General features: G+C 38.1%; 1 long non-coding RNA gene across 1 annotated transcript; it reads left to right on the top strand.

Moving 5' to 3' along the window:
- Positions 1-37,407: 37,407 nt before the first annotated feature.
- LOC126197325 (uncharacterized) lies at positions 37,408-67,188 on the top strand. Its single transcript, XR_007539698.1, has 3 exons — positions 37,408-38,800; positions 49,538-52,139; positions 67,170-67,188. It is a non-coding gene; the product is annotated as an uncharacterized LOC126197325 (long non-coding RNA).
- The last annotated feature ends 4,901 nt before the right edge of the window (positions 67,189-72,089 follow it).

Genomic DNA, 72,089 nt, shown 5'->3' with positions numbered 1-72,089 from the left:
GCTCTATTCATATACAACAAAACTTTTTAAATCTCCTTCTCCATTTGAGCTATACAGTTGGAGCAAACTACCAAGTAACATGCATCTTATCCAAAAACACTCTTCATTGAAAAGAAGACTAATGCTGCTTGTTACTTTCAGCATAGCTTTCCTCTTGGCAGATGCCAGCTGTCTTCCTTCTGTCAAGCTGTGAACCAGAATTTCTGTCCCATTGTCACTGTTATCTGCAGGCCTACTTTCATTATTCTTATCTACTTCTAATTTCTTTCTTACAACAAATTTCCTAACTTTCCCCTGTTATTTCTCATTCTTGGACCTGTCAACTATTTCTTCAAATTTGATTCCTTCTGTACACTGTCACGCATTTCTGTTATGAGGCATTACTTATGTTTAACAGGATGTAATGAGGCTGTAATGTAGATAAGACTGCCGTAAGTGAAATATCATACTTTTACTAACACATTATTATTATTATTATTATTAACATTTTATTTAATATACAAAAGATCTCTGGTTAAAGGCTGAGATAACATACGTAAACATTTTCATTATGTAACTGCAAAAAGTCATTAGACCTGAATTCCAAATAAGCTTGTGATCATACAGTTGTAGCAGCATGCTCGGAGGGGACATGACTTTGCTGTTACCGCCACATGTAAATTGAGGACTTGAAGAACAACCAGCAATGAATATCACTAAAATAAATATTTGAAAGATAATAGGGAGACCCGTGGTCTAGGGGTAGCGTCTTTGATTCATAATCAAAAACATCTTCGGTCCCGGGTTCGATCCCAAAGGAAGATCTTGAACTCCCTATAGATGCGTTTAGAAGGCTGGAACTGACAAAAATAACAAGCCAGTGAAATATTTTGCAATGTCGCTGTTCGGGACTTCTCTTCTATCCATGTAATTTACCCTGGAAGGAACACACATCAAGGATTTACTGAATGATTAATTTTGGTCTGGGAAATGATGATGAGGAACCGGCTCTAGAAGAAGAAAATGTGCATGCTGAACTGCCACCAGTTGAAGGTGACAGTGAAGGTGCTAAATTGTGCTACTGCTAAAGACTAATTTTTTGAATGCTGTAATTTATGACTGCAATTATCTGTCACCTTATTTATGTCATTTCATTGTAGCCATTTTTGTTACTGTTTTTGGTGAATAAAAAAAAAATCCCCGCCACTGCCTAAATTTTGATAAATAATCAGCACTGGCGGCCGAAGACTTCCGGCATAAGAAGTCAGCCTCATTCTGCCAACGGCTTTGTCAAAGAGGGCGGAGGAGCGGATAGAGGTTCAGGGCACTCTCTTGTCCTAGGGGTGGGAAATTGCCCCTAAAGGCGGAAGAATCAGCAATGATCAATGACATGAGGATGCAGAAGGCAATGGAAACCACTGCATTAAAGACACGTAACATGTATCCACAGGACTTGTGGCCTGTAATTGAAGAAGTGTCATGATGATCTCTCCATTGGCAAAAGATTCCGGAATAGTCCCCCATTCGGATCTCTGGGAGGGGACTGCCAAGGGGGAGGTTACCATGAGAAAAAGATTGAATAATCAACGAAAGGATAACGTCCTACGAGTCGGGGCGTGGAATTTCAGAAGCTTGAACGTGGTAGGGAAACTAGAAAATCTGAAAAGGGAAATGCAAAGGCTCAATCTAGATATACACTCCTGGAAATTGAAATAAGAACACCGTGAATTCATTGTCCCAGGAAGGGGAAACTTTATTGACACATTCCTGGGGTCAGATACATCACATGATCACACTGACAGAACCACAGGCACATAGACACAGGCAACAGAGCATGCACAATGTCGGCACTAGTACAGTGTATATCCACCTTTCGCAGCAATGCAGGCTGCTATTCTCCCATGGAGACGATCGTAGAGATGCTGGATGTAGTCCTGTGGAACGGCTTGCCATGCCATTTCCACCTGGCGCCTCAGTTGGACCAGCGTTCGTGCTGGACGTGCAGACCGCGTAAGACGACGTTTCATCCAGTCCCAAACATGCTCAATGGGGGACAGATCCGGAGATCTTGCTGGCCAGGGTAGTTGACTTACACCTTCTAGAGCACATTGGGTGGCACGGGATACATGCGGACGTGCATTGTCCTGTTGGAACAGCAAGTTCCCTTGCCGGTCTAGAAATGGTAGAACGATGGGTTCGATGACGGTTTGGATGTACCGTGCACTATTCAGTGTCCCCTCGACGATCACCAGTGGTGTACGGCCACTGTAGGAGATCGCTCCCCACACCATGATGCCGGGTGTTGGCCCTGTGTGCCTCGGTCGTATGCAGTCCTGATTGTGGCGCTCACCTGCGCGGCGCAAAACACGCATACGACCATCATTGGCACCAAGGCAGAAGCGACTCTCATCGCTGAAGACGACACGTCTCCATTCGTCCCTCCATTCATGCCTGTCACGACACCACTGGAGGCGGGCTGCACGATGTTGGGGCGTGAGCGGAAGACGGCCTAACGGTGTGCGGGACCGTAGCCCAGCTTCATGGGGACGGTTGTGAATGGTCCTCGCCGATACCCCAGGAGCAACAGTGTCCCTAATTTGCTGGGAAGTGGCGGTGCGGTCCCCTACGGCACTGCGTAGGATCCTACGGTCTTGGCGTGCATCCGTGCGTCGCTGCGGTCCGGTCCCAGGTCGACGGGCACGTGCACCTTCCGCCGATCACTGGCGACAACATCGATGTACTGTGGAGACCTCACGCCCCATGTGTTGAGCAATTCGGCGGTACGTCCACCCGGCCTCCTGCATGCCCACTATATGCCCTCGCTCAAAGTCCGTCAACTGCACATACGGTTCACGTCCACACTGTCGCGGCATGCTACCAGTGTTAAAGACTGCGATGGAGCTCCGTATGCCACGGCAAACTGGCTGACACTGACGGCGGCGGTGCACAAATGCTGCGCAGCTAGCGCCATTCGACGGCCAACACTGCGGTTCCTGGTGTGTCCGCTGTGCCGTGCGTGTGATCATTGCTTGTACAGCCCTCTCGCAGTGTCCGGAGCAAGTATGGTGGGTCTGACACACCGGTGTCAATGTGTTCTTTTTTCCATTTCCAGGAGTGTAGTAGGGGTCAGTGAAGTGAAGTGGAAGGAATACAAGGATTTCTGGTCAGATGAGTATCGGGTAATATCAACAGCAGCAGAAAATGGTATAACAGGTGTACGATTCATTATGAATAGGAAGGTAGGGCAGAGAGTGTGTTACTGTGAACAGTTCAGTGACTGGGTTGTTCTAATCAGAATCGACAGCAGACCAACAACGACAACGATAGTTCAGGTATACATGCCGACGTCACAAGCTGAAGATGAACAGATAGAGAAAGTGTACGAGGATATTGAAAGGGTAATGCAGTATGTAAAGGGGGACGAAAATCTAATAGTCATGGGCGACTGGAATGCAGTTGTAGAAGAAGGAGTGGAAGAAAAGGTTACAGGAGAATATGGGCTTGGGACGAGGAATGAAAGAGGAGAAAGACTAATTGAGTTCTGTAACAAGTTTCAGCTAGTAATAGCGAATACCCTGTTCAAGAATCACAAGAGGAGGAGGTATACTTGGAAAAGGCCGGGAGATACGGGAAGATTTCAATTAGATTACATCATGGTCAGACAGAGATTCCGAAATCAGATACTGGATTGTAAGGCATACCAAGGAGCAGATATAGACTCAGATCACAATATAGTAGTGATGAAGAGTAGGCTGAAGTTCAAGACATTAGTCAGGATGAATCAATACGCAAAGAAGTGGGATACGGAAGTACTAAGGAATGACGAAATACGTTTCAAGTTCTCTAACGCTATAGATACAGCAATAAGGAATAGTGCAGTAGGCAGTACAGTTGAAGAGGAATGGACATCTCTAACAAGGGCCATCACAGAAGTTGGGAAGGAAAACATAGGTACAAAGAAGGTAGCTGCGAAGAAACCATGCGTAACAGAAGAAATACTTCAGTTGATTGATGAAAGGAGGAAGTACAAACATGTTCCGGGAAAATCAGGAATACAGAAATACAAGTCGCTGAGGAATGAAATAAATAGAAAGTGCAGGGAAGCTAAGACAAAATGGCTGCAGGAAAAATGTGAAGACATCGAAACAGATATGATTGTCGGAAGGACAGACTCAGCATACAGGAAAGTCAAAACAACCTTTGGTGACATTAAAAGCAACGGTGGTAACATTAAGAGTGCAACGGGAATTCCACTGTTAAATGCAGAGGAGAGAGCAGATAGGTGAAAAGCATACATTGAAAGCCTCTATGACTGTGAAGATTTGTCTGGTGTGATAGAAGAAGAAACAGGAGTCGATTTAGAAGAGATAGGGGATCCAGTATTAGAATCGGAATTTAAAAGAGCTTTGGAGGACTTACGGTCAAATAAGGCAGAAGGGATAGATAACATTCCATCAGAATTTCTAAAATCATTGGGGGAGTGGCAACAAAACGACTATTCATGTTGGTGTGTAGAATATATGAGTCTGGCGACATACCATCCGACTTTCGGAAAAGCATCATCCACACAATTCCGAAGACGGCAAGAGCTGACAAGTGCGAGAATTATCGCACAATCAGCTTAACAGCTCATGCATCAAAGCTGCTTACAAGAATAATATACAGAAGAATGGAAAAGAAAATTGAGAATGCGCTACGTGACGATCAGTTTGGCTTTAAGAAAAGTAAAGGGACGAGAGAGGCAATTCTGATGTTATGGCTAATAATGGAAGCAAGGCTAAAGAAAAATCAGGACACTTTCATAGGATTTGTCGACCTGGAAAAAGCGTTCGACAATATAAAATGGTACAAGCTGTTCGAGATTCTGAAAAAAGTAGGGGTAAGCTATAGGGAGAGATGGGTGATATACAATATGTACAACAACCAAGAGGGAATAATAAGAGTGGACGATCAAGAACGAAGTGCTCGTATTAAGAAGGGTGTAAGACAAGGCTGTAGCCTTTCACCCCTACTCTTCAATCTGTACATCGAGGAAGCGATGATGGAAATCAAAGAAAGGTTCCGGAGTGGAATTAAAATACAAGGTGAAAGGATATCAATGATACGATTCGCTGATGACATTGCTATCCTGAGTGGAAGTGACGAAGAATTAAATGATCTGCTGAATGGAATGAACAGTCTAATGAGTACTCAGTATGGTTTGAGAGTAAATCGGAGAAAGACAAAGGTAATGAGAAGTAGTAGAAATGAGAACAGCGAGAAACTTAACATCAGGATTGATGGTCATGAAGTCAATGAAGTTAAGGAATTCTGCTACCTAGGCAGTAAAATAACCAATGACGGACGGAGCAAGGAGGACATCAAAAGCAGACTCGCTATGGCAAAAAAGGCATTTCTGGCCAAGAGAAGTCTACTAATATCAAATACTGGCCTTAACTTGAGGAAGAAATTTCTGAGGATGTACGTCTGGAGTACAGCATTGTATGGTAGTGAAACATGGACTGTGGGAAAACTGGAACAGAAGAGAATCGAAGCATTTGAGATGTGGTGCTATAGACGAATGTTGAAAATTAGGTGGACTGATAAGGTAAGGAATGAGGAGGTTCTATGCAGAATTGGAGAGGAAAGGAATATGCAGAAAACACTGATAAGGAGAAGGGACAGGATGGTAGGACATCTGCTAAGACATGAGGGAATGACTTCCATGGTACTAGAGGGAGCTGTAGAGAGCAAAAACTGTAGAGGAAGACAGAGATTGGAATACGTCAAGCAAATAATTGAGGACATGAGGACATAGGTTGCAAGTGCTACTCTGAGATGAAGAGGTTAGCACAGGAAAGGAATTCGTGGCGGGCCGCATCAAACCAGTCAGTAGACTGATTGGGGAAAAAAAAAAAAAAAAAAAGGTAGTAAAAAATACTGAGGAAGAACAAGTGCACATAAATTGTTCAAAACTATACAACGAACTACAACAGTCATGAAAAGAAACATTACTGTTAGAGCCAGCTGCCCACTCTGAATGTCCTGGGGATGAGCTACAATGAGACATTATACTCTAATAGCTGTGTTACTTCAGAACAGAGATTCCAATTAAGTGCAGACTGGTACTCTGTGCTTGCCATTGCTGGATGTATAGAAAAACAAGAATTTCTTATGACAGTTATACTGCAAGATAGTTGAGGGCCATTTATTTGGCATCTGGCCACAGCAACACTCAGCAGCAGCACCACCTATCTGGCACAAGCATTGAAGACCACAGTTTGGCTCCCAATAGGGAGCTCTGGACATGGTACTGTAATCCATCAGCAAGCAACTCAGCTGTGCATGTGCAGCTTTCAAACTAGGCTTCCACAGACACTGTCACATTGCAGACACTGGTAACTCCTACTTGCCAGCAATAAAAAACAGCCAGAACTTGTCAGTGTCTAACAGCTGCCTCAAAGAAGCATTGTGTGGTATACAAAACATGATTCAGTGGCAGAACCAAGAGACACATAGACAAGAACTTATATGTCTGTTGCGTCATGAGGAATTGCCATAGACAGATGTTAACAACTCATCAGGAGAAATGTTGCATATGAAGCTAGTTGTGCAGAGATTATAGTTAATGTCCTTCAGAAGTAACCTGTGTTCTCACAGAACTGTGAAGTACACAGTAACCACAGTTGGTAAAGCTAACAGATGATAAATACACTAACACTAAATAAAAAACCAATGAATACCCTAAAAATTCTAAAAGTCATACATAGTAATTTAAGACCTGAACTAAAACTGATAGTACAAGGTGACATTTCATCTTTTATGACCGATACATTTAGCCATACAATGAAAAATGAGTAAGAAGAAATCTTAATGAAATATTTGTAACTGTCATTCTAGAATGGGAAGATACAAAATGTGATGTTCACGAAAGATATAGAAATTGGTAGTGGTAGTACATGCACTCTCTGGGAGATTTGTGGAACTCGGTGGTTGTGTATACAGTCAGAATATTAAGTTCATATTCACAGATCATAGCATGTTCTACATATTGAATAATGAGGTGTTATTTCTTCCATTCATTTTTATATTTCATGCAGGATTTTCCATTGTGGAAGTTCATGCAATACAGTAAGAAACATGCATAACGTGCTAGCAAGGCAGCAAATAAAGACTGATGGAAAAGCATGTAAGAGAAGAGTTCAAACATCCATAATACAAGAAAGAGGAATTGTGAAATGAATATTTTAGAAGATGCAGATTAAGAAGATAAAAAGGGTATACCACAAGAATCATACAATTTTTAAAAAAATCATAACTACCAGTATTATGTTATTTGAGATATGCGCGTGAACAACATATTGTTGGAAAGAGCAAATTCATGAGTGTTACGTGGTTCACATTAGGTAGCAGCAGTGTGTGCCCATTTCAGTTCTAGTAAAAATGTTCTTCGGATAACAGAAAGCATTTTGTGTTCTATGTTTTGCACAGTGTGGGTCAGTAATAACTGTTCAGCATGACTTTCATACTAGGTGTGGTATGGATCCTCTTACAGCACACAGCATTAGATGAGGGCGTGAACAGTTCTGAGTAACAGATTGTTAGTGTAAAGGCAAATCACTGGGCCATCCCTAAGTGTCAGACACAGACATCGAATGCATCTACCATAGTTTCACAAGGAATCTGCAGAAATCCATTTGCCGTGGTGCAGATCGACAGCTCAACATGCCTCCGATGCCTATCTGGTATGAGTTGTGTCCATGTTCACACATGAAACAGTACATAGTTCAGCTACTGCAAACTCTTCATGAAGGTGACAAACAACAACATGCCGAGTTCTGTAAATTTGTTCTTGGCAAGGTGGAGGATAACAGTTTTCTTCCACGCTTAATGTTTAGTGAAGAGGCAACATTCCATTTAAATGGAAGGGTGAACTGTCAAAATGTGAGAATATGGGGTACAGAACAACTACACGAAGTTGTACAACATGAGAGGAACTCTCCAAAATTTAAGATGTTTTGTGCAGTTTCACAGGAAAAGGCGTATGGTCCATTTTCTCTGCTGAGAAAACTGTCACAGGAATCACATATTTTGATATGCTTGATAACTTTCTTTACTCATAGTTGGAGACTGATTTGAATGACTTCATTTTCAAGCAGGATGGGGCACTGACACACTGGCATCTGGAAGCACTGGAATTTTTAAATCAAAGGATTACTGAACAATGGGCTGGTCAGACTGGACAAAATGATTCAGACTTACATTATTGGCCTCCAAGGTCACTGGACCCAACTGAACATGACTCTTTCTTGCGTGGGTTTGTCAAAGACTCTGTTTCTGTGCCTCCATTATCAACAGCAATGAATGAACTGAGACAGCACTTAACAGCACCTGTGGATGCCGTAACTCAAGGCATACTCACTGCAGTGTAGGAATAGTTTGAATGCCACACTGACATATTCCATGCATCTCAAGGGGAGGGGGGGGGGGGGGGGGAGAGATACTGAACACCTATGAAAAGGTATAACAAAAACTTTTTGCTTCCTGTTCGTCTAAACACAAAATTCATTATACATGTTTATTAGCTTCAGAAAAATATATGTGCCAAATCAGATGATTCTTTTTGATAAACGCATTAGTACATCAATAAAAGACTTATGGAAAAGAAAGAAAGAATAGAGAAAGTTCAACTCAGCTCAAAAATAACCTGTGGGGCATGAGTATATGACAGATGAAGAAGAACATGGAAAGAGGAAAGCAACATGTGACGGAAATGAAATGCACAAACAAAACTCCCATGAGTAAGTCCTGCTTCTTACTCATATGGAGATCTGGAAGAGTAACAATTGCCTCCAATATCATTATGGGACACTGCTGGCTTCCTTCTGCTATGATAAAAAATTCAGCAGTGATTTAATCACACCAATGTGGCACAGAGACACTGCAGTAGGACTATAAAAGAAGTTGGCTACCTATTACTGTTCAACTTTCAAAAAATGAAAAATAAAAGTATTTAACATCTTCACATTCAGCAAGTGGAAATTTAATGTGATATGCAATGCACTTTTAAATGTAAAGTTGATAACCGAACACCTTATAGGGGCCTCTTCGGGGACCTGAGGATTCTTACAATTACATGCCAATATACATTCTCCATAATGGGAATATAGAGGGAATTTAGAATGAACTTAGTAGTATCTGAAACAGAAACAATTTCCATTTAGACTACTCCCTAGGGTTCAGAATGAAATTTTATATTCTGGTACAAAAACATACACTGGGGTCCTGATGGACACCAGACAGGAAACAGAAAATCCCTAAATATTTAAAAAGAAATTAAAGAATACCTCATTAGCTGCTGGTTCTACAATTTATCAGAAAACTTTAAATTAATTCCATATGCCTCTAACATTTGTATTAGACAGAATCTGACTTCGCCAATCTATAGAAAGTGTATAGTGGTCTGTACAAAGTTGCATAAATACTTTGCTTAAAGTGGCAGATGAAAGCAGCAGCTGAATAGTCTTTGATCTAGTACTTTATACTAGAGATGGGGGATCCGCTCTTGAACTAATTCATAGAGTTCAATCTTTCAAAGGAGTGAACAATCAGTGATTCAGAAAAAAAGAACGGTAGCTCCAAACGTTTCCCACGGCAGAGAGAGAGAGAGAGAGAGAGAGAGAGAGAGAGAGAGAGAGAGAGACACGGAGCATATCAGCAGCGCCTCTGCTGGTCAGAGCACAGTGCACGCCACACAACACAGCCAGCGCCGGCCTCTGCCCTGCTTCTACCTTGGCTGCCTGCATTGTGCAGTGCCCCATTGGATTTTGTGTTTCACATATGCCGGGCCGTCTCTGTGCGTCGTCTGCCGTGTGCACTGTGCAGTGTCTGGCGCAGCTTAACTTCGCATCGCACTCTGTCGGCGATCGTTTCAGTCGCACGTCCTGCCCTCTGGGCAGTTGATGCGAGCAACAGGACAGAGAGCCACCTAGCGGATAACATAGGAACTACTTGCAAAAACCTGCTCGCAAGGGAACGGACGATTTGTCTCGGAGCGGGTGAGCTCCCCCCACCCTCGGAACTCGCCCGCTCAACGCTCACCCCACCGTCTCGACTCTAGCCAGAGCGTCGAGCAAAGCGACTCTGGTGTCACTCTGGTCTCTGCGTTCTCAGCTCACGCAGTAATAAAGCTCGCGGCTCGACCTGCTCGACTCAGCGCCTCTGCATCGGAGTTTGTCCCCACTGGATATTGTTCTTCGTAGTAATACCGCTATGTATATTACATTATTATGTTATGTATACATCAATTGTTTTTATTTTATTTTTATTTGTTTAAACTGATTAGATTAGGTTCCTGATGACTCCTCTTACTATAGGATTTTTATTATGGACACTCGAATTTACGCTGTAATTACGAGCGAACCGATAAACGTATCGCAAAATGTGATACACCAATATTTTCCTTGTTTTATTCTGCGTAAGGCTATATGCAGCACTTTCGTTTTACAGTAAAATTTATATTTTTTTTTCTTATTCTGGTACGGATTTTGCGATTTTAGGCGTCTTCGAAAGGAAAAATATATGGCTTGCGATGTATTTGTATGAGGTTAATGAAATTTTAATACATTATAGCCAAATATATTGTTAATGTAAATCTCAAGTTACAACATTTTCCGATCACCCAAAAAACCACGCTAGTGCAAAATAAATCAATAATCAAAAACTTTGTCATATCGTGGAAATTTCAATAAACAATACAAAATTCTTACTCATTATCTGTGTTACTTCAAAATAGGATCAAATAAGATCAAAATACAGGTATAGTACTGGAATAAACCAAGTTTAAAGGGCAATGTGCCTTTCATTTATTTTCTTTTGTAAATGAGTGGTGAGTCATGAAAAAGAGCTAATTCATTTCAGGGAGTGAACAGTTCTGATCCAATCTCTGAAAAGAACAGTTTTGCCCATCTCTACTTTATACACATTAAGTTTGTTATAGCCAGAACAGACATGATTTAAGAAATATAGTACTTTATGGAGCCAACATAACATACAATGAAGTACAGATTGCATATAGCAATGAACACATCAAGTGGACAACAGTAATATGGGTTACAGAATAGGCTGATTGCTCATTTGCAATCACTTAAATAATACTGTTTCCTTGGCTGCCCACCAGAGCACACCAGGGGGCTGACCAAGGTGGCCTCTATGAGCTGGCCTGTGAACTGTATGGACACGTGATCTCTGAAATCATGTGTGCCTTGAGTGAAGGTACATCAAAGTTATCAAGAAGTAATTACCATAATTACCAGTTTGAGCGGTTCAGCACTATTCACTGTTAGTCATTAGTGTACTTCACAGAAGAAGCCAGAAATTGTTGCTTTGGCCCATTAATGTATAACATGATTACTTTCATATCCCTGGGGGCTCTCCTTGATGATGGTATCAATGGAACATAATTATGAATGAAAGAATCAATCAGTGAAAAATTGGTGTTGGATGTACATAATATTTGTTTGATACACCTATGAATATTTTAGACTACTTTAACTACATGGTGCATAAAATTGTTAATATGTAAAACTGCTGTTATATCACAAAGTTAAAAACAGAACCCATACATAGTATGAAAATGTATGTATGTATATTTGTATGTATGTATGTATATACATAGGTCTATGTATGAATCTTCCATTCACAAATCAACATGGATTTAGAAAGCATCACTTGTGCAAAACTCAGCTTGTTCTTTCCCATGCAATATCCTACAAATCATGCGTGGATGGCAACAGACAGATTCTGTATTCATAGATTTCCATAAATCATTTGATGGTTCAAATGGTTCAAATGGCTCTGAGCACTATGGGACTCAACTGCTGAGGTCATTAGTCCCCTAGAACTTAGAACTAGTTAAACCTAACTAACCTAAGGACATCACAAACATCCATGCCCGAGGCAGGATTCGAACCTGCGACCGTAGCGGTCTTGCGGTTCCAGGCTGCAGCGCCTTTAACCGCACGGCCACTTCGGCCGGCCAAATCATTTGATGGATGTCCCAATTCAGACTGTTTTGAAGGTCTGGGCATATGGTTTAGGTTCCCAGATATGTAATTGTCTCAAGCACTTTTTACGTAACAGAAACCAGTACAGGCTCCTTAATGGTGAGTTTTCATCAGAGACAAGAGTTTCACTAGGAGTGTCCCATGCATGTGTCATAGTACTCTTTTTATTCCCTATACACATAAATGACCTAACAGACAGGGTTAGCAGCAATTTGTGGCTGTTTGCTGACGATGCTGTGGTGTACAAGAAGGTGTTATGATTGAATGACTGTAGGGGTATGAATGGTAGCTTGCTCTAAATGTAGAAAAATGCAGATAAGTGGGAAACTCAGTCTTGTAACGTTCAAATACAGCATTAGTAGCGTTCAGGATGACACAGTCACTTCAATTAAATATCTAGGCCTAATGTTGCAAAGTGAAGCAGAATGAGCACATCAGATTGGTAGCAGGGAAGGCAAATTGTCAACTTCATTTTATGGAGAGGATTTTGGAAAATCATAGCTCATCCATAAAGTAAGCAGTACATAGAATGCTACTGCAACTCATTCTTGAGTACTGTTTGAGTGCTTCAGATCCTCACCAGGTTGAATTCAAAGGAGACATTGAAGCAGACCAGAGGCAGACTGCTAGATTTGTTACTGGTATGTTCATGCAAGTATTATTGAGATGCTTTGTGACCTCAAATGGGAATCCTGGAGGGAAGGCAATACTCTTTCTCCAAGGCACTATTGGGGAAATTTAGAGAACGGGAATCTGAGGCTGACTACAGAACAGTTCCACTGCTATCAACGTACATTTCACATAAGGATTATGAAAAGAAGATGCAAGAAATCAGGGCTCATACGAAGACTTTCAGACAGTCGTTTTTCCCTCATTCTATTTGTAAGTGAAACAGGAGAGGGAATGACTAGTAGTTGTACAAAGTACCCTCTGCCATGCCCCATCTGGTGGTTTGTGGATTACCTGTGCAGATGTAGATGTAGATGTACGTTTCACATCTCCTCCTAAGCCACAGGGCTGATTTCAACCAAACTTGGTACACATGCCACTGATTGTCTTGAAAGAATTGCTATAGGGGCACACTATCAAATGAGTGGGGGTCAAAAAACAATGTAGCACATGAAGCATGCATACTCATATTTTATTAATCCAATATTAAAAAATGAGAATGCTTCCTGACTTGCAACAAACATTACATATAATTTCAAATCTTTACAAAACTTTTTCTCACTGATAACTTCCTCAAAAGATGAAAAATAAAATAAAAAATGTATTGATTACTACATTTACACTCTTCATGCAGTAAAATTGCCAGATGAGGCATAAATTTCTAATTTATTAGTTCTTTACTACTAACTGTCATCATGGCACATTTTGAAGACAGTATTCTCGCATATCACTGAGTGTATCAACAAAATCATATTGTTATATGATACATAGGCCAGAAAAAATGATGTCAAATACTGAGATGAATGAAAAATTGCCACATCATGCATAGATTTTAATTTATTACCTCATTACTACTAACTCTATTCACAACACATTTTGTGGGCAGTAGACACATATACCACTGGATGTACCTGCAAAATTATATCATTCTGTGACACAGAGTTCAGCTGATATGAAGGCATAAACATTGAGTAGCATGAAAATGTAACTGCAGAGTGGAATTCACTAGAGATATGGGTGAAATATTTGCACAAATATGTGTGAAGTATTTTAAGTATGGTATATGTAAAATATATTTAAAGTGGCATATGTGGGCAAAGCCACATGTAAAAAGCTCATTGTAAACCCCAGGAACAATTTCAGTGACATTTGGTACACATATTACTTACAGTGTGCAAAAACATCTGTGGGAGTAAGAACCAACAGCCTCTTACTGGGGTGGAGGTGATAATATAGAGAGAGAAGGTGGGAGAAGGAGATGGAGGAAGGAGGAGATTGATACAAGAAAGGGGAGATGAACAAAGAGAGGTGAGGGGCGAATGGACAGAGAGAGGGGATATGAGGAGAAGAACAGAGAAAGGAAAGATGAACAGAGACAGAGGGGATGAAGAGATGGGCAGAGAGAGGTGAAGGAGGAGATAGAGAGAGGGAGGAGGGGATGAAATTTAGAGGGGGAGGTGGTAGTGGACAGAGGCAGAGTGAGGAGAAGGGCAGAGAGAAGGTTAGGAGGATATGAAAAGAGAGTGGGTAGTGGAGGAGCTGGACAGAGAGGGTGAAAGGAGAAGATGGACAGAAAAGGGGAGAGGGGAGGGAGGAGATGGATTAATAGAAAACTGGAATAAATACAAACCCACTCAATGCCAGGTACACATATTAGTTACAGCCTCATAAAAAACAATCACAGCACGAAATGAAGCTTCAATATAGTTAGTGAGAGACGACCCATGACATCTGGCAATGCTGTTGCCAGATCTGACCTGTGATGTGCAAATGGCTGCTGGGGAAAACAATGATAAATAGAGTTCCAACAATAGTGAGATGCAGAGGCCTGTTGAGCGAGTGGGGGCCAATGGGGCTGCAGCCCTCCACCCAAACTACAACTGCTTCTTCCTGAGCTAAAGAAAGGTCCTTTCAGCATAGCTTTCAGACTTCAAACCGACGAAAATTTTCTCACTTTTGTAGTAAAAACCTGCTCCTATTTGAATACAACATTGTCTAAAAATTTCATTATTAGCAAAAATCTCACATTAGTTTGTCCAAAATCTTAAATCTCCTAAAGTTCACACACACACACACCATATGGCGCTCCAGTAGATATATAAAAACATACATCTGTTTGAATGCAATGTTCCATAAAAATATTAAAGCAGTTATTGAAGAACTTTAGGAGATTTATGATTTTGTTCAAATGAGCATTTACAGTTTTATTTGTATAGACTAATGGAAGGACGGAAGGAAGAAAATTACGTGTGTCCTTTTGAAAGGAAACATTCTGGAATTGGCCTTAAGTAGTTTTGCAAAAGTACAGAAAACTTAAAATGTGGATGGTCCTACGTAGAATTGAAATTCTCTCCTCCCGAAAGAAAGTGCACTCTTACCTTTACAGAACCTCTCTTGATGACCATATTGTCGTGATGTTAGTTTGCATATACAAATGTATATATGTATTATATTATAAGTCAGATTTCAATTATGAATATGAAAGTAGATTTAATCTGTCAACTACATTGCCTCTTTGCATTTTAAACCAGATGTGCAGTGTGACTGATTAGTGCTATGCAGTTCTGAGTACAATCAAACAGTTCAACAATTCAAACGTGAGGAGGAGAGCCTAGATTGCACTGATAACCCAACGTTGGCTTTGAGAGAGGCTTTCCTGCGCTTAGTGCATCACGTCATTGTTGCCGCTGTGATGTCGATCATGTTCACACAAAAATGTGCAGTATGCCGGTAACTGAAGGTCTGTTGTTCCAAACTGTAGGAAGCAGTGACTGGCAGACAAAATTTGTCAAATGACTAACAATCTCGCAGCTGCAATAGAAAAATAACAACGAAATAGTGTAGAAGTGCTGCTGTTAACAAATATGCACCAACTGCGTATGGGTCATACGTAAGCAATAGTCGAAATTTCAGTATGCTACCGAGCTGATAGTGACGGAGAGACATCTATTAGGCCAAGCGAGCAGGAATAATTTTTCAGATGGCGTATCACATTATACAAGTGAATAACAGCACGTGCGGGGACGGTCAAAAAATCGGCCGCTAAGAAACAAAGTTATCAGCTGAAGGTCATCGACCGAGTGGGTCACGCCTACACCTTTGCACGTTGATACGAAGTTGAAAGGTTATAGAAATTGCCAATTAAAGAGACACTAAACGGATAACTGGAAATCTCTGAAACATTGACGGCACATTGCGCGGAACCGTAACTTCTGGAAAGAAAATACAAATAGGTTATTACTATCTTTTTGTTAAACGTAACAATTATATCCAAATAAAAGTAATACATTTACTGACAAATCAGTTACCATATTAAATACCGCTATGTGCACAATATGTTGAAACACAGTTATTTCAGCGTAAGTTGAACTTTATTACTGATCCAAGTTGCCATACCTACCCATGACTGTATTACAATGGAACAGATCCTTGAGGCAATATTAAATTAAGTCTCAAGAAATTTGTTTTCGAAAATCGAGAGCTACCTGCGCAGCACGCTTACTTGTTGCAGAAATGTCCAAGGAACAGTTTTCTGAGGGAATGTTATCTTCTATTTCTTCACCATCATGTCGTCTTACAAACTAATGCTTTTATAAAGATTTCACAAAAATAGAGTAGGGGTTTGTGGCGAGAGCGGCAAAAGCACTTTCTACAGTTTCCTGAAAACTGTATAGTCCATAATGGAAAATTTTTTCAGATAAGTAGCAAAAAATTTCTTTTTGCACAAGCCCTTACCATAATATGTTCTGATAAACTAAATGCCTCGTCAACAACAAACAACCGTGGCATTGGTGTTACCTGTGTGTCATCTGGTAAATAACTTCTATCAGGAATGTGTAAACAGCTTTGTGATGGTCGTTCACCAAATATTCATTGTTTTTAAATATTTGTGAATCCCTATAATTTCCATACACTCCTGTATCATTCACTGAAAAACAATAATTATGGTTCACTGTCACCATGAGTGTCACTGAACAATATTGCTTGTAATTAAAAGAAAGACCCATCCAGTGCAATGGTATCTTGATGTACAGACTCAGTATCATGTAATATAGTTGTGCGAAATCAGTGCAGCCCACGTAATTTTATACGAACGTCGATGTCTCGAAGAAAAGGAAAAAAATTTCATGTAATAACGAAGAAGGACTGTTGGAAGTGGTAGGAAGGAAAGCCAATAATTAGTCGACGATGACACCCATTTTATGTTACCTTTAATCCCCTGTGTCAATAGACTGAAAATTCCAGAATTTACAAGCTTTATGCGATGTTGAGAATGAAGCCCGGCAGGTAGCATCACGAAACAAACACACACTAATTCAGAATCGTGAAGATATACCCGTTTGTCACAGCCCACGGTCCAGTGGAATTGCATAGTATTTGAAGCAATGAAAAAAGCAACCTATGTAACAAATTTCAAATAAAGTCTTACTTTTTAGGACTGACATTGTTTTTTTCATGAATCTACGTACCTTAAGGTATCTCTGATGCCGAACGACATTCTGATATGTAGTATGAGATGAAAAGTAGCGTGCTATGTATCAAAGCTGTTGGACTGCTACGGTCGCAGGTTCGAATCCTGCCTTGGGCATGGATGTGTGTGATGTCCTTAGGTTAGTTAGGTTTAAGTAGTTGTAAGTTCTAGGGGACTGATGACCACAGATGTTAAGTCCCATAGTGCTCAGAGCCATTTGAACCATCAAAGCTGTTGACCGGCATTGCAGTGCAAGACTTGCTACAAGTTCAATATCAATTTTTACGTAAACTGTCGATCGAACTACAAACCGGTAATGTGCATGAACTAGCATCGCCCGAGTTCACTGCACAGAAATCGGGTAATTAATAAAGTATAGTCGGCCGACCGCAAAAAAAAAAAAAACCCTTCATACGCACCTAGCCTGACAAGCGAAGAAGAAAAATGGCCGGCGATAGTAAATCGTTCATTCCGACATCGGAGAACTTATGGAGATTGTGTAAAAAAGTATTCTTCTTACAAAATTAGGTTGCTTTTCATTTTCACCAACTATTTTAAAACCATTACAGTTTTGTCATACTGCCATCAAGTGGTAGTTCTTGTTCATGAAGATCTTCAACCCACAAATGGAACTTCCAGCCAATGCTCACAAGACGAAATCGAGATAATTCTTGGTCAGATCAGAAATACCAGCCGCCAGGGCATTATTACACACTTGATAACACTAACTAGCAACATAGAACATATACTGGTATGCTTATAAATGACAGGCATTCCATTCAGTTCAAACAGGCAACATACATTCTCCATGAGAATCAAATTAATTTTTTTTCAAAGGAGCGATTTTTCATTCAGAAATTTAGATTATTATGTATAGCAACATGACGGTATTTTACAAACATGTGACTAAGATCTTCCTTCAACAAGCAAAGTGATGACGTCGGTGTTTGGAATAATGCAAAACCAATAAATGTGAAGGTCACGGTCTTTAGCAGCACTATATGTGCTGATGAACGTATTACTATTACCTTCGTTGGGCAGCTCAAATACAGCAAAACAAACGCATTCTCCTGTAATCCATATCTGATTGCTGTAAGAAGCCGCTGAAATTTACAGTCCGTACATCTATTCTTTGTGTGAAATACCTTTGGTTTAATTTTATGTGGTTAGCAACAGAATCTTCATGAAGCGAAAATTATTGTGTGCGGAATATTTCTCACTAAGACAAGCAAAGAACGTCGTAACTTAATGTATCATTCAGGATAAATCTTTTGCTCCGACAGCAGCTTTCATCTTTCATGCACATGTTATTGATATCAAGTGCGTTATTTGGGAAGTTCGTTGTAGATTTTATTGACATGTTTCGTGTAATAATATTTTGTCGTAATATGTGTAGTTGATGTCGTTTATCTCGCCAGCAGAAACACTTTTCATTTCCATTTACAGGCAAATACCTTGCAAGCATATGGAATCTACAAATGATATTGATACGTCAAATGTTTTTGTTCTCAGGGAATAGTTATGAGCTGTATCGTAATGAAACAGGAAAGGCAAAAAAAAAAAAAAAAAAAATAAATCTGAAAGTACAGTCTTTCGCTCGGATTGCGTCGATCAATTATTGCATGTATTGTTGCAATCAGCCTACGCTGTGCTATTCGTATTGACTACTTGTAGGGGCTTCCTGCTTACATGCCAGCTCCGCTACGTCAATGCGTCACCAGTGCGGTGGAAGGGTGGGGTTGGCGTTTGGAGGGGGGGTAGAAAGTTCTGGTAGCCTGGCTGTATTGAGCGTTGGAAATTTCCACTGACTCCTGCAGTCTATAAATAGGAGGAGCCAGGCGACGTCGTTCTCATTCAGCGGTGGACGTCGGAGCTGTGGAGGCCAGCGGAGAGAGGGCCGGCTCGTCGTTGGATATCGCCGTGTAGAACTTGAGTATACGTAGTGGTTAAGCAACATACAGTAATATTTCGAACGTCCTTTTAAGGAGAATTCAGTTCTGTTTTTCAGTGAGACGTCTGACAGTTTTAATTTGTGAGAAAATGTCATGCGGTTGGAGATTTACTAGTATTTGCCCTAATACATACTTTCCAACCAATATCTAGAATGTGACTAGATTTTTTTCTCGAAATAAGTTTTTTGCCCTAATACATACTTTCCAACCAATATCTACAATGTGACAGCTATGTGACTAGATTTGTTTCTCGAAATAAGTTTTAACTTTGTTGAAAGTCTTAACTGAGAAATGTATTTGCTTGGTTTTTTAACTATAGTTACGGCAAGACCGAGGTGACACATGGAAATATATCGCCCTGTTAATAACTTGCTTCCGTTCATAGAAAAGTCGATTGGAGCATAAAAGAGATATTTTTTACTCCTTTCTTGGGATTCATATCCAGCTGGTACCTTGGTCTTGTGCGTGCGATTGTTCGCGCGTTGTGACGTGTAATTTCTCTCAAATACTCGCAGGTCACTGTTTACTATAGGTCGTAATTCTTGATATTAGCATTTTGTTCCTTCTGTCTTTAGTGCCAGTTTGTGGAGATATTGCTTTGGTTCAATCTTTGTGATAGTTCAACTACTTTTCAAACTGGCTTTCAGTAAGGTGGAATGCTGCTTCAAGCTACGATTTACAGTACTTACAGTATTTTTTTTTAGAAGTAAAATTTTAACTATAATTAATAATTTATCAAATTTAATATTGGAAAAGTGCACAATGAACACGTTTGATTCAAATTCAGGTGATGTGTGGCGAGGTGGATGTCGGTGTTAGTCCTCTGGTGGGTTGATGCTGTCGTAGGCCATCTTCACAGAACAGCAGGAAACAGCACAACAGGAGAACAGCAATCGATTGAAAAGTGTTAAGTAAAAGTTAATTTAGTTTCAGAATTGCCGTTTTTTTCTAGTATTACCTGGAGCATTTGAGTTTTTAAACTTGAAAACTGAAGTAAAAAATTATCTATTTTATAGTCTGAAAGATTTGTAGTAAGAGGGATAGATAGTTGCTTCAAGTTTAAATATTGTTTTGAGAAAAGATACGATCCTTTTAATTCCTGTATGAAAGGCTTAGTCGTTTTGAATTCCCACAAAAATTGTAAGTTTTTCAGTATATTGATTGATAGTGGGCCAAGTGTAAAAGTAAATTATTTAGCTATTTAAATAACAGTTGGTGGCCCTGTGGGAATCATAAAGTCAGAATGATTGATTTTCAGTGTGCACAAAGTGAGCTATGGTTTGAGTTGCCGTTTAGTGTGAACACGTCAGTGGTAGTTGTTGAACTCGTGGTTAAAGAATAGCAAATTTATTTTCTGAGATTACCGAGAATAGTGACTGCTGCAAAAGTTTTAGCCTATTGGCTGGCTTTAGTGCCAAGGCACAGATATCTATTTTTGTAGATGTGTATGTTGGCTGTTGTAGCATATTTCTGGAATAGTAAAGAATGGTTTCAAGGAGGGTATAGGCGGTTCACACTAAATACGTATAATTTCCTCCACTGGCTCACTTAAGATGCTTACTTTTTTTCCAGTATATTCAAAGACAAAAGTTTTTCGACATTTTTTACTTTCAGTAGCATGTTACAGGTGCCTTATCTTTGTCACGACGTAAGACCGTATTTGCTGTTAGCTGTTTCTGCCAGTCAGATGAACAAGCACCTCCCTGAACTACTCATGCAGTTTTGGGATATGTCTATTTCGTCATGTGAAGAGCAGTGGTTATTCTGTTGATAGACATGTTTATAATCATTTATTTTCTTTATGGAGTGAGGTGACAAACTCTTTTTTGCATATTTCCGTGCCGTGTTCCTGCTGTGTTAAATGTTGTGCTGAATGTGATGCTCTCTAGTGACACATTTTATCTGCCTTGTTTGAATTTGATAAGTGGTGACATTGTCCGGTAAAAGTAGCTGTTCAGGAAGTGGTACATGTTGTTGAAATTCTGCTTAGTGCTAATCATTATCCATTTCTTATCTTGTTTTATATTTTGAATCTGTACATATAGAACTCTTACATTGGACATATCCTACTGCCTTGGATGTATTATTTATCATTTTACTATATTCACACGACTAAAAAAAAAAAATACTTTTGCTATTACGATAACCGAAATGTTGCGTGAGTTTTGTGACATGGTATATTATTAGTGTTTCATTTTTGATGCGTGACTTTTTAGATTTCCATTTTGTTGGTTGCTAGAGTGATTTGTATTAGTATTACAGAAGAATAATAAATTGTTTCTGTGGATCTGTTTTGATTTACAGATAAAATCCTATAGGTAGATATTGAGTTTTATTTCTACATGTGTTAATATTAGTTCCTGGTCTTAGTCATAAGTGATTTGTGAGCTCTTGTTGACTCTCAATTTAAACCAGTCTATCATTAGGAGTATTGATTGTAACGATCTCCTCTGAAACTGAGAATATTTTATGAATAGTGGTATAAGCCTATTAAATAATGGTAACCCCACTCTAAGAAGAGTGAGATGATATTGCTGTAAGTCAGCTGCAGGTATGGTACTGACAAAACTCCCGGATTAATTCTCTGGGAGCTGAATTAACTGCTGGTTTTGTGTAGTGATTTTTTAAAAATCTATTTATCAAAAAAATGGTATAAATGCACACTTACTGTTCTCCTGTCTTAAGTTGCTTGAAACACAATTTGAAAGTAGTGTGGCATCCAAAAGGGAGAATTGTCTCCATATATAATTTTTGTGTGAGGAATGTCACACTTGTACAATGCTTCCTTGTATTTAATCCACGTACCTTGATGTGGTTGATTAATGGAAGTACTGTCACGTGCATTATTAGTGGTTTATTCTTTGGTATGACACAAGACTTTGACTTAATTGAGAACTGGATTTTGCTTGTAAGTCTGTCAAATGCTTTCTTTTGCAAACTTTGAATGTATGCATACGTTATCTTATATGTTATTCTTAGGGATGAGGCTTGTGTAAATTAGTTATACCTGTTTTGCCCATTGCTTATTGGTTCGTGCTGTAAACCTATTTCAGGGATTGTGTAGATATTTGCAATGTCAGTCTTATGTTTTCCAAAAAGTAATCAAGATTTATGATGTGGTCTCTCAGGATCACAGTACCCATGATTTCACAAGAGTATTTTGAACCAGGATAAAGTATGATTCACCCATCAAAGGCTGCATAATAGCAATTACACCTCAGGATGTGAAATGGTATAATATGTTTAATTCCAGTTTATGAAAGTGGCCTAAGTTTGTAGTCAATGTGGTAGGTAGCGTACTGTTTTGGCATGATTCACATTCTTTTTTATGATGATGAATTTAGGATAAGTAATGGTAGTTTGTTTCAAACTTGAATGAGGGCTTTGTATTGCACACAAGAATTGTTTACATAATTATTGTAGACTTGACATGGGTGTTATGTAGTTCCTGCACTAATAGTTTAAGAAAAATTGGTTGAATGTTGGTCAAAAAAATTGAAACGTCTACTTGAACTATGAGCTGGCAGCCTATTGTTTCTCCGTCATTATTTCTCTAACGGTAAGAGTGACTTGAAACCTTTATTAGATGGAAGGGTATAAGATGCTGTTGGGGTTTGCTGTAATGTGTTAAACAGCAACACTACTGCACACACCTAGATGTCATGTTGGTCTCTTTTGATGATGACTGTGATGTTTCACTGATGTGAACAGAGAACTTATACAATCTTATCGCATGCCATTAGTATTGGTGGATGCCCATTGGGTTAAAGGAGCATAGAGTAGGCTTGTAATAACAGATTGCTGTGCATCCCTGCATAATGGCAACTTTTTAAATCTTCCAAGCATATACCATAAGCTTTCCCACTGGAGCAAACTATAATGCCTTATCTAAAGAATAGAGAGCGTGGATTTAAGAGTTAGAAACTTGTGCATTTGGGCTATAGCCTGTGTTTGGATTTGCATGGATTTGTGTGTGCTGAGTTTCATTTCTCCAATGCATTTCTAATGTAGTGTATAATTTCTTGATAGTGTTAATCTAGAACTACTTTGGTTAAGAAACATTTCTGTCTTACTGAGTTTGCACCCATTGCTTAAGAATGCCTGATTATGGTTGATATTTGAAATGTTGTTATTGTAACATAAATTCGTAAAATTTTAACGGTAAAGACATCCTAATGAATGGTAAGAAGCTCGTAATCCAATCTGTTCTTTTATTTACCAATGTGGAAGTGCCAATGAAAAATTCACGAGTTAAAACAAACCCATTTGGGTTAATGGGTGAATTAGGTAAATTATGTATAATTATGTAGTAATCGTAGGAGCTAGTAAAATAGTGTGTTAATACTTTATAACACAGAAGAAGTGACAATGGACCATGTGTGTTGGAAATGAAAAGAGAACATGGCATGTCAAAGTGGTAAAATAACATTGTTGTTGCATGGGTAGTTTTATTTTAATTTTATAAAATCATTGGAAATCATAGGCTAGTTTTATAAAATCATGGAAAATCTTAGGCCTGTTATTGGCTTTAGAAAGTAATTGATCATGGGGTCTTGACTTTATAGGATAGCCGTGAGTATAGCTTTCAGTTTTGATAAAGGTTTGTGAATCTAGTGAATGACATGTGGCAGGTATTGCAGACAACAACCACATCTGTACAGCTGCCATACCAGCCTGATTGGCTGACATGTAAACAGATGAACCAATGCAGAGTGAAAATGAACAGTAAGAGACTATTAGGTTTGAACCATAAGAGACTTTAAGGTTCGAACCAAAAGTTTCACCCCATTTACCTTAGAAACAGTTGGTTTCTTGTAATAAATGATACACAGGAAGTCATTTCATACATAAATAAGGTGAATGAGGTGTTAATGCTATATTAGATGTCTCAGTTTATACTAGCTCTAAACTTGGGACATGAAAATAATTTAAATTGCTGCTTATATACATACATAGCAAGGAATAAAAGCAGCCTCAATATTCAAGGACTAACATCTTAATAGACCATATAGCATAGCTGAAGCATTTGTTGTGGGAGCACCAAATGACTCTGAGCACTATGGGACTCAACATCTGAGGTCATCAGTCCCCTAGAACCTAGAACTACTTAAACCTAACTAACCTAAGGACATCGCACATTTCCAAGCTCGAGGCAGGATTCGAAGCTGCGACCATAGCGATCGCGCGGTTCCAAACGAAGCGCCTTGAACCGCTCGGCCACATAGGCTGGCTTGTGGGAGCACCCATAAATACATTGCAGTGTTGGGTCTCCAGTTTGTACATACTGAGTGACTGGTGTTTCCATTCTTTAGTTAAATTGAACTTCGTTTGATCCAATAATGTGGTGCTTAACACAGCTTAGCAATGAAGTACATTGAAATGTTGGACCCACCAACATATTGTCAATGCATGATAAAGGAATACTTTCATATTAAAATTTTCTCAGTTGTTATTTTTCTGGTACTGTCATTTGTGCTCCAGAGCAAACATAATTGAGTTGTAAGTTTTAAGGTGCACCATTTTGAGCCAACAAGATGATGTGATGGTGCAAAGTGTGTGCTAAACACTTAATGGTGCTCTATTTAGATCTTTGTTTTTTCTTAGACGGGGAATGGTACATAACATGTTGTCAGTGGAGTAGCTGATGTATGAGAAGTATGTATCCTGAAAACTATTAGTTACTTAGTTAGAAATTTGACTAGAGTAGTAATTGGTAGGTGCTGTGGAAGGTTCTGTCATTTCTTGCAATCTTAGAGTGGGTTAACGTGCCAGCATTTTATACTTACATCTGACCATTTTAACATTGAGATTTAAATCGTCTGTGGATGTACATTGACAGTTGAGGAGCTTCATTGCATGGCTACAAATCGCAGTAGGCCTATAATTTTGATACAGGAACAGAATTTTTGCTTGTAGAGTGATTGCAAGTGTCGTAGTGTCTGCTATTCACAGAGCTTGCTTCTATTGAGAATAGTGCCAGCTTACATTAAAAGAACAAGATTCTTCAGTATCAATAGATTCTTTGTCATATTTTTTGCATGGGTTCAGGTGGATGAACATGCTTGTATTAATACGATATTCACATCCTTTCATGTTTGATTTACTTCAGTGGTTATTATTGGTGTGGGAGGACGGGGGGAGGGGGGGTCGGGTAGTCCCTGTGGCAAACCTTCCTGTTGACCACACTTACACATCTTGCATCTCACTTTCACTTCATATGAGCTGCTAATTTACATTGCAAGGCTAACCACTAGCACATCTTGCATCTCACTTTCACTTCATATGAGCTGCTAATTTACATTGCAAGGCTAACCACTAGGCCTAATTCTGGTTACCATGAGCTAATTTTGATTACAACAAAGATCAGAAAGAAAATTGTTCTAAGGATTGTTGATTAGATAAGTTGAACGAGAAGCTATTCTCGTCAAAAGCAAAACACCACATGATCAGTATTGGTCTGTTGGTTGTTCACTTTGCCCTTAATGTTAGTGCCCTTGTAGTTAACACAAGTATATAATTCCACTGTCTGTTTATTTTTCTTATTTTTGAATGACAACAGATGTGTGTTTTATAAATGTTGATTGTATTGTGTTGCATTAATGCACCAGAGTTCTGTAGAGTAAGCATTTGAAATAACTGCTGCATTGGTCAGATAATGTAAGTTGTTGAATTCTATTTAATTGATATTTCTTAATATTGAATACAGTGTTTTGGATACTTGGCATTGGTGACAACTGCCTGCCCTTTGGATGTTTACTAATAGCTGGAGTGCACTGGAGATTCTGTGGAGCTTATTACTCTCACTCTCTCTCTCTCTCTCTCTCTCTCTCTCTCTCTCGTTTGCTTAGGGGTGTGTGTGAATATTACCTCTCAGCAGTCATTGTCCTGAAATTTCTCATAGACTGCAAAAACAGTTTGGAAATGCTAATGAATATTACGTGAATTAGTGCATACCCATTTGGGTCATTGAGAGTGTTAAGCAAGTTATTTATTAATAAGTTGTATATGAAGGAGCTAATAAGTAGTGAGTGCGTATTTAGTAATTCGGAAAGAGGGACAATGTACCATGTGTGTTTGAAATGAAAAGTGAATGTAGCATGTTTGATGTTAATTTTGTAAATTTACAGAAAACCTTAGGCCTATTATGGACTTTAGGAAGTAACTGATCGTGGGATGTATTAAGGTGACGAGACTTGACTTCGGATGCCAGTAATTCCAATGCTGAGTACAGTTTTCAGTTTTGATAAACTTTGTGAGTCCAGCAAATGAACTGTGGCAGGTATAATATAGCCACATCTGTTAACAGATCCTTTGCCATTCTAATTGGTTGACAACAATGCAGTCATGATTGACTTTAGAATCAGTCTTTGCACAGTAAGAGAATACAAGGTTCAGACCCCAAACATTTCAGTGCCTCCAAAGCCTTTCTTAATTTTTAGTGACATTTTTCCCTTGACCATTAAAAGGCAGGTGTTCCACTTTTTTGTCTCTGTATGACCTTGGATTCGTAAAATTCATGGAAATGGAAAATTAAAAAGAAGTTTTACCCTGCTTTTCTTAGAGACAATTTGTTTCTTGATGAAATACTTGCAATAGACAACAAATTCATTTCATAATTAAATAAATTGAATAAGGTATTAATGTTATGTCATCAGTTTAATTTATATTGGCTCTAAACTTGTGATGTGATAATTACTGCTAAGTGTGCATAAACAGAAAGGAATAAAAAACCTCATTATTAAGGGAATAAAATCTTACAAGACCATATAGCATAGCTGAAACATTTGTAGTGGGAGAGCCTATAAATATATTACAATGTTGGGTCTCTTTCATGAATGATTGAGTGATAGGTGTTTTTTATTTAGTTTCATTGAACTTCGGTAGATCCAATAATGTGGTGCTTAACACAGGTTAGCAACGATTTGCACTAAAATGCTGGACCCATCAACATATTGTCAGTGTATGCTAAAGGAACACTGTAACATTGAAATTTTCCCAACTGTGTGTTTATGGAATGGAATTATTTGATATTTTCTGGCACCGTCATTTGTGCTTCAGAAAATTATTAGTTACTGAATTAGAAATTTAACTGGAGTAGAAATTGGCAGGTGCTGTGGCATTTCTTTTTTTTCTTTTTTTTTTTTTTTTAAATGATGAGGTTCTTTGATGTAGGTCTAGTAAAGGTTGGATGATAAAGAAGTAGAATATTTTGAGGAAATACTTGAAAGGTAGCAGTGGAAGCTTCTGTCATTTCTTGTGATCTTAAAACCCAAACTCCTCCCGAACAGGCCATGAAGGCCCAATAGTACTGACCGGTCCCCGTGTCATCCTCAGCCCACAAGCGTCACTGGATGCGGATATGGAGTGGCATGTGGTAAGCACAGCGCTCTCCAGGCCGTGTGTCAGATTCTGAGACTGCTGTGATCTTAAAAACCAGCTTATTTGACTTGAATCTGAGCGTTTTAACATTGAGATTTAAATCGCCTGTGGAAGTACAGTGACAGTTGAGGAGCTTCATTGCATGGCTACAGCAGCAGTAGGTCTATTTAACTTTGACGCAGAAACAGAATTTTTGCATTTAGTGTGATTGCAAATGTCATAGTGTCACATATTCATATATAAGAGAACATTGCCAGCTTACGTTAAAAGAACAAGGTTCGTCAGTATCAGTAGATTCTGTACATGAACTAAACATTCAACAATTATACCTAACTTCTGTAGCTTTTCATATTTTTTGCATGGATTCAGGTGGATGAACATGTTTGTATTAATACAATGGTATTCGTAACCCTTCATATGCGATTCCCTAAATGGTTTCAATTCTCAGTGGATTGTTTGGTGTTGGAGAGTGAGGCCTGGGGGAGGGCAAAGCTGTGGCCCCCAGCCTTATGGGAAACCTTTGTGGTTGCCTCCACTTTGACAGCTTCCTTGTCAGTTTCACATCGTGTGAGTTCCTACTTTTACAGCACAGGGCTAACCACTAGACTGAATTCTGGTTACCATTGTTTTTTTTTAATTGTGAGAAATTTCATAATTCCATTTTACAGATGATTGCACTAATGCTTAAGTTTGTAAAATAATTCGAATGAGAAGCTAGTCATAAGTTATATGAGGCAGTATTCACAAGTACTGCTTGGAGCACAAGCTTATAGAAAAACACCATGTGCTCAGTACCGGGCTGGTAACAATTCACTTTGCTCTAAGCTCCCTTGCAGTACACGAGTACATTATGATCTACCATCGGATTATTTTCTTCATTTCGGATGACACCAGATGTGTGTTATAAATGTTAGTTGTATTGCTTGGCATTAATGCACTGGAGTCAAGTCAGAACCTTTCAGCCCCAAAAATATGACAAACAATAATGCAAATATCCCCCTTCTTTCAATGATAAATGACTAACAAAACTCTGTGAAGAGCGGCACAACAGTTTTGATGGAGTTTTATTTCTCCAAATACAGCTGCGGGTGTATTTTTTTCTGCACCTATAGGCAGTTTTTAAGATTGTCTCATAATGCATTAATAATCTGCGGAAGCTGTAGACTGGGTCCAAAAATGTATTAATAAACTGTTAGTGCTCATCTTTGTAATGAAAAGACATCATTATAGCCTGCTCAACCATGAGTCTAAATAGCAGTCACTCTCAAATTTGCCACCCTATAGCTGAAAACCTGAAGAGGAAATAATTTTTCAATTTGTTTTAGTAATAACATTAAACATACCCTTTCCGGTCGACTTAAATCTATATAAATCGGGAATTTATATTTTGTTTTTGTAATGTTGCACAAAGCAAATTCACTTTATTGGATGATCAGAAGCCCTTTGGAGCCTACTAATTGAATTTTAATGTTGCGGATTGTAAATGTTGGTGAGATATGCCCAGTTTTAAAGCTGATTGGAACAAATGCAGCAAAAATGCTCCTTATACTGATGCACTTATTTGCATCACCCTATACCATATAAACTAGTGTAGTTGAGAATATTGTTAGAGTTGCGATAGATCGTTTTCATTTTTAATTTGATCCCATATGACTATGCAGTGTACAGCCTGTGTACTTGTAGCATAGAACAAGTTAACTTATTTAGTCTGTTATAATTTAAAACAATCTATTAGCAAATATGATAGTACTGTGTACATTTATTTCTGGATGTATATTGAGATCTTAAAATTACCTAAATAACTCAGGTGACTTCAGCACAGACATACAAATCATATGGTGCTGCTAGTAGTGAGTACAGGAGAGTTAAGTCATCAAATTGATGAAAGAGTATATATGACTCAGTCTGATTACCTATGCTGTCTGCATTATTAGGTGAAATTATGAACTCTGCAGTAGTGAGAAATTTTGCAGTTGGTTTCCATTTGGTAACTTACAGTAAAATGATTTTAACTTATTTTTACATGGAAATTGTAGAAACAGCTTTTGGACACCATATGTCAGCTATTACTAAGTAGTTTGTACATAAGGCACTTTCTCTGAAATTAGGTGATCTGTATTAGGAAAAATGAATTGTGGAATTTGTTTCCCCATTGCTATCTAATTTATAAGAATACAGTTGAAGTGCTTCACCAAGTGAAATGTGATTGTTCTGTTGTAGTCGTAAAAGTATCAGGTGGTGCTTAGAATGGGTACTGGAAATATAGGTAGTTATAGGAAATGCAATGTAGACTTGTAAAAAATAAGATCCTTCAATGACCCTTGGTATAGCAAAATGTGGTATTCGAAATGCAGTGTAAAGTTGAAGGAAATGACACCTTTCAGTGACCCACAGTGTAGTAAAGTGTGTTGTTTTTTGGGAATGAAGGTATGGTGCCAGATGAGGCAATATAAGGTGATTTTGTGAAAAACAATGTACCCTTTCTTTGGTATGTAAAGTGGATGAAGAACAGTATTGTACATTGACCCCGTAACAATTAGAATTTTCCAAGAAGTGGTGTGGAGAATGAGACTTGACCCAATTTAATTATGTTGCTTTAAAGTATGTGTCCAAATGACGGAGATACCCTGTGTGTGGTCAGTTTTAAATTGGAGGTGGATTTATCTGAGTGTATAAATCACTTGCTCAGATCATGGAATTAATGAAGTAAGTTATTAGAGATATGTATTGTTATGAGATAGGAAAAGTACTGATGGATTAGTAGATTGCATGAATCCTGAGGAGGAAAGTCCAGTAATGTGATAAGTAGATCGCATGGAGGTAATAAAGTACAAATTTTAGAATGTGGTAAAAAATTGAGCATGAGATAATTTCAAGTGAAGATAGAGAGGTGGCTGAGTAAAACTGATTAATTTGAATAGGTGACTTAGTTTGGATGTGAAGAATGGTGCAAAGGTCTATGATAACCCAGAGAAAATTTAGAAAAATAGGTAATGGGATGTGGTAATGAACAACAGTGACGAAGTGAGAGAGACATATTTGACAATTGATTTTTCAGGTGAGTACACTGTGAAATAATTTCCCCTGTATGTGTTGTACCTTTAGCGCAGGTAAATTGTAAGCCTGATTTAGTAGTGAATGAAATGGAAGGATGATTGTTGATAGAGATGACAGAGTAATGTGTCTGAATGAAAACTACCCATTTAAGCCTATATACAGATTAATGAATAGAAGCCCATTAAAATATTGTGCTGAGAAAAGAGAATGAGGCAGTTTGGAAGATCTATTGAGAAAGAGAAGTCTAAATGAATCAATTTAGGAAATGTTGGAGTGTATGAAGTCCATATGTGTAACAAACAATGGAAAGTGAGGCATGATATTGCGGCCCTTATAGAGAATGGTTCTAGTTATGTAATAGAAAAATTGACTATAGGTAGTTACTTTAATAAAGTGTGGTGTAGAATTGCATATAATGAGATCTTTGCATGGTCATTGGTATAGTAATAGATGTTACCATTCCAATACATGTCTTATATGGGTCTGATGATCTGTTTTGGTATGGCTTTGTGAAAGACAGTTTGCTCTTAAGAGGTGTGAAATGGATGTAGGTAGGTGTTGTAGGTACAGTCCCCTATCATTAGTTACACAAGAAGTGACCCACTGGAGAATGGCGATTCGTGTGAGAGGTTATGGACAAGTTAGTTCATAAGTGCATGATATGGAGGTTAAAGAAATGGGAGAAATGTGGTAATTAGGGATGATGGAGCTAATAAAGTAGAAATTTTACTGATGGATGTTGAGATTGTGTATGGATTCAAGTAAAGCTAGAGAAGTGAGTGAGGTAAAGTGCATGATTGGCCATAGAGGTGAACACGTATTGTCCCTGAGAGAAAAGTAGCTTTTGCAGTTGCTAGAGAGAAGTATGTTCAGAGGCCCTGTTTTGTTTTTTCCCTTTTGTTGAGGAAAACAGGGTAACGGAATTTAAAATGCATATAGGAAGGAAATAGAGAAAAATTCAATGTTGGTTTAAGACCATATTATATGTGCTGCGTGTAGAATGATTTCCAAACAGCAATGGCTGATATGGGTGTATAGGTTTGTTCTTATTATGTTTGAAATGTACCTGATTTGTATGAATTGAAATGACGAAAGGAGAGTATTTTCCGAGAATGCAGGTTAAAGTGGATGAGGTGGGGATTCCAATTGCCCGTGTAACTCCAAATTCTTAGACGTCCCTTGTTTGAGTAGCTGAGAGAGGTGGAGATTAGCATGTAAACCATGGATGTGATATTGACCTAATTGACATGGTGTATATTGCAGGGTAGAACGAGACCTGAGCTGAGCAGAGATACGGATAATGCTATAATAAATTTCTGTGAGTGATACAGAGACCTGAGGAAAGAAAGAAGTCTGACTGATAGGTAGTATATCCCAGAGTAAAGTGAGTGATGATGTGTTGATAAGGTGATGTGAGTACAATGTTTGTTTAAAGGAGAGATTGGTTAGTAAGCTTAGGTTTAAATGATGTCAGAATGAGTCCCAAGAGTATTAAGAAGTGAATGAATTTAGGAGTGGTTGGAGTTTATATAGTCTATGCATGTAAGAAAAACCAACTAGTGAGTTGTAAATGTTAGAGCCCTGTTGCAAAATTTGATTTTGAGAGTCAGGTTATTGAATTTCAGGAGCATTGTACGGATCAAATGATGAGAGTAAGATTTACATGGTGTTTAATGATCAGCTCACAGATACAGTGAGAAAAGGATAGTAGGTTGTTGTAGTGGAAGTTGTAGTATATGTAAGGCGTACAGAAAGTGTAGTTGGTGGCCCTTTCCATTGAGGTACTGATGCTCATTGTTGTATGGAATGAGATGCCCCCACGTAAATCAAACATTATAGAAATTATGTTAATTTACGATGTGTGTCGATGTGATGTAGATACCTGATGTGAGGTGAAATTTAAGATGGAGTGAGCGCGCGTGAGGACGTAAACCCTTGCCCGAGCCATAGAACCACTTATTTCAGTTTAGTATACTGAAGAATATTGATTTTAAGGAACTATATATATGTGACGGGATAGGTAATTTTATTGCTATCCCTATTAGGAAAATGAGTTCTACTGATGTTGGAAACGGGTAATATTGAGACTGTAGGTGATGAGGATGTGCAGCTTGATGTTGATAATGAGAGTGGCTTTCTGGAATGGGCTTGTGTCAGTATTAAAACTTGTAGACGTTATAAACAGTCCATTTGTACAGAGGTTATCACCTGTTGTGAAGCGAAGACTAATAAGTAATGAAACACTTGCGTGACCCTCGGTTATTGAAAACATTGTAAGGAAGGTTTATATTGTGTCTTCTTATTTTGTTTGTTATGGCTTAGTGTGTGGCAATTTACCTTAAGAGATGTGTAATGGAGGCAGAATAGTGAAGGACGTACAGTCCCTTAATATTTAGAGTATGAGAAAAAATGATATAGTGGTGACATGTAATATGTGTGAGAGAGTGTGGACAAACTAGTTGGTATGTGCATGTGTGTATGTGTGTGTGTGTGTGTGTGTGTGACTTGACAAAATGATTGGCCATACAGGTGAATATCTATTGTCCCAGAGAGAAAAATGTCCTTTGTAAGTGATAATTATTCACTTTGGTTGAGGTAGCGAGGATGAGAGAATTTAGAGGGAGTATGGAAAGGAAAAAAGAGAAAAATTTGATGTTAGTTTGATTGTTACGAAAATATTATTTGTTCCCCATGTAGATAGATCCCCTAAGAATTATGATGGTCGATAAGGGTTTATAGGTTTATTCTAAAAGTGTTTGAAATGTAGCTGATGCCCATGAGTTGAAAACCCCATAAAAAGAGTATTTTGCTGGAAATGGAGTTAAAAATGTATGAAGTGGAGATTCCCTTTGCCCACGCAATTCTTAATCCTTGGATGTCCCTTGTATGAGCTGGTAGCATGTTGGAGATAAGAATGTAAATGAAGGAGTAGGTTTTGGTGCAGTTGACACGCTGTGTATGGAAGAGTAGGAGGAGACCTGAGTTGAGCAGAAATGTGGATGATTTAATATAATTGTTTGCGAGTTAATCGTAGGTGCCCTGTGAAAAGAGGGAAGTCTGACTGAAGGTAGTATATCCAAGAGTAGAGTGAGTGGTGATGTGTTGATAAAGGCAATGTGTGTACGGTGTGTAAAAGAGAGATTGGAAGAAGGCATAGGTTTAAGTAAAGTGAGAATGAGTCCCAAGAGTTCTTAGAGGTGAATGAACATAGGTGTGGTTGGAGTGTATAGATGTAAGAAACAATGACTAGCAAGTTGGTAATGTTTGAGACCTGTTATAAAATATGATCGTGAGAGTTGCATTATTGAGTTTTTGGAGTTTTGTATGAGCCAGGTGATGAGAGTAAGACCCGTGACTGTTTAAATTAGGAAGAGAGTAGAAGGTGTTCGAAGACCCTAGTGCAGATGCTGGGAGATAAGGAAAATCTGTTGTTGTAGTGGAAGTTGCAGTATATCTAAGGTGTACAGAAAGTGTAATTGATGGCCCTTCCCATTGAGGTATAGATGCTGATTGTTGTTTGGAACGAGAGGCTCCCACTCAAATCCAACATTATAGAAATTACGTTAATTTACGATGTGTGTCGAAACGATGTAGATACCTGATGTGAGGTAAAACTTAAGGATGGAGGTGTGTGTGTGTGTGTGTGTGTGTGTGTGTGTGTGTGTGTGTGTGTGAGGACGTGCCCCTTTCCCAAGCTATAGAATTAGTTATTTCAGCTTGTGTGGTAGAGAATAATGATAGTGAGGAATTATTTATGTGTGACGGGATAAGAAGTTTTATTGGTACCCCTATTAGGCAAATGAGTTGTACTGATGTTGAGAACAGGAAATATTGAAAATGTAGATGATGAAGGTGAAACTTGATGTTGGTAATGGAGAGTGGCTTTCTGGAGTGTGATTGTGTTAGTATAAAAATTTGTAGAAGTTACAAAGAGTCCAATTGTGGAGAGGTTATTAGCTATTGTGAAGTGAAATACAGTGAAGACTAGTAAATAAAGAGACTTGAGCGACCCTTGGTTATTGATAAGATTGTAAAGAAGGTTTATATTGTGTCTGGTTATTTTGTTTGTTGTGGCTTAGTGTAAAAGAATTTACCCTTTGAGATGTGTTATGGAGGTAGAAAGGTGTAGGAAGTACAGTCCCTTAATATTTAGAATACGAGAGGAAATGATATAGTGGAGACATCTAAAGTATGAGAGAGTGTGTACGAAGTAGTTGGTATGTGCGTGATGTGGAGGTTTATGAAATTGGAGTAATGTGACAATTAGAAATGATGAAGGTAATGAAGTAGTGATGTTCTGATTTTCGAAAGAATGGAGTAACCGATGGTGTATGGTTTGAAGTAGAGTTAAAAACCTGAGTGAGGTGAAGTTGATGTTAAATTTTGTAAAGGTGGTATAATACAAGGTTGAAGAATGGTGCAGAGAAGATAAAAGAAGGTTGTGTCAGTGTAGTGGTTAATGTTTATATGAGGAAATAAAACAGTACCCCAGAGAAAATGTAAAAAAGTTAGGAATGAGGTGTGGTAGTGAAGAGGTGTGATTCAGTGAAGGCTAATTGCTGACAAAATAGAGTTTGGTGGTGAATAGTTTGTGAACTATGTTGCCCCTGTACGGCCTGCCTACAAGATTTGAGTTTGGACAGTTAGTGATACGGTGATTTAGTAGTATGTGTGACTTGACGAAATGATAATCCATAGAGGTGAATATGTATTGTCCCAGAAGGTAAAATATCCTTTGAAGTTGGTACACAGATGTACGAATAGAAGACCAATCAAATAATAACTCACTTTGGATGAGGTAGCGAGGATGAGAGAATTTAGAGCAAGTATAGAAAGGAAAAAAGAGAAAAAATGGATGTTTGTTCGATTGTTATGAAAGAAAATTTGTTCCCCCTGTAGATTGATCCCCTAAAAATTAGGATAGTTGATAAGGTTTTATAGGTGTATTCTCAAAATATTTGGAATGTTGTTGATGTGTATGAGCTGAAAACACTGAAAAGAGAGTATTTTGTGAGAATGGAGTTTAAAATGTATGAGGTGGAGATTCCCATTGCCCAGGCAATTCTTGGTCCTTGGATGTCCCTTGTGTGAGTTGGTAGCATGTTGGAGATAAGAATGTAAATGATGGAGTAGGTATTGGTGCAGTTGACACGCTGTGTATGGAAGAGTAGGAGGAGACCTGAGTTGAGCAGAAATGTGGATGATTTAATATATTTGTTTGCGAGTTAATCGTAGGTGCCCTGTGAAAAGAGGGAAGTCTGACTGAAGGTAGTATATCGATGAATAGAGTGAGTGATGATGTGTTGATAAAGGCAATGCGGGTACAGTGTGTAAAAGAGAGATTGGAACTGAGAATGAGTCCCAAGAGTTCTTAGAGGTAAATGAACATAGGTGTGGTTGGAGTGTATAGATGTAAGAAACAATGACTAGCAAGTTGGTAATGTTTGAGACCTGTTATAAAATATGATCGTGAGAGTTGCATTATTGAGATTTTGGAGTTTTGTATGAGCCAGGTGATGAGAGTAAAACCCGTGACTGTTTTTATTAGGAAGAGAGTAGAAGGTGTTCGAAGACCCTAATGCAGATGCTGAGAGAGAAGGAAAGTCTGTTGTTGTAGTGAAAGTTGCAGTATATGTAAGGTGTACAGAAAGTGTAATTGATGGCCCTTCCCATTGAGGTATAGATGCTGATTGTTGTTTGGAACGAGAGGCTCCCACTCAAATCCAACATTATAGAAATTATGTTAATTTACGATGTGTATCGAAATGATGTAGATACCTGATGTGAGGTGAAATTTTAGGATGGAGGTGTGTGTGTGTGTGAGGACGTGGCCCATTCCCAAGCAATAGAATTAGTTATTTCAGTTTGTGTGGTAGAGAATAATGATAGTGAGGAAGTATTTATGTGTGACGGGATAAGAAGTTTTATTGGTACCCCTATTAGGCAAATGAGTTGTACTGATGTTGAGAACAGGAAATATTGAAAATGTAGATGATGAACGTGAAACTTGATGTTGGTAATGGAGAGTGGCTTTCTGGAGTGTGATTGTGTTAGTATTAAAATTTGTAGAAGTTATAAAGAGTCCAATTGTGGAGAGGTTATTAGCTATTGTGAAGTGAAATACAGTGAAGACTAGTAAATAAAGAGAGACTTGAGCGACCCTTGGTTATTGATAAGATTGTAAAGAAGGTTTATATTGTGTCTGGTTATTTTGTTTGTTGTGGCTTAGTGTAAAAGAATTTACCCTTTGAGATGTGTTATGGAGGTAGAAAGGTGTAGGAAGTACAGTCCCTTAATATTTAGAATACGAGAGGAAATGATATAGTGGAGACATCTAAAGTATGAGAGAGTGTGTACGAAGTAGTTGGTATGTGCGTGATGTGGAGGTTTATGAAATTGGAGTAATGTGACAATGAGAAATGATGAAGATAATGAAGTAGTGATGTTCTGGTTTTCGAAAGAATGGAGTAACCAATGGTGTATGGTTTGAAGTAGAGTTAAAAACCTGAGTGAGGTGAAGTTGATGTTAAATTTTGTAAAGGTGGTATAATACAAGGTTGAAGAATGGTGCAGAGAAGATAAAAGAAGGTTGTGTCAGTGTAGTGGTTAATGTTTATATGAGGAAATAAAACAGTACCCCAGAGAAAATGTAAAAAAGTTAGGAATGAGGTGTGGTAGTGAAGAGGTGTGATTCAGTGAAGGCTAATTGCTGACAAAATAGAGTTTGGTGGTGAATGGTTTGTGAACTATGTTGCCCCTGTACGGCCTGCCTACAAGATTTGAGTTTGGACAGTTAGTGATACGGTGATTTAGTAGTGTGTGTGACTTGACGAAATGATAATCCATTGAGGTGAATATGTATTGTCCCAGAGAGTAAAATATCCTTGGAAGTTGGTAGACAGATGTACGAATAGAAGACCAATCAAATAATAACTCACTTTGGACGAGGTAGCGAGGATGAGAGAATTTAGTGCGAGTATAGAAAGGAAAAAAGAGAAAAAATGGATGTTTGTTCGATTGTTATGAAAGAAATTTTGTTCCCCCTGTAGATTGATCCCCTAAAAATTAGGATAGTTGATAAGGTTTTATAGGTTTATTCTCAAAATATTTGGAATGTTGGTGATGTGTATGAGCTGAAAACAGTGAAATGAGAGTATTTTGTGAGAATGGAGTTTAAAATGTATGAGGTGGAGATTCCCATTGCCCAGGCAATTCTTGGTCCTTGGATGTCCCTTGTGTGAGTTGGTAGCATGTTGGAGATAAGAATGTAAACGATGGAGTAGGTATTGGTGCAGTTGACACGCTGTGTATGGAAGAGTAGGAGGAGACTTGAGTTGAGCAGAAATGTGGATGATATAATATATTTGTTTGCGAGTTAATCGTAGGTGCCCTGTGAAAAGAGGGAAGTGTGACTGAAGGTAGTATATCCAAGAGCAGAGTGAGTGATGATGTGTTGATAAAGGCAATGCGGGTACAGTGTGTAAAAGAGAGATTGGAACTGAGAATGAGTCCCAAGAGTTCTTAGAGGTAAATTAACATAGGTGTGGTTGGAGTGTATAGATGTAAGAAACAATGACTAGCAAGTTGGTAATGTTTGAGACCTGTTATAAAATATGATCGTGAGAGTTGCATTATTGAGATTTTGGAGTTTTGTATGAGCCAGGTGATGAGAGTAAAACCCGTGACTGTTTTTATTAGGAAGAGAGTAGAAGGTGTTCGAAGACCCTAATGCAGATGCTGAGAGAGAAGGAAAGTCTGTTGTTGTAGTGAAAGTTGCAGTATATGTAAGGTGTACAGAAAGTGTAATTGATGGCCCTTCCCATTGAGGTATAGGTGCTGATTGTTGTTTGGAACAAGAGGCTCCCACTCAAATCCAACATTATAGAAATTATGTTAATTTACGATGTGTATCGAAATGATGTAGATACCTGATGTGAGGTGAAATTTTAGGATGGAGGTGTGTGTGTGTGTGTGAGGACGTGGCCCATTCCCAAGCAATAGAATTAGTTATTTCAGTTTGTGTGGTAGAGAATAATGATAGTGAGGAAGTATTTATATGTGACGGGATAAGAAGTTTTATTGGTACCCCTATTAGGCAAATGAGTTGTACTGATGTTGAGAACAGGAAATATTGAAAATGTAGATGATGAAGGTGGAACTTGATGTTGGTAATGGAGAGTGGCTTTCTGGAGTGTGATTGTGTTAGTATTAAAATTTGTAGAAGTTATAAAGAGTCCAATTGTGGAGAGGTTATTAGCTATTGTGAAGTGAAATACAGTGAAGACTAGTAAATATAGAGAGACTTGAGCGACCCTTGGTTATTGATTAGATTGTAAAGAAGGTTTATATTGTGTCTGGTTATTTTGTTTGTTGTGGCTTAGTGTAAAAGAATTTACCCTTTGAGATGTGTTATGGAGGTAGAAAGGTGTAGGAAGTACAGTCCCTTAATATTTAGAATACGAGAGGAAATGATATAGTGGAGACATCTAAAGTATGAGAGAGTGTGTACGAAGTAGTTGGTATGTGCGTGGTGTGGAGGTATATGAAATTGGAGTAATGTGACAATTAGGAATGATGAAGGTAATGAAGTAGTGATGTTCTGGTTTTTGAAAGAATGGAGTAACCGATGGTGTATGGTTTGAAGTAGAGTTAAAAACCTGAGTGAGGCGAAGTTGATGTTAAATTTTGTAAAGGTGGTATAATACAAGGTTGAAGAATGGTGCAGAGAAGATAAAAGAAGGTTGTGTCAGTGTAGTGGTTAATGTTTATATGAGGAAATAAAACAGTACCCCAGAGAAAATGTAAAAAAGTTAGGAATGAGGTGTGGTAGTGAAGAGGTGTGATTCAGTGAAGGCTAATTGCTGACAAAATAGAGTTTGGTGGTGAATGGTTTGTGAACTATGTTGCCCCTGTATGGCTTGCCTACAATATTTGAGTTTGGACAGTTAGTGATACGGTGATTTAGTAGTGTGTGTGACTTGACGAAATGATAATCCATTGAGGTGAATATGTATTGTCCCAGAGAGTAAAATATCCTTTGAAGTTGGTAGACAGATGTACGAATAGAAGACCAATCAAATAATAACTCACTTTGGATGAGGTAGCGAGGATGAGAGAATTTAGAGCGAGTATAGAAAGGAAAAAAGAGAAAAAATGGATGTTTGTTCGATTGTTATGAAAGAAATTTTGTTCCCCATGTAGATTGATCCCCTAAAAATTAGAATAGTTGATAAGGTTTTATAGGTTTATTCTCAAAATATTTGGAATGTTGGTGATATGTATGAGCTGAAAAAAACACTGAAAAGAGAGTATTTTGTGAGAATGGAGTTTAAAATGTATGAGGTGGAGATTCCCATTGCCCAGGCAATTCTTGGTCCTTGGATGTCCCTTGTGTGAGTTGGTAGCATGTTGGAGATAAGAATGTAAATGATGGAGTAGGTATTGGTGCAGTTGACACGCTGTGTATGGAAGAGTAGGAGGAGACCTGAGTTGAGCAGAAATGTGGATGATTTAATATATTTGTTTGCGAGTTAATCGTAGGTGCCCTGTGAAAAGAGGGAAGTCTGACTGAAGGTAGTATATCCAAGAGTAGAGTGAGTGATGATGTGTTGATAAAGGCAATGCGGGTACAGTGTGTAAAAGAGAGATTGGAACTGAGAATGAGTCCCAAGAGTTCTTAGAGGTAAATGAACATAGGTGTGGTTGGAGTGTATAGATGTAAGAAACAATGACTAGCAAGTTGGTAATGTTTGAGACCTGTTATAAAATATGATCGTGAGAGTTGCATTATTGAGATTTTGGAGTTTTGTATGAGCCAGGTGATGAGAGTAAAACCCGTGACTGTTTTTATTAGGAAGAGAGTAGAAGGTGTTCGAAGACCCTAATGCAGATGCTGAGAGAGAAGGAGAGTCTGTTGTTGTAGTGAAAGTTGCAGTATATGTAAGGTGTACAGAAAGTGTAATTGATGGCCCTTCCCATTGAGGTATAGATGCTGATTGTTGTTTGGAACGAGAGGCTCCCACTAAAATCCAACATTATAGAAATTATGTTAATTTACGATGTGTATCGAAATGATGTAGATACCTGATGTGAGGTGAAATTTTAGGATGGAGGTGTGTGTGTGTGAGGACGTGGCCCATTCCCAAGCAATAGAATTAGTTATTTCAGTTTGTGTGGTAGAGAATAATGATAGTGAGGAAGTATTTATGTGTGACGGGATATGAAGTTTTATTGGTACCCCTATTAGGCAAATGAGTTGTACTGATGTTGAGAACAGGAAATATTGAAAATGTAGATTATGAAGGTGGAACTTGATGTTGGTAATGGAGAGTGGCTTTCTGGAGTGTGATTGTGTTAGTATTAAAATTTGTAGAAGTTACAAAGAGTCCAATTGTGGAGAGGTTATTAGCTATTGTGAAGTGAAATACAGTGAAGACTAGTAAATAAAGAGACTTGAGCGACCCTTGGTTATTGATAAGATTGTAAATAAGGTTTATATTGTGTCTGGTTATTTTGTTTGTTGTGGCTTAGTGTAAAAGAATTTACCCTTTGAGATGTGTTATGGAGGTAGACAGGAGTAGGAAGTACAGTCCCTTAATATTTAGAATACGAGAGGAAATGATATAGTGGAGACATCTAAAGTATGAGAGAGTGTGTACGAAGTAGTTGGTATGTGCGTGATGTGGAGGTTTATGAAATTGGAGTAATGTGACAATTAGAAATGATGAAGGTAATGAAGTAGTGATGTTCTGATTTTCGAAAGAATGGAGTAACCGATGGTGTATGGTTTGAAGTAGAGTTAAAAACCTGAGTGAGGTGAAGTTGATGTTAAATTTTTTAGAGGTGGTATAATACAAGGTTGAAGAATGGTGCAGAGAAGATAAAAGAAGGTTGTGTCAGTGTAGTGGTTAATGTTTATATGAGGAAATAAAACAGTACCCCAGAGAAAATGTAAAAAAGTTAGGAATGAGGTGTGGTAGTGAAGAGGTGTGATTCAGTGAAGGCTAATTGCTGACAAAATAGAGTTTGGTGGTGAATGGTTTGTGAACTATGTTGCCCTTGTATGGCTTGCTTACAAGATTTGAGTTTGGACAGTTAGTGATACGGTGATTTAGTAGTGTGTGTGACTTGACGAAATGATAATCCATAGAGGTGAATATGTATTGTCCCAGGGAGTAAAATATCGTTTGAAGTTGGTAGACAGATGTACGAATAGAAGACCAATCAAATAATAACTCACTTTGGATGAGGTAGCGAGGATGAGAGAATTTAGAGCGAGTATAGAAAGGAAAAAAGAGAAAAAATGGATGTTTGTTCGATTGTTATGAAAGAAATTTTGTTCCCCCTGTAGATTGATCCCCTAAAAATTAGGATAGTTGATAAGGTTTTATAGGTTTATTCTCAAAATATTTGGAATGTTGGTGATGTGTATGAGCTGAAAACACTGAAAAGAGAGTATTTTGTGAGAATGGAGTTTAAAATGTATGAGGTGGAGATTCCCATTGCCCAGGCAATTCTTGGTCCTTGGATGTCCCTTGTGTGAGTTGGTAGCATGTTGGAGATAAGAATGTAAATGATGGAGTAGGTATTGGTGCAGTTGACACGCGGTGTATGGAAGAGTAGGAGGAGACCTGAGTTGAGCAGAAATGTGGATGATTTAATATATTTGTTTGCGAGTTAATCGTAGGTGCCCTGTGAAAAGAGGGAAGTCTGACTGAAGGTAGTATATCCAAGAGTAGAGTGAGTGATGATGTGTTGATAAAGGCAATGCGGGTACAGTGTGTAAAAGAGAGATTGGAACTGAGAATGAGTCCCAAGAGTTCTTAGAGGTAAATGAACATAGGTGTGGTTGGAGTGTATAGATGTAAGAAACAATGACTAGCAAGTTGGTAATGTTTGAGACCTGTTATAAAATATGATAGTGAGAGTTGCATTATTGAGATTTTGGAGTTTTGTATGAGCCAGGTGATGAGAGTAAAACCCGTGACTGTTTTTATTAGGAAGAGAGTAGAAGGTGTTCGAAGACCCTAATGCAGATGCTGAGAGAGAAGGAGAGTCTGTTGTTGTAGTGAAAGTTGCAGTATATGTAAGGTGTACAGAAAGTGTAATTGATGGCCCTTCCCATTGAGGTATAGATGCTGATTGTTGTTTGGAACGAGAGGCTCCCACTCAAATCCAACATTATAGAAATTATGTTAATTTACGATGTGTATCGAAATGATGTAGATACCTGATGTGAGGTGAAATTTTAGGATGGAGGTGTGTGTGTGTGAGGACGTGGCCCATTCCCAAGCAATAGAATTAGTTATTTCAGTTTGTGTGGTAGAGAATAATGATAGTGAGGAAGTATTTATGTGTGACGGGATAAGAAGTTTTATTGGTACCCCTATTAGGCAAATGAGTTGTACTGATGTTGCGAACAGGAAATATTGAAAATGTAGATGATGAAGGTGAAACTTGATGTTGGTAATGGAGAGTGGCTTTCTGGAGTGTGATTGTGTTAGTATTAAAATTTGTAGAAGTTACAAAGAGTCCAATTGTGGAGAGGTTATTAGCTATTGTGAAGTGAAATACAGTGAAGACTAGTAAATAAAGAGAGACTTGAGCGACCCTTGGTTATTGATAAGTTTGTAAAGAAGGTTTATATTGTGTCTGGTTATTTTGTTTGTTGTGGCTTAGTGTAAAAGAATTTACCCTTTGAGATGTGTTATGGAGGTAGAAAGGTGTAGGAAGTACAGTCCCTTAATATTTAGAATAAGAGAGGAAATGATGTAGTGGAGACATCTAAAGTATGAGAGAGTGTGTACGAAGTAGTTGGTATGTGCGTGATGTGGAGGTTTATGAAATTGGAGTAATGTGACAATTAGAAATGATGAAGGTAATGAAGTAGTGATGTTCTGATTTTCGAAAGAATGGAGTAACAGATGGTGTATGGTTTCAAGTAGAGTTAAAAACCTGAGTGAGGTGAAGTTGATGTTAAATTTTTTAGAGGTGGTATAATACAAGGTTGAAGAATTGTGCAGAGAGGATAAAGGAAGGTTGTGTCAGTGTAGTGGTTAATGTTTATATGAGGAAATAAAACAGTACCCCAGAGAAAATGTAAAAAAGTTAGGAATGAGGTGTGGTAGTGAAAAGGTGTGATTCAGTGAAGGCTAATTGCTGACAAAATAGAGTTTGGTGGTGAATGGTTTGTGAACTATGTTGCCCCTGTACGGCCTGCCTACAAGATTTGAGTTTGGACAGTTAGTGATACAGTGATTTAGTAGTATGTGTGACTTGACGAAATGATAATCCATAGAGGTGAATATGTATTGTCCCAGAGAGTAAAATATCCTTTGAAGTTGGTAGACAGATGTACGAATAGAAGACCAATCAAATAATAACTCACTTTGGATGAGGTAGCAAGGATGAGAGAATTTAGAGCTAGTATAGAAAGGAAAAAAGAGAAAAAATGGATGTTTGTTCGATTGTTATGAAAGAAATTTTGTTCTCCATGTAGATTGATCCCCTAAAAATTAGAATAGTTGATAAGGTTTTATAGGTTTATTCTCAAAATATTTGGAATGTTGGTGATGTGTATGAGCTGAAAACACTGAAAAGAGAGTATTTTGTGAGAATGGAGTTTAAAATGTATGAGGTGGAGATTCCCATTGCCCAGGCAATTCTTGGTCCTTGGATGTCCCTTGTGTGAGTTGGTAGCATGTTGGAGATAAGAATGTAAATGATGGAGTAGGTATTGGTGCAGTTGACACGCGGTGTATGGAAGAGTAGGAGGAGACCTGAGTTGAGCAGAAATGTGGATGATTTAATATATTTGTTTGCGAGTTAATCGTAGGTGCCCTGTGAAAAGAGGGAAGTCTGACTGAAGGTAGTATATCCAAGAGTAGAGTGAGTGATGATGTGTTGATAAAGGCAATGCGGGTACAGTGTGTAAAAGAGAGATTGGAACTGAGAATGAGTCCCAAGAGTTCTTAGAGGTAAATGAACATAGGTGTGGTTGGAGTGTATAGATGTAAGAAACAATGACTAGCAAGTTGGTAATGTTTGAGACCTGTTATAAAATATGATCGTGAGAGTTGCATTATTGAGATTTTGGAGTTTTGTATGAGCCAGGTGATGAGAGTAAAACCCGTGACTGTTTTTATTAGGAAGAGAGTAGAAGGTGTTCGAAGACCATAATGCAGATGCTGAGAGAGAAGGAAAGTCTGTTGTTGTAATGAAAGTTGCAGTATATGTAAGGTGTACAGAAAGTGTAATTGATGGCCCTTCTCATTGAGGTATAGATGCTGACTGTTGTTTGGAACGAGAGGCTCCCACTCAAATCCAACATTATAGAAATTATGTTAATTTACGATGTGTATCGAAATGATGTAGATACCTGATGTGAGGTGAAATTTTAGGATGGAGGTGTGTGTGTGTGAGGACGTGGCCCATTCCCAAGCAATAGAATTAGTTATTTCAGTTTGTGTGGTAGAGAATAATGATAGTGAGGAAGTATTTATGTGTGAAGGGATAAGAAGTTTTATTGGTACCCCTATTAGGCAAATGAGTTGTACTGATGTTGAGAACAGGAAATATTGAAAATGTAGATGATGAAGGTGAAACTTGATGTTGGTAATGGAGAGTGGCTTTCTGGAGTGTGATTGTGTTAGTATTAAAATTTGTAGAAGTTACAAAGAGTCCAATTGTGGAGAGGTTATTAGCTATTGTGAAGTGAAATACAGTGAAGACTAGTAAATAAAGAGACTTGAGCGACCCTTGGTTATTGATAAGATTGTAAAGAAGGTTTATATTGTGTCTGGTTATTTTGTTTGTTGTGGCTTAGTGTAAAAGAATTTACCCTTTGAGATGTGTTATGGAGGTAGAAAGGTGTAGGAAGTACAGTCCCTTAATATTTAGAATAAGAGAGGAAATGATATAGTGGAGACATCTAAAGTATGAGAGAGTGTGTACGAAGTAGTTGGTATGTGCGTGATGTGGAGGTTTATGAAATTGGAGTAATGTGACAATTAGAAATGATGAAGGTAATGAAATAGTGATGTTCTGATTTTCGAAAGAATGGAGTAACAGATGGTGTATGGTTTCAAGTAGAGTTAAAAACCTGAGTGAGGTGAAGTTGATGTTAAATTTTTTAGAGGTGGTATAATACAAGGTTGAAGAATGGTGCAGAGAGGATAAAAGAAGGTTGTGTCAGTGTAGTGGTTAATGTTTATATGAGGAAATAAAACAGTACCCCAGAGAAAATGTAAAAAAGTTAGGAATGAGGTGTGGTAGTGAAAAGGTGTGATTCAGTGAAGGCTAATTGCTGACAAAATAGAGTTTGGTGGTGAATGGTTTGTGAACTATGTTGCCCCTCTACGGCCTGCCTACAAGATTTGAGTTTGGACAGTTAGTGATACGGTGATTTAGTACTATGTGTGACTTGACGAAATGATAATCCATAGAGGTGAATATGTATTGTCCCAGAGAGTAAAATATCGTTTGAAGTTGGTAGACAGACGTACAAATAGAAGACCAATCAAATAATAACTCACTTTGGATGAGGTAGCGGGGATGAGAGAATTTAGAGCGAGTATAGAAAGGAAAAAAGAGAAAAAATGGATGTTTGTTCGATTGTTATGAAAGAAATTTTGTTCCCCCTGTAGATTGATCCCCTAAAAATTAGGATAGTTGATAAGGTTTTATAGGTTTATTCTCAAAATATTTGGAATGTTGGTGATGTGTATGAGCTGAAAACACTGAAAAGAGAGTATTTTGTGAGAATGGAGTTTAAAATGTATGAGGTGGAGATTCCCATTGCCCAGGCAATTCTTGGTCCTTGGATGTCCCTTGTGTGAGTTGGTAGCATGTTGGAGATAAGAATGTAAATGATGGAGTAGGTATTGGTGCAGTTGACACGCGGTGTATGGAAGAGTAGGAGGAGACCTGAGTTGAGCAGAAATGTGGATGATTTAATATATTTGTTTGCGAGTTAATCGTAGGTGCCCTGTGAAAAGAGGGAAGTCTGACTGAAGGTAGTATATCCAAGAGTAGAGTGAGTGATGATGTGTTGATAAAGGCAATGCGGGTACAGTGTGTAAAAGAGAGATTGGAACTGAGAATGAGTCCCAAGAGTTCTTAGAGGTAAATGAACATAGGTGTGGTTGGAGTGTATAGATGTAAGAAACAATGACTAGCAAGTTGGTAATGTTTGAGACCTGTTATAAAATATGATCGTGAGAGTTGCATTATTGAGATTTTGGAGTTTTGTATGAGCCAGGTGATGAGAGTAAAACCCGTGACTGTTTTTATTAGGAAGAGAGTAGAAGGTGTTCGAAGACCCTAATGCAGATGCTGAGAGAGAAGGAGAGTCTGTTGCTGTAGTGAAAGTTGCAGTATATGTAAGGTGTACAGAAAGTGTAATTGATGGCCCTTCCCATTGAGGTATAGATGCTGATTGTTGTTTGGAACGAGAGGCTCCCACTAAAATCCAACATTATAGAAATTATGTTAATTTACGATGTGTATCGAAATGATGTAGATACCTGATGTGAGGTGAAATTTTAGGATGGAGGTGTGTGTGTGTGAGGACGTGGCCCATTCCCAAGCAATAGAATTAGTTATTTCAGTTTGTGTGGTAGAGAATAATGATAGTGAGGAAGTATTTATGTGTGACGGGATATGAAGTTTTATTGGTACCCCTATTAGGCAAATGAGTTGTACTGATGTTGAGAACAGGAAATATTGAAAATGTAGATGATGAAGGTGGAACTTGATGTTGGTAATGGAGAGTGGCTTTCTGGAGTGTGATTGTGTTAGTATTAAAATTTGTAGAAGTTACAAAGAGTCCAATTGTGGAGAGGTTATTAGCTATTGTGAAGTGAAATACAGTGAAGACTAGTAAATAAAGAGACTTGAGCGACCCTTGGTTATTGATAAGATTGTAAAGAAGGTTTATATTGTGTCTGGTTATTTTGTTTGTTGTGGCTTAGTGTAAAAGAATTTACCCTTTGAGATGTGTTATGGAGGTAGACAGGAGTAGGAAGTACAGTCCCTTAATATTTAGAATACGAGAGGAAATGATATAGTGGAGACATCTAAAGTATGAGAGAGTGTGTACGAAGTAGTTGGTATGTGCGTGATGTGGAGGTTTATGAAATTGGAGTAATGTGACAATTAGAAATGATGAAGGTAATGAAGTAGTGATGTTCTGGTTTTCGAAAGAATGGAGTAACCGATGGTGTATGGTTTGAAGTAGAGTTAAAAACCTGAGTGAGGTGAAGTTGATGTTAAATTTTTTAGAGGTGGTATAATACAAGGTTGAAGAATGGTGCAGAGAAGATAAAAGAAGGTTGTGTCAGTGTAGTGGTTAATGTTTATATGAGGAAATAAAACAGTACCCCAGAGAAAATGTTAAAAAGTTAGGAATGAGGTGTGGTAGTGAAGAGGTGTGATTCAGTGAAGGCTAATTGCTGACAAAATAGAGTTTGGTGGTGAATGGTTTGTGAACTATGTTGCCCTTGTATGGCTTGCTTACAAGATTTGAGTTTGGACAGTTAGTGATACGGTGATTTAGTAGTGTGTGTGACTTGACGAAATGATAATCCATAGAGGTGAATATGTATTGTCCCAGGGAGTAAAATATCGTTTGAAGTTGGTAGACAGATGTACGAATAGAAGACCAATCAAATAATAACGCACTTTGGATGAGGTAGCGAGGATGAGAGAATTTAGAGCGAGTATAGAAAGGAAAAAAGAGAAAAAATGGATGTTTGTTCGATTGTTATGAAAGAAATTTTGTTCCCCCTGTAGATTGATCCCCTAAAAATTAGGATAGTTGATAAGGTTTTATAGGTTTATTCTCAAAATATTTGGAATGTTGGTGATGTGTATGAGCTGAAAACACTGAAAAGTGAGTATTTTGTGAGAATGGAGTTTAAAATGTATGAGGTGGAGATTCCCATTGCCCAGGCAATTCTTGGTCCTTGGATGTCCCTTGTGTGAGTTGGTAGCATGTTGGAGATAAGAATGTAAATGATGGAGTAGGTATTGGTGCAGTTGACACGCGGTGTATGGAAGAGTAGGAGGAGACCTGAGTTTAGCAGAAATGTGGATGATTTAATATATTTGTTTGCGAGTTAATCGTAGGTGCCCTGTGAAAAGAGGGAAGTCTGACTGAAGGTAGTATATCCAAGAGTAGAGTGAGTGATGATGTGATGATAAAGGCAATGCGGGTACAGTGTGTAAAAGAGAGATTGGAACTGAGAATGAGTCCCAAGAGTTCTTAGAGGTAAATGAACATAGGTGTGGTTGGAGTGTATAGATGTAAGAAACAATGACTAGCAAGTTGGTAATGTTTGAGACCTGTTATAAAATATGATCGTGAGAGTTGCATTATTGAGATTTTGGAGTTTTGTCTGAGCCAGGTGATGAGAGTAAAACCCGTGACTGTTTTTATTAGGAAGAGAGTAGATGGTGTTCGAAGACCCTAATGCAGATGCTGAGAGAGAAGGAGAGTCTGTTGTTGTAGTGAAAGTTGCAGTATATGTAAGGTGTACAGAAAGTGTAATTGATGGCCCTTCCCATTGAGGTATAGATGCTGATTGTTGTTTGGAACGAGAGGCTCCCACTAAAATCCAACATTATAGAAATTATGTTAATTTACGATGTGTATCGAAATGATGTAGATACCTGATGTGAGGTGAAATTTTAGGATGGAGGTGTGTGTGTGTGAGGACGTGGCCCATTCCCAAGCAATAGAATTAGTTATTTCAGTTTGTGTGGTAGAGAATAATGATAGTGAGGAAGTATTTATGTGTGACGGGATAAGAAGTTTTATTGGTACCCCTATTAGGCAAATGAGTTGTACTGATGTTGAGAACAGGAAATATTGAAAATGTAGATGATGAAGGTGGAACTTGATGTTGGTAATGGAGAGTGGGTTTCTGGAGTGTGATTGTGTTAGTATTAAAATTTGTAGATGTTACAAAGAGTCCAATTGTGGAGAGCTTATTAGCTATTGTGAAGTGAAATACAGTGAAGACTAGTAAATAAAGAGACTTGAGCGACCCTTGGTTATTGATAAGATTGTAAAGAAGGTTTATATTGTGTCTGGTTATTTTGTTTGTCGTGGCTTAGTGTAAAAGAATTTACCCTTTGAGATGTGTTATGGAGGTAGACAGGAGTAGGAAGTACAGTCCCTTAATATTTAGAATACGAGAGGAAATGATATAGTGGAGACATCTAAAGTATGAGAGAGTGTGTACGAAGTAGTTGGTATGTGCGTGATGTGGAGGTTTATGAAATTGGAGTAATGTGACAATTAGAAATGATGAAGGTAATGAAGTAGTGATGTTCTGGTTTTAGAAAGAATGGAGTAACCAATGGTGAATGGTTTGAAGTAGAGTTAAAAACCGGAGTGAGGTGAAGTTGATGTTAAATTTTTTAGAGGTGGTATAATACAAGGTTGAAGAATGGTGCAGAGAAGATAAAAGAAGGTTGTGTCAGTGTAGTGGTTAATGTTTATATGAGGAAATAAAACAGTACCCCAGAGAAAATGTAAAAAAGTTAGGAATGAGGTGCGGTAGTGAAGATGTGTGATTCAGTGAAGGCTAATTGCTGACAAAATAGAGTTTGGTGGTGAATGGTTTGTGAACTATGTTGCCCCTGTACGGCCTGCCTACAAGATTTGAGTTTGGACAGCTAGTGATACGGTGATTTAGTAGTGTGTGTGACTTGACGAAATGATAATCCATAGAGGTGAATATGTATTGTCCCAGAGAGTAAAATATCGTTTGAAGTTGGTAGACAGATGTACGAATAGAAGACCAATCAAATAATAACTCACTTTGGATGAGGTAGCGAGGATGAGAGAATTTAGAGCGAGTATAGAAAGGAAAAAAGAGAAAAAATGGATGTTTGTTCGATTGTTATGAAAGAAATTTTGTTCCCCCTGTAGATTGATCCCCTAAAAATTAGGATAGTTGATAAGGTTTTATAGGTTTATTCTCAAAATATTTGGATTGTTGGTGATGTGTATGAGCTGAAAACACTGAAAAGAGAGTATTTTGTGAGAATGGAGTTTAAAATGTATGAGGTGGAGATTCCCATTGCCCAGGCAATTCTTGGTCCTTGGATGTCCCTTGTGTGAGTTGGTAGCATGTTGGAGATAAGAATGTAAATGATGGAGTAGGTATTGGTGCAGTTGACACGCGGTGTATGGAAGAGTAGGAGGAGACCTGAGTTGAGCAGAAATGTGGATGATTTAATATATTTGTTTGCGAGTTAATCGTAGGTGCCCTGTGAAAAGAGGGAAGTCTGACTGAAGGTAGTATATCCAAGAGTAGAGTAAGTGATGATGTGTTGATAAAGGCAATGCGGGTACAGTGTGTAAAAGAGAGATTGGAACTGAGAATGAGTCCCAAGAGTTCTTAGAGGTAAATGAACATAGGTATGGTTGGAGTGTATAGATGTAAGAAACAATGACTAGCAAGTTGATAATGTTTGAGACCTGTTATAAAATATGATCGTGAGAGTTGCATTATTGAGATTTTGGAGTTTTGTATGAGCCAGGTGATGAGAGTAAAACCCGTGACTGTTTTTATTAGGAAGAGGGTAGGTGTTCGAAGACCCTAATGCAGATGCTGAGAGAGAAGGAAAGTCTGTTGTTGTAGTGAAAGTTGCAGTATATGTAAGGTGTACAGAAAGTGTAATTGATGGCCCTTCCCATTGAGGTATAGATGCTGATTGTTGTTTGGAACGAGAGGCTCCCACTCAAATCCAACATTATAGAAATTATGTTAATTTACGATGTGTATCGAAATGATGTAGATACCTGATGTGAGGTGAAATTTTAGGATGGAGGTGTGTGTGGGTGTGAGGACGTGGCCCATTCCCAAGCAATAGAATTAGTTATTTCAGTTTGTGTGGTAGAGAATAATGATAGTGAGGAAGTATTTATGTGTGACGGGATAAGAAGTTTTATTGGTACCGCTATTAGGCAAATGAGTTGTACTGATGTTGAGAACAGGAAATATTGAAAATGTAGATGATGAAGGTGAAACTTGATGTTGGTAATGGAGAGTGGCTTTCTGGAGTGTGATTGTGTTAGTATTAAAATTTGTAGAAGTTACAAAGAGTCCAATTGTGGAGAGGTTATTAGCTATTGTGAAGTGAAATACAGTGAAGACTAGTAAATAAAGAGACTTGAGCGACCCTTGGTTATTGATAAGATTGTAAAGAAGGTTTATATTGTGTCTGGTTATTTTGTTTGTTGTGGCTTAGTGTAAAAGAATTTACCCTTTGAGATGTGTTATGGAGGTAGAAAGGTGTAGGAAGTACAGTCCCTTAATATTTAGAATACGAGAGGAAATGATATAGTGGAGACATCTAAAGTATGAGAGAGTGTGTACGAAGTAGTTGGTATGTGCGTGATGTGGAGGTTTATGAAATTGGAGTAATGTGACAATTAGAAATGATGAAGGTAATGAAGTAGTGATGTTCTGATTTTCGAAAGAATGGAGTAACCGATGGTGTATGGTTTGAAGTAGAGTTAAAAACCTGAGTGAGGTGAAGTTGATGTTAAATTTTTTAGAGGTGGTATAATACAAGGTTGAAGAATGGTGCAGAGAAGATAAAAGAAGATTGTGTCAGTGTAGTGGTTAATGTTTATATGAGGAAATAAAACAGTACCCCAGAGAAAATGTAAAAAAGTTAGGAATGAGGTGTGGTAGTGAAGAGGTGTGATTCAGTGAAGGCTAATTGCTGACAAAATAGAGTATGGTGGTGAATGGTTTGTGAGCTATGTTGCCCCTGTACGGCCTGCTTACAAGATTTGAGTTTGGACAGCTAGTGATACGGTGATTTAGTAGTGTGTGTGACTTGACGAAATGATAATCCATAGAGGTGAATATGTATTGTCCCAGAGAGTAAAATATCGTTTGAAGTTGGTACACAGATGTACGAATAGAAGACCAATCAAATAATAACTCACTTTGGATGAGGTAGCGAGGATGAGAGAATTTAGAGCGAGTATAGAAAGGAAAAAAGAGAAAAAATGGATGTTTGTTCGATTGTTATGAAAGAAATTTTGTTCCCCCTGTAGATTGATCCCCTAAAAATTAGGATAGTTGATAAGGTTTTATAGGTTTATTCTCAAAATATTTGGAATGTTGATGATGTGTATGAGCTGAAAACACTGAAAAGAGAGTATTTTGTGAGAATGGAGTTTAATATGTATGAGGTGGAGATTCCCATTGCCCAGCCAATTCTTGGTCCTTGGATGTCCCTTGTGTGAGTTGGTAGCATGTTGGAGATAAGAATGTAAATGATGGAGTAGGTATTGGTGCAGTTGACACGCTGTGTATGGAAGAGTAGGAGGAGACCTGAGTTGAGCAGAAATGTGGATGATATAATATATTTGTTTGCGAGTTAATCGTAGGTGCCCTGTGAAAAGAGGGAAGTGTGACTGAAGGTAGTATTTCCAAGAGTAGAGTGAGTGATGATGTGTTGATAAAGGCAATGCGGGTACAGTGTGTAAAAGAGAGATTGGAACTGAGAATGAGTCCCAAGAGTTCTTAGAGGTAAATGAACATAGGTGTGGTTGGAGTGTATAGATGTAAGAAACAATGACTAGCAAGTTGGTAATGTTTGAGACCTGTTATAAAATATGATCGTGAGAGTTGCATTATTGAGATTTTGGAGTTTTGTATGAGCCAGGTGATGAGAGTAAAACCCGTGACTGTTTTTATTAGGAAGAGAGTAGAAGGTGTTCGAAGACCTTAATGCAGATGCTGAGAGAGAAGGAAAGTCTGTTGTTGTAGTGAAAGTTGCAGTATATGTAAGGTGTACAGAAAGTGTAATTGATGGCCCTTCCCATTGAGGTATAGATGCTGATTGTTGTTTGGAACGAGAGGCTCCCACTCAAATCCAACATTATAGAAATTATGTTAATTTACGATGTGTATCGAAATGATGTAGATACCTGATGTGAGGTGAAATTTTAGGATGGAGGTGTGTGTGTGTGAGGACGTGGCCCATTCCCAAGCAATAGAATTAGTTATTTCAGTTTGTGTGGTAGAGAATAATGATAGTGAGGAAGTATTTATGTGTGACGGGATAAGAAGTTTTATTGGTACCCCTATTAGGCAAATGAGTTGTACTGATGTTGAGAACAGGAAATATTGAAAATGTAGATGATGAAGGTGAAACTTGATGTTGGTAATGGAGAGTGGCTTTCTGGAGTGTGATTGTGTTAGTATTAAAATTTGTAGAAGTTATAAAGAGTCCAATTGTGGAGAGGTTATTAGCTATTGTGAAGTGAAATACAGTGAAGACTAGTAAATAAAGAGAGACTTGAGCGACCCTTGGTTATTGATAAGATTGTAAAGAAGGTTTATATTGTGTCTGGTTATTTTGTTTGTTGTGGCTTAGTGTAAAAGAATTTACTCTTTGAGATGTGTTATGGAGGTAGAAAGGTGTAGGAAGTACAGTCCCTTAATATTTAGAATACGAGAGGAAATGATATAGTGGAGACATCTAAAGTATGAGAGAGTGTGTACGAAGTAGTTGATATGTGCGTGATGTGGAGGTTTATGAAATTGGAGTAATGTGACAATTAGAAATGATGAAGGTAATGAAGTAGTGATGTTCTGGTTTTCGAAAGAATGGAGTAACCAATGGTGTATGGTTTGAAGTAGAGTTAAAAACCGGAGTGAGGTGAAGTTGATGTTAAATTTTTTAGAGGTGGTATAATACAAGGTTGAAGAATGGTGCAGAGAAGATAAAAGAAGGTTGTGCCAGTGTAGTGGTTAATGTTTATAAGAGGAAATAAAACAGTACCCCAGAGAAAATGTAAAAAAGTTAGGAATGAGGTGTGGTAGTGAAGAGGTGTGATTCAGTGAAGGCTAATTGCTGACAAAATAGAGTATGGTGGTGAATGGTTTGTGAACTATGTTGCCCCTGTACGGCCTGCCTACAAGATTTGAGTTTGGACAGCTAGTGATACGGTGATTTAGTAGTGTGTGTGACTTGACGAAATGATAATCCATTGAGGTGAATATGTATTGTCCCAGAGAGTAAAATATCCTTTGAAGTTGGTAGACAGATGTACGAATAGAAGACCAATCAAATAATAACTCACTTTGGATGAGGTAGCGAGGATGAGAGAATTTAGAGCGAGTATAGAAAGAAAAAAGAGAAAAAATGGATGTTTGTTCGATTGTTATGAAAGAAATTTTGTTCCCCCTGTAGATTGATCCCCTAAAAATTAGGATAGTTGATAAGGTTTTATAGGTTTATTCTCAAAATATTTGGATTGTTGGTGATGTGTATGAGCTGAAAACACTGAAAAGAGAGTATTTTGTGAGAATGGAGTTTAAAATGTATGAGGTGGAGATTCCCATTGCCCAGGCAATTCTTGGTCCTTGGATGTCCCTTGTGTGAGTTGGTAGCATGTTGGAGATAAGAATGTAAATGATGGAGTAGGTATTGGTGCAGTTGACACGCGGTGTATGGAAGAGTAGGAGGAGACCTGAGTTGAGCAGAAATGTGGATGATTTAATATATTTGTTTGCGAGTTAATCGTAGGTGCCCTGTGAAAAGAGGGAAGTCTGACTGAAAGTAGTATATCCAAGAGTAGAGTGAGTGATGATGTGTTGATAAAGGCAATGCGGGTACAGTGTGTAAAAGAGAGATTGGAACTGAGAATGAGTCCCAAGAGTTCTTAGAGGTAAATGAACATAGGTGTGGTTGGAGTGTATAGATGTAAGAAACAATGACTAGCAAGTTGGTAATGTTTGAGACCTGTTATAAAATATGACCGTGAGAGTTGCATTACTGAGATTTTGGAGTTTTGTATGAGCCAGGTGATGAGAGTAAAACCCGTGACTGTTTTTATTAGGAAGAGAGTAGAAGGTGTTCGAAGACCCTAATGCAGATGCTGAGAGAGAAGGAAAGTATGTTGTTGTAGTGAAAGTTGCAGTATATGTAAGGTGTACAGAAAGTGTAATTGATGGCCCTTCCCATTGAGGTATAGATGCTGATTGTTGTTTGGAACGAGAGGCTCCCACTCAAATCCAACATTATAGAAATTATGTTAATTTATGATGTGTATCGAAATGATGTAGATATCTGATGTGAGGTGAAATTTTAGGATGGAGGTGTGTGTGTGTGAGGACGTGGCCCATTCCCAAGCAATAGAATTAGTTATTTCAGTTTGTGTGGTAGAGAATAATGATAGTGAGGAAGTATTTATGTGTGACAGGATAAGAAGTTTTATTGGTACCCCTATTAGGCAAATGAGTTGTACTGATGTTGAGAACAGGAAATATTGAAAATGTAGATGATGAAGGTGAAACTTGATGTTGGTAATGGAGAGTGGCTTTCTGGAGTGTGATTGTGTTAGTATTAAAATTTGTAGAAGATATAAAGAGTCCAGTTGTGGAGAGGTTATTAGCTATTGTGAAGTGAAATACAGTGAAGACTAGTAAATAAAGAGAGACTTGAGCGACCCTTGGTTATTGATAAGATTGTAAAGAAGGTTTATATTGTGTCTGGTTATTTTGTTTGTTGTGGCTTAGTGTAAAAGAATTTACCCTTTGAGATGTGTTATGGAGGTAGAAAGGTGTAGGAAGTACAGTCCCTTAATATTTAGAATACGAGAGGAAATGATATAGTGGAGACATCTAAAGTATGAGAGAGTGTGTACGAAGTAGTTGGTATGTGCGTGATGTGGAGGTTTATGAAATTGGAGTAATGTGACAATTAGAAATGATGAAGGTAATGAAGTAGTGATGTTCTGGTTTTCGAAAGAATGGAGTAACCGATGGTGTATGGTTTGAAGTAGAGTTAAAAACGTGAGTGAGGTGAAGTTGATGTTAAATTTTGTAAAGGTGGTATAATACAAGGTTGAAGAATGGTGCAGAGAAGATAAAAGAAGGTTGTGTCGGTGTAGTGGTTAATGTTTATATGAGGAAATAAACCAGTACCCCAGAGAAAATGTAAAAAAGTTAGGAACGAGGTGTGGTAGTGAAGAGGTGTGATTCAGTGAAGGCTAATTGCTGACAAAATAGAGTTTGGTGGTGAATGGGTTGTGAACTATGTTGCCCCTGTATGGCTTGCCTACAAGATTTGAGTTTGGACAGTTAGTGATACGGTGAATTAGTAGTGTGTGTGACTTGACGAAATGATAATCCATAGAGGTGAATATGTATTGTCCCAGAGAGTAAAATATCCTTTGAAGTTGGTAGACAGATGTACGAATAGAAGACCAATCAAATAATAACTCACTTTGGATGAGGTAGCGAGGATGAGAGAATTTAGAGCGAGTATAGAAAGGAAAAAAGAGAAAAAATGGATGTTTGTTCGATTGTTATGAAAGAAATTTTGTTCCCCCTGTAGATTGATCCCCTAAAAATTAGGCTAGTTGATAAGGTTTTATAGGTTTATTCTCAAAATATTTGGAATGTTGGTGATGTGTATGAGCTGAAAACACTGAAAAGAGAGTATTTTGTGAGAATGGAGTTTAAAATGTATGAGGTGGAGATTCCCATTGCCCAGGCAATTCTTGGTCCTTGGATGTCCCTTGTGTGAGTTGGTAGCATGTTGGAGATAAGAATGTAAATGATGGAGTAGGTATTGGTGCAGTTGACACGCTGTGTATGGAAGAGTAGGAGGAGACCTGAGTTGAGCAGAAATGTGGATGATTTAATATATTTGTTTGCGAGTTAATCGTAGGTGCCCTGTGAAAAGAGGGAAGTCTGACTGAAGGTAGTATATCCAAGAGTAGAGTGAGTGATGATGTGTTGATAAAGGCAATGCGGGTACAGTGTGTAAAAGAGAGATTGGAACTGAGAATGAGTCCCAAGAGTTCTTAGAGGTAAATGAACATAGGTGTGGTTGGAGTGTACAGATGTAAGAAACAATGACTAGCAAGTTGGTAATATTTGAGACCTGTTATAGAATATGATCGTGAGAGTTGCATTATTGAGATTTTGGAGTTTTGTATGAGCCAGGTGATGAGAGTAAAACCCGTGACTGTTTTTATTAGGAAGAGAGTAGAAGGTGTTCGAAGACCCTAATGCAGATGCTGAGAGAGAAGGAAAGTCTGTTGTTGTAGTGAAAGTTGCAGTATATGTAAGGTGTACAGAAAGAGTAATTGATGGCCCTTCCCATTGAGGTATAGATGCTGATTGTTGTTTGGAACGAGAGGCTCCCACTCACATCCAACATTATAGAAATTATGTTAATTTACGATGTGTATCGAAATGATGTAGATACCTGATGTGAGGAGAAATTTTAGGATGGAGGTGTGTGTGTGTGAGGACGTGGCCCATTCCCAAGCAATAGAATTAGTTATTTCAGTTTGTGTGGTAGAGAATAATGATAGTGAGGAAGTATTTATGTGTGACGGGATAAGAAGTTTTATTGGTACCCCTATTAGGCAAATGAGTTGTACTGATGTTGAGAACAGGAAATATTGAAAATGTAGATGATGAAGGTGAAACTTGATGTTGGTAATGGAGGGTGGCTTTCTGGAGTGTGATTGTGTTAGTATTAAAATTTGTAGAAGTTACAAAGAGTCCAATTGTGGAGAGGTTATTAGCTATTGTGAAGTGAAATACAGTGAAGACTAGTAAATAAAGAGACTTGAGCGACCCTTGGTTATTGATAAGATTGTAAAGAAGGTTTATATTGTGTCTGGTTATTTTGTTTGTTGTGGCTTAGTGTAAAAGAATTTACCCTTTGAGATGTGTTATGGAGGTAGAAAGGTGTAGGAAGTACAGTCCCTTAATATTTAGAATACGAGAGGAAATGATATAGTGGAGACATCTAAAGTATGAGAGAGTGTGTACGAAGTAGTTGGTATGTGCGTGATGTGGAGGTTTATGAAATTGGAGTAATGTGACAATTAGAAATGATGAAGGTAATGAAGTAGTGATGTTCTGGTTTTCGAAAGAATGGAGTAACCGATGGTGTATGGTTTGAAGTAGAGTTAAAAACGTGAGTGAGGTGAAGTTGATGTTAAATTTTGTAAAGGTGGTATAATACAAGGTTGAAGAATGGTGCAGAGAAGATAAAAGAAGGTTGTGTCGGTGTAGTGGTTAATGTTTATATGAGGAAATAAACCAGTACCCCAGAGAAAATGTAAAAAAGTTAGGAACGAGGTGTGGTAGTGAAGAGGTGTGATTCAGTGAAGGCTAATTGCTGACAAAATAAGAGTTTGGTGGTGAATGGTTTGTGAACTATGTTGCCCCTGTATGGCTTGCCTACAATATGTGAGTTTGGACAGTTAGTGATACGGTGATTTAGTAGTGTGTGTGACTTGACAAAATGATAATCCATAGAGGTGAATATGTATTGTCCCAGAGAGTAAAATATCCTTTGAAGTTGGTAGACAGATGTACGAATAGAAGACCAATCAAATAATAACTCACTTTGGATGAGGTAGCGAGGATGAGAGAATTTAGAGCGAGTATAGAAAGGAAAAAAGAGAAAAAATGGATGTTTGTTCGATTGTTATGAAAGAAATTTTGTTCCCCCTGTAGATTGATCCCCTAAAAATTAGGCTAGTTGATAAGGTTTTATAGATTTATTCTCAAAATATTTGGAATGTTGGTGATGTGTATGAGCTGAAAACACTGAAAAGAGAGTATTTTGTGAGAATGGAGTTTAAAATGTATGAGGTGGAGATTCCCATTGCCCAGGCAATTCTTGGTCCTTGGATGTCCCTTGTGTGAGTTGGTAGCATGTTGGAGATAAGAATGTAAATGATGGAGTAGGTATTGGTGCAGTTGACACGCTGTGTATGGAAGAGTAGGAGGAGACCTGAGTTGAGCAGAAATGTGGATGATTTAATATATTTGTTTGCGAGTTAATCGTAGGTGCCCTGTGAAAAGAGGGAAGTCTGACTGAAGGTAGTATATCCAAGAGTAGAGTGAGTGATGATGTGTTGATAAAGGCAATGCGGGTACAGTGTGTAAAAGAGAGATTGGAACTGAGAATGAGTCCCAAGAGTTCTTAGAGGTAAATGAACATAGGTGTGGTTGGAGTGTATAGATGTAAGAAACAATGACTAGCAAGTTGGTAATGTTTGAGACCTGTTATAAAATATGACCGTGAGAGTTGCATTATTGAGATTTTGGAGTTTTGTATGAGCCAGGTGATGAGAGTAAAACCCGTGACTGTTTTTATTAGGAAGAGAGTAGAAGGTGTTCGAAGACCCTAATGCAGATGCTGAGAGAGAAGGAAAGTCTGTTGTTGTAGTGAAAGTTGCAGTATATGTAAGGTGTACAGAAAGTGTAATTGATGGCCCTTCCCATTGAGGTATAGATGCTGATTGTTGTTTGGAACGAGAGGCTCCCACTCAAATCCAACATTATAGAAATTATGTTAATTTACGATGTGTATCGAAATGATGTAGATATCTGATGTGAGGTGAAATTTTAGGATGGAGGTGTGTGTGTGTGAGGACGTGGCCCATTCCCAAGCAATAGAATTAGTTATTTCAGTTTGTGAGGTAGAGAATAATGATAGTGAGGAAGTATTTATGTGTGACGGGATAAGAAGTTTTATTGGTACCCCTATTAGGCAAATGAGTTGTACTGATGTTGAGAACAGGAAATATTGAAAATGTAGATGATGAAGGTGAAACTTGATGTTGGTAATGGAGGGTGGCTTTCTGGAGTGTGATTGTGTTAGTATTAAAATTTGTAGAAGATATAAAGAGTCCAATTGTGGAGAGGTTATTAGCTATTGTGAAGTGAAATACAGTGAAGACTAGTAAATAAAGAGAGACTTGAGCGACCCTTGGTTATTGATAAGATTGTAAAGAAGGTTTATATTGTGTCTGGTTATTTTGTTTGTTGTGGCTTAGTGTAAAAGAATTTACCCTTTGAGATGTGTTATGGAGGTAGAAAGGTGTAGGAAGTACAGTCCCTTAATATTTAGAATACGAGAGGAAATGATATAGTGGAGACATCTAAAGTATGAGAGAGTGTGTACGAAGTAGTTGGTATGTGCGTGATGTGGAGGTTTCTGAAATTGGAGTAATGTGACAATTAGAAATGATGAAGGTAATGAAGTAGTGATGTTCTGGTTTTCGAAAGAATGGAGTAACCGATGGTGTATGGTTTGAAGTAGAGTTAAAAACGTGAGTGAGGTGAAGTTGATGTTAAATTTTGTAAAGGTGGTATAATACAAGGTTGAAGAATGGTGCAGAGAAGATAAAAGAAGGTTGTGTCAGTGTAGTGGTTAATGTTTATATGAGGAAATAAACCAGTACCCCAGAGAAAATGTAAAAAAGTTAGGAACGAGGTGTGGTAGTGAAGAGGTGTGATTCAGTGAAGGCGAATTGCTGACAAAATAGAGTTTGGTGGTGAATGGTTTGTGAACTATGTTGCCCCTGTATGGCTTGCCTACAATATTTGAGTTTGGACAGTTAGAGATACGGTGAATTAGTAGTGTGTGTGACTTGACGAAATGATTATCCATAGAGGTGAATATGTATTGTCCCAGAGAGTAAAATATCCTTTGAAGTTGGTAGACAGATGTACGAATAGAAGACCAATCAAATAATAACTCACTTTCGATGAGGTAGCGAGGATGAGAGAATTTAGAGCGAGTATAGAAAGGAAAAAAGAGAAAAAATGGATGTTTGTTCAATTGTTATGAAAGAAATTTTGTTCCCCCTGTAGATTGATCCCCTAAAAATTAGGCTAGTTGATAAGGTTTTATAGATTTATTCTCAAAATATTTGGAATGTTGGTGATGTGTATGAGCTGAAAACACTGAAAAGAGAGTATTTTGTGAGAATGGAGTTTAAAATGTATGAGGTGGAGATTCCCATTGCCCAGGCAATTCTTGGTCTTAGGATGTCCCTTGTGTGAGTAGGTAGCATGTTGGAGATAAGAATGTAAATGATGGAGTAGGTATTGGTGCAGTTGACACGCTGTGTATGGAAGAGTAGGAGGAGACCTGAGTTGAGCAGAAATGTGGATGATTTAATATATTTGTTTGCGAGTTAATTGTAGGTGCCCTGTGAAAAGAGGGAAGTCTGACTGAAGGTAGTATATCCAAGAGTAGAGTGAGTGATGATGTGTTGATAAAGGCAATGCGGGTACAGTGTGTAAAAGAGAGATTGGAACTGAGAATGAGTCCCAAGAGTTCTTAGAGGTAAATGAACATAGGTGTGGTTGGAGTGTATAGATGTAAGAAACAATGACTAGCAAGTTGGTAATGTTTGAGACCTGTTATAAAATATGACCGTGAGAGTTGCATTATTGAGATTTTGGAGTTTTGTATGAGCCAGGTGATGAGAGTAAAACCCGTGACTGTTTTTATTAGGAAGAGAGTAGAAGGTGTTCGAAGACCCTAATGCAGATGCTGAGAGAGAAGGAAAGTCTGTTGTTGTAGTGAAAGTTGCAGTATATGTAAGGTGTACAGAAAGAGTAATTGATGGCCCTTCCCATTGAGGTATAGATGCTGATTGTTGTTTGGAACGAGAGGCTCCCACTCAAATCCAACATTATAGAAATTATGTTAATTTACGATGTGTATCGAAATGATGTAGATATCTGATGTGAGGTGAAATTTTAGGATGGAGGTGTGTGTGTGTGAGGACATGGCCCATTCCCAAGCAATAGAATTAGTTATTTCAGTTTGTGTGGTAGAGAATAATGATAGTGAGGAAGTATTTATGTGTGACGGGATAAGAAGTTTTATTGGTACCCCTATTAGGCAAATAAGTTGTACTGATGTTGAGAACAGGAAATATTGAAAATGTAGATGATGAAGGTGAAACTTGATGTTGGTAATGGAGAGTGGCTTTCTGGAGTGTGATTGTGTTAGTATTAAAAATTGTAGAAGATATAAAGAGTCCAATTGTGGAGAGGTTATTAGCTATTGTGAAGTGAAATACAGTGAAGACTAGTAAATAAAGAGACTTGAGCGACCCTTGGTTATTGATAAGATTGTAAAGAAGGTTTATATTGTGTCTGGTTATTTTGTTTGTTGTGGCTTAGTGTAAAAGAATTTACCCTTTGAGATGTGTTATGGAGGTAGAAAGGTGTAGGAAGTACAGTCCCTTAATATTTAGAATACGAGAGGAAATGATATAGTGGAGACATCTAAAGTATGAGAGAGTGTGTACGAAGTAGTTGGTATGTGCGTGATGTGGAGGTTTATGAAATTGGAGTAATGTGACAATTAGAAATGATGAAGGTAATGAAGTAGTAATGTTCTGGTTTTCGAAAGAATGGAGTAACCGATGGTGTATGGTTTGAAGTAGAGTTAAAAACGTGAGTGAGGTGAAGTTGATGTTAAATTTTGTAAAGGTGGTATAATACAAGGTTGAAGAATGGTGCAGAGAAGATAAAAGAAGGTTGTGTCAATGTAGTGGTTAATGTTTATATGAGGAAATAAAACAGTACCCCAGAGAAAATGTAAAAAAGTTAGGAACGAGGTGTGGTAGTGAAGAGGTGTGATTCAGTGAAGGCTAATTGCTGACAAAATAGAGTTTGGTGGTGAATGGTTTGTGAACTATGTTGCCCCTGTATGGCTTGCCTACAATATTTGAGTTTGGACAGTTAGAGATACGGTGAATTAGTAGTGTGTGTGACTTGACGAAATGATAATCCATAGAGGTGAATATATATTGTCCCAGAGAGTAAAATATCCTTTGAAGTTGGTAGACAGATGTACGAATAGAAGACCAATCAAATAATAACTCACTTTGGATGAGGTAGCGAGGATGAGAGAATTTAGAGCGAGTATAGAAAGGAAAAAAGAGAAAAAATGGATGTTTGTTCGATTGTTATGAAAGAAATTTTGTTCCCCCTGTAGATTGATCCCCTAAAAATTAGGCTAGTTGATAAGGTTTTATAGGTTTATTCTCAAAATATTTGGAATGTTGGTGATGTGTATGAGCTGAAAACACTGAAAAGAGAGTATTTTGTGAGAATGGAGTTTAAAATGTATGAGGTGGAGATTCCCATTGCCCAGGCAATTCTTGGTCCTTGGATGTCCCTTGTGTGAGTTGGTAGCATGTTGGAGATAAGAATGTAAATGATGGATTAGGTATTGGTGCAGTTGACACGCTGTGTATGGAAGAGTAGGAGGAGACCTGAGTTGAGCAGAAATGTGGATGATTTAATATATTTGTTTGCGAGTTCCCGTAGGTGCCCTGTGAAAAGAGGGGAGTCTGACTGAAGGTAGTATATCCAAGAGTAGAGTGAGTGATGATGTGTTGATAAAGGCAATGCGGGTACAGTGTGTAAAAGAGAGATTGGAACTGAGAATGAGTCCCAAGAGTTCTTAGAGGTAAATGAACATAGGTGTGGTTGGAGTGTATAGATGTAAGAAACAATGACTAGCAAGTTGGTAATATTTGAGACCTGTTGTAGAATATGATCGTGAGAGTTGCATTATTGAGATTTTGGAGTTTTGTATGAGCCAGGTGATGAGAGTAAAACCCGTGACTGTTTTTATTAGGAAGAGAGTAGAAGGTGTTCGAAGACCCTAATGCAGATGCTGAGAGAGAAGGAAAGTCTGTTGTTGTAGTGAAAGTTGCAGTATATGTAAGGTGTACAGAAAGAGTAATTGATGGCCCTTCCCATTGAGGTATAGATGCTGATTGTTGTTTGGAACGAGAGGCTCCCACTCAAATCCAACATTATAGAAATTATGTTAATTTACGATGTGTATCAAAATGATGTAGATACCTGATGTGAGGTGAAATTTTAGGATGGAGATGTGTGTGTGTGAGGACGTGGCCCATTCCCAAGCAATAGAATTAGTTATTTCAGTTTGTGTGGTAGAGAATAATGATAGTGAGGAAGTATTTATGTGTGACGGGATAAGAAGTTTTATTGGTACCCCTATTAGGCAAATGAGTTGTACTGATGTTGAGAACAGGAACTATTGAAAATGTAGATGATGAAGGTGAAACTTGATGTTGGTAATGGAGAGTGGCTTTCTGCAGTGTGATTGTGTTAGTATTAAAATTTGTAGAAGTTACAAAGAGTCCAATTGTGGAGAGGTTATTAGCTATTGTGAAGTGAAATACAGTGAAAACTAGTAAATAAAGAGACTTGAGCGACCCTTGGTTATTGATAAGATTGTAAAGAAGGTTTATATTGTGTCTGGTTATTTTGTTTGTTGTGGCTTAGTGTAAAAGAATTTACCCTTTGAGATGTGTTATGGAGGTAGAAAGGTGTAGGAAGTACAGTCCCTTAATATTTAGAATACGAGAGGAAATGATATAGTGGAGACATCTAAAGTATGAGAGAGTGTGTACGAAGTAGTTGGTATGTGCGTGATGTGGAGGTTTATGAAATTGGAGTAATGTGACAATTAGAAATGATGAAGGTAATGAAGTAGTGATGTTCTGGTTTTCGAAAGAATGGAGTAACCGATGGTGTATGGTTTGAAGTAGAGTTAAAAACGTGAGTGAGGTGAAGTTGATGTTAAATTTTGTAAAGGTGGTATAATACAAGGTTGAAGAATGGTGCAGAGAAGATAAAAGAAGGTTGTGTCAATGTAGTGGTTAATGTTTATATGAGGAAATAAAACAGTACCCCAGAGAAAATGTAAAAAAGTTAGGAACGAGGTGTGGTAGTGAAGAGGTGTGATTCAGTGAAGGCTAATTGCTGACAAAATAAGAGTTTGGTGGTGAATGGTTTGTGAACTATGTTGCCCCTGTATGGCTTGCCTACAATATTTGAGTTTGGACAGTTAGAGATACGGTGAATTAGTAGTGTGTGTGACTTGACGAAATGATAATCCATAGAGGTGAATATGTATTGTCCCAGAGAGTAAAATATCCTTTGAAGTTGGTAGACAGATGTACGAATAGAAGACCAATCAAATAATAACTCACTTTGGATGAGGTAGCGAGGATGAGAGAATTTAGAGCGAGTATAGAAAGGAAAAAAGAGAAAAAATGGATGTTTGTTCGATTGTTATGAAAGAAATTTTGTTCCCCCTGTAGATTGATCCCCTAAAAATTAGGCTAGTTGATAAGGTTTTATAGGTTTATTCTCAAAATATTTGGAATGTTGGTGATGTGTATGAGCTGAAAACACTGAAAAGAGAGTATTTTGTGAGAATGGAGTTTAAAATGTATGAGGTGGAGATTCCCATTGCCCAGGCAATTCTTGGTCCTTGGATGTCCCTTGTGTGAGTTGGTAGCATGTTGGAGATAAGAATGTAAATGATGGAGTAGGTATTGGTGCAGTTGACACGCTGTGTATGGAAGAGTAGGAGGAGACCTGAGTTGAGCAGAAATGTGGATGATTTAATATATTTGTTTGCGAGTTAATCGTAGGTGCCCTGTGAAAAGAGGGAAGTCTGACTGAAGGTAGTATATCCAAGAGTAGAGTGAGTGATGATGTGTTGATAAAGGCAATGCGGGTACAGTGTGTAAAAGAGAGATTGGAACTGAGAATGAGTCCCAAGAGTTCTTAGAGGTAAATGAACATAGGTGTGGTTGGAGTGTATAGATGTAAGAAACAATGACTAGCAAGTTGGTAATGTTTGAGACCTGTTATAAAATATGACCGTGAGAGTTGCACTATTGAGATTTTGGAGTTTTGTATGAGCCAGGTGATGAGAGTAAAACCCGTGACTGTTTTTATTAGGAAGAGAGTAGAAGGTGTTCGAAGACCCTAATGCAGATGCTGAGAGAGAAGGAAAGTCTGTTGTTGTAGTGAAAGTTGCAGTATATGTAAGGTGTACAGAAAGAGTAATTGATGGCCCTTCCCATTGAGGTATAGATGCTGATTGTTGTTTGGAACGAGAGGCTCCCACTCAAATCCAACATTATAGAAATTATGTTAATTTACGATGTGTATCGAAATGATGTAGATATCTGATGTGAGGTGAAATTTTAGGATGGAGGTGTGTGTGTGTGAGGACGTGGCCCATTCCCAAGCAATAGAATTAGTTATTTCAGTTTGTGAGGTAGAGAATAATGATAGTGAGGAAGTATTTATGTGTGACGGGATAAGAAGTTTTATTGGTACCCCTATTAGGCAAATGAGTTGTACTGATGTTGAGAACAGGAAATATTGAAAATGTAGATGATGAAGGTGAAACTTGATGTTGGTAATGGAGAGTGGCTTTCTGGAGTGTGATTGTGTTAGTATTAAAATTTGTAGAAGATATAAAGAGTCCAATTGTGGAGTGGTTATTAGCTATTGTGAAGTGAAATACAGTGAAGACTAGTAAATAAAGAGAGACTTGAGCGACCCTTGGTTATTGATAAGATTGTAAAGAAGGTTTATATTGTGTCTGGTTATTTTGTTTGTTGTGGCTTAGTGTAAAAGAATTTACCCTTTGAGATGTGTTATGGAGGTAGAAAGGTGTAGAAAGTACAGTCCCTTAATATTTAGAATACGAGTGGAAATGATATAGTGGAGACATCTATAGTATGAGAGAGTGTGTACGAAGTAGTTGGTATGTGCGTGATGTGGAGGTTTATGAAATTGGAGTAATGTGACAATTAGAAATGATGAAGGTAATGAAGTAGTGATGTTCTGGTTTTCGAAAGAATGGAGTAACCGATGGTGTATGGTTTGAAGTAGAGTTAAAAACCTGAGTGAGGTGAAGTTGATGTTAAATTTTGTAAAGGTGGTATAATACAAGGTTGAAGAATGGTGCAGAGAAGATAAAAGAAGGTTGTGTCGGTGTAGTGGTTAATGTTTATATGAGGAAATAAAACAGTACCCCAGAGAAAATGTAAAAAAGTTAGGAACGAGGTGTGGTAGTGAAGAGGTGTGATTCAGTGAAGGCTAATTGCTGACAAAATGGAGTTTGGTGGTGAATGGGTTGTGAACTATGTTGCCCCTGTATGGCTTGCCTACAAGATTTGAGTTTGGACAGTTAGTGATACGGTGAATTAGTAGTGTGTGTGACTTGACGAAATGATAATCCATAGAGGTGAATATGTATTGTCCCAGAGAGTAAAATATCCTTTGAAGTTGGTAGACAGATGTACGAATAGAAGACCAATCAAATAATAACTCACTTTGGATGAGGTAGCGAGGATGAGAGAATTTAGAGCGAGTATAGAAAGGAAAAAAGAGAAAAAATGGATGTTTGTTCGATTGTTATGAAAGAAATTTTGTTCCCCCTGTAGATTGATCCCCTAAAAATTAGGCTAGTTGATAAGGTTTTATAGGTGTATACTCAAAATATTTGGAATGTTGGTGATGTGTATGAGCTGAAAACACTGAAAAGAGAGTATTTTGTGAGAATGGAGTTTAAAATGTATGAGGTGGAGATTCCCATTGCCCAGGCAATTCTTGGTCCTTGGATGTCCCTTGTGTGAGTTGGTAGCATGTTGGAGATAAGAATGTAAATGATGGAGTAGGTATTGGTGCAGTTGACACGCTGTGTATGGAAGAGTAGGAGGAGACCTGAGTTGAGCAGAAATGTGGATGATTTAATATATTTGTTTGCGAGTTAATCGTAGGTGCCCTGTGAAAAGAGGGAAGTCTGACTGAAGGTAGTATATCCAAGAGTAGAGTGAGTGATGATGTGTTGATAAAGGCAATGCGGGTACAGTGTGTAAAAGAGAGATTGGAACTGAGAATAAGTCCCAAGAGTTCTTAGAGGTAAATGAACATAGGTGTGGTTGGAGTGTATAGATGTAAGAAACAATGACTAGCAAGTTGGTAATATTTGAGACCTGTTATAGAATATGATCGTGAGAGTTGCATTATTGAGATTTTGGAGTTTTGTATGAGCCAGGTGATGAGAGTAAAACCCGTGACTGTTTTTATTAGGAAGAGAGTAGAAGGTGTTCGAAGACCCTAATGCAGATGCTGAGAGAGAAGGAAAGTCTGTTGTTGTAGTGAAAGTTGCAGTATATGTAAGGTGTACAGAAAGAGTAATTGATGGCCCTTCCCATTGAGGTATAGATGCTGATTGTTGTTTGGAACGAGAGGCTCCCACTCAAATCCAACATTATAGAAATTATGTTAATTTACGATGTGTATCGAAATGATGTAGATACCTGATGTGAGGAGAAATTTTAGGATGGAGGTGTGTGTGTGTGAGGACGTGGCCCATTCCCAAGCAATAGAATTAGTTATTTCAGTTTGTGTGGTAGAGAATAATGATAGTGAGGAAGTATTTATGTGTGACGGGATAAGAAGTTTTATTGGTACCCCTATTAGGCAAATGAGTTGTACTGATGTTGAGAACAGGAAATATTGTAAATGTAGATGATGAAGGTGAAACTTGATGTTGGTAATGGAGGGTGGCTTTCTGGAGTGTGATTGTGTTAGTATTAAAATTTGTAGAAGTTACAAAGAGTCCAATTGTGGAGAGGTTATTAGCTATTGTGAAGTGAAATACAGTGAAGACTAGTAAATTAAGAGACTTGAGCGACCCTTGGTTATTGATAAGATTGTAAAGAAGGTTTATATTGTGTCTGGTTATTTTGTTTGTTGTGGCTTAGTGTAAAAGAATTTACCCTTTGAGATGTGTTATGGAGGTAGAAAGGTGTAGGAAGTACAGTCCCTTAATATTTAGAATACGAGAGGAAATGATATAGTGGAGACATCTAAAGTATGAGAGAGTGTGTACGAAGTAGTTGGTATGTGCGTGATGTGGAGGTTTATGAAATTGGAGTAATGTGACAATTAGAAATGATGAAGGTAATGAAGTAGTAATGTTCTGGTTTTCGAAAGAATGGAGTAACCGATGGTGTATGGTTTGAAGTAGAGTTAAAAACCTGAGTAAGGGAAGTTGATGTTAAATTTTGTAAAGGTGGTATAATACAAGGTTGAAGAATGGTGCAGAGAAGATAAAAGAAGGTTGTGTCAGTGTAGTGGTTAATGTTTATATGAGGAAATAAAGCAGTACCCCAGAGACAATGTAAAAAAGTTAGGAATGAGGTGTGGTAGTGAAGAGGTGTGACGAAGTGAGGGCTAATTGCTGACAAAATAAGAGTTTGGTGGTGAATGGTTTGTGAACTATGTTGCCCCTGTATGGCTTGCCTACAATATTTGAGTTTGGACAGTTAGAGATACGGTGAAATAGTAGTGTGTGTGACTTGACGAAATGATTATCCATAGAGGTGAATATGTATTGTCCCAGAGAGTAAAATATCCTTTGAAGTTGGTAGACAGATGTACGAATAGAAGACCAATCAAATAATAACTCACTTTGGATGAGGTAGCGAGGATGAGAGAATTTAGAGCGAGTATAGAAAGGAAGAAAGAGAAAAAATGGATGTTTGTTCAATTGTTATGAAAGAAATTTTGTTCCCCCTGTAGATTGATCCCCTAAAAATTAGGCTAGTTGATAAGGTTTTATAGATTTATTCTCAAAATATTTGGAATGTTGGTGATGTGTATGAGCTGAAAACACTGAAAAGAGAGTATTTTGTGAGAATGGAGTTTAAAATGTATGAGGTGGAGATTCCCATTGCCCAGGCAATTCTTGGTCCTTGGATGTCCCTTGTGTGAGTTGGTAGCATGTTGGAGATAAGAATGTAAATGATGGAGTGGGTATTGGTGCAGTTGACACGCTGTGTATGGAAGAGTAGGAGGAGACCTGAGTTGAGCAGAAATGTGGATGATTTAATATATTTGTTTGCGAGTTAATCGTAGGTGCCCTGTGAAAAGAGGGAAGTCTGACTGAAGGTAGTATATCCAAGAGTAGAGTGAGTGATGATGTGTTGATAAAGGCAATGCGGGTACAGTGTGTAAAAGAGAGATTGGAACTGAGAATGAGTCCCAAGAGTTCTTAGAGGTAATTGAACATAGGTGTGGTTGGAGTGTATAGATGTAAGAAACAATGACTAGCAAGTTGGTAATGTTTGAGACCTGTTATAAAATATGACCGTGAGAGTTGCATTACTGAGATTTTGGAGTTTTGTATGAGCCAGGTGATGAGAGTAAAACCCGTGACTGTTTTTATTAGGAAGAGAGTAGAAGGTGTTCGAAGACCCTAATGCAGATGCTGAGAGAGAAGGAAAGTATGTTGTTGTAGTGAAAGTTGCAGTATATGTAAGGTGTACAGAAAGTGTAATTGATGGCCCTTCCCATTGAGGTATAGATGCTGATTGTTGTTTGGAACGAGAGGCTCCCACTCAAATCCAACATTATAGAAATTATGTTAATTTATGATGTGTATCGAAATGATGTAGATATCTGATGTGAGGTGAAATTTTAGGATGGAGGTGTGTGTGTGTGAGGACGTGGCCCATTCCCAAGCAATAGAATTAGTTATTTCAGTTTGTGTGGTAGAGAATAATGATAGTGAGGAAGTATTTATGTGTGACAGGATAAGAAGTTTTATTGGTACCCCTATTAGGCAAATGAGTTGTACTGATGTTGAGAACAGGAAATATTGAAAATGTAGATGATGAAGGTGAAACTTGATGTTGGTAATGGAGAGTGGCTTTCTGGAGTGTGATTGTGTTAGTATTAAAATTTGTAGAAGATATAAAGAGTCCAGTTGTGGAGAGGTTATTAGCTATTGTGAAGTGAAATACAGTGAAGACTAGTAAATAAAGAGAGACTTGAGCGACCCTTGGTTATTGATAAGATTGTAAAGAAGGTTTATATTGTGTCTGGTTATTTTGTTTGTTGTGGCTTAGTGTAAAAGAATTTACCCTTTGAGATGTGTTATGGAGGTAGAAAGGTGTAGGAAGTACAGTCCCTTAATATTTAGAATACGAGAGGAAATGATATAGTGGAGACATCTAAAGTATGAGAGAGTGTGTACGAAGTAGTTGGTATGTGCGTGATGTGGAGGTTTATGAAATTGGAGTAATGTGACAATTAGAAATGATGAAGGTAATGAAGTAGTGATGTTCTGGTTTTCGAAAGAATGGAGTAACCGATGGTGTATGGTTTGAAGTAGAGTTAAAAACGTGAGTGAGGTGAAGTTGATGTTAAATTTTGTAAAGGTGGTATAATACAAGGTTGAAGAATGGTGCAGAGAAGATAAAAGAAGGTTGTGTCGGTGTAGTGGTTAATGTTTATATGAGGAAATGAACCAGTACCCCAGAGAAAATGTAAAAAAGTTAGGAACGAGGTGTGGTAGTGAAGAGGTGTGATTCAGTGAAGGCTAATTGCTGACAAAATAGAGTTTGGTGGTGAATGGGTTGTGAACTATGTTGCCCCTGTATGGCTTGCCTACAAGATTTGAGTTTGGACAGTTAGTGATACGGTGAATTAGTAGTGTGTGTGACTTGACGAAATGATAATCCATAGAGGTGAATATGTATTGTCCCAGAGAGTGAAATATCCTTTGAAGTTGGTAGACAGATGTACGAATAGAAGACCAATCAAATAATAACTCACTTTGGATGAGGTAGCGAGGATGAGAGAATTTAGAGCGAGTATAGAAAGGAAAAAAGAGAAAAAATGGATGTTTGTTCGATTGTTATGAAAGAAATTTTGTTCCCCCTGTAGATTGATCCCCTAAAAATTAGGCTAGTTGATAAGGTTTTATAGGTTTATTCTCAAAATATTTGGAATGTTGGTGATGTGTATGAGCTGAAAACACTGAAAAGAGAGTATTTTGTGAGAATGGAGTTTAAAATGT

This window comes from Schistocerca nitens, chromosome 1 (genome assembly GCF_023898315.1).
Source record: "Schistocerca nitens isolate TAMUIC-IGC-003100 chromosome 1, iqSchNite1.1, whole genome shotgun sequence".
Taxonomy (NCBI): domain Eukaryota; kingdom Metazoa; phylum Arthropoda; class Insecta; order Orthoptera; family Acrididae; genus Schistocerca; species Schistocerca nitens.
This window is presented reverse-complemented; position numbering and strand designations above follow the sequence as displayed.